The sequence below is a fragment of the Quercus lobata genome, chromosome 7, assembly GCF_001633185.2.
Source record: "Quercus lobata isolate SW786 chromosome 7, ValleyOak3.0 Primary Assembly, whole genome shotgun sequence".
Taxonomy (NCBI): domain Eukaryota; kingdom Viridiplantae; phylum Streptophyta; class Magnoliopsida; order Fagales; family Fagaceae; genus Quercus; species Quercus lobata.
The window spans coordinates 13726762-13785231 of NC_044910.1; the positions used below are offsets into that span (position 1 = coordinate 13726762).

General features: G+C 36.4%; 3 protein-coding genes across 7 annotated transcripts; all 3 read right to left on the minus strand.

Moving 5' to 3' along the window:
• Positions 1 to 1841: 1841 nt before the first annotated feature.
• LOC115952392 (phosphatidylinositol 4-kinase gamma 8-like) lies at positions 1842 to 5549 on the minus strand. Of its 2 annotated transcripts, XM_031069556.1 has the most exons (4): positions 5436 to 5549; positions 4711 to 4767; positions 4466 to 4579; positions 1842 to 3809 (listed from the first exon to the last, which is right to left on the minus strand). In XM_031069556.1, exon 4 carries the CDS (start codon positions 3710 to 3712, stop codon positions 2090 to 2092), a length of 1623 nt encoding a protein of 540 aa, XP_030925416.1. In that variant the 5' UTR covers positions 3713 to 3809; positions 4466 to 4579; positions 4711 to 4767; positions 5436 to 5549; the 3' UTR covers positions 1842 to 2089. The 2 variants fall into 2 exon arrangements, with proteins under 2 accessions (XP_030925416.1, XP_030925417.1); XM_031069557.1 differs by lacking the exon at positions 4711 to 4767.
• Positions 5550 to 7818: 2269 nt separating this feature from the next.
• Positions 7819 to 17138, minus strand: LOC115952393 (4-alpha-glucanotransferase DPE2). 4 transcript variants are annotated; one of them, XM_031069561.1, is made up of 23 exons: positions 16684 to 17138; positions 16084 to 16480; positions 15122 to 15239; positions 14921 to 14976; positions 14663 to 14790; positions 14414 to 14540; positions 14125 to 14321; positions 13480 to 13558; positions 13329 to 13367; positions 12691 to 12810; positions 12421 to 12522; positions 12186 to 12269; positions 11847 to 12089; positions 11602 to 11727; positions 11389 to 11463; positions 11176 to 11247; positions 10907 to 11026; positions 10637 to 10734; positions 10253 to 10412; positions 10014 to 10112; positions 8982 to 9179; positions 8623 to 8716; positions 7819 to 8462 (listed from the first exon to the last, which is right to left on the minus strand). In XM_031069561.1, exons 2-23 carry the CDS (start codon positions 16435 to 16437, stop codon positions 8230 to 8232), a joined length of 2922 nt encoding a protein of 973 aa, XP_030925421.1. In that variant the 5' UTR covers positions 16438 to 16480; positions 16684 to 17138; the 3' UTR covers positions 7819 to 8229. The 4 variants fall into 4 exon arrangements, with proteins under 4 accessions (XP_030925421.1, XP_030925418.1, XP_030925419.1 ...); XM_031069558.1 differs by having other exon boundaries at positions 14921 to 14979; XM_031069559.1 differs by lacking the exon at positions 16684 to 17138 and adding an exon at positions 16587 to 16658 and having other exon boundaries at positions 14921 to 14979.
• Positions 17139 to 43181: 26043 nt separating this feature from the next.
• On the minus strand, positions 43182 to 50137 carry LOC115952965. Its single transcript, XM_031070353.1, has 5 exons — positions 49577 to 50137; positions 46367 to 46479; positions 45911 to 46282; positions 44447 to 45176; positions 43182 to 44053 (listed from the first exon to the last, which is right to left on the minus strand). The coding sequence occupies exons 1-5, from the start codon at positions 49824 to 49826 to the stop codon at positions 43983 to 43985; spliced, it is 1536 nt and encodes a 511-aa protein (XP_030926213.1). The 5' UTR covers positions 49827 to 50137; the 3' UTR covers positions 43182 to 43982.
• Between the last annotated feature and the right edge of the window lie 8333 nt (positions 50138 to 58470).

Consider the following 58470-nt stretch of genomic DNA (forward strand, 5'->3'; position numbering starts at 1 on the left):
TGGTGCCCACGGGAATGGTCATCCCTCCTTCTATAAAGACGATCATAGGGATGACCACCTCTCCTGTTTTCCTAGCATCTACCCATTCCCCCTGGGCAGCATATCTCATGCCCACTGTTGGTGGGATCCTATACTTAGCCCTAAATCTTTCCATACCCTCCTCGGACTCAACTAAACGCTTGAACTTACCCATTTTATAAGAAGTTTTGAAGAAAAATTAACAAGTTTGAAACGAAAACTAAGAGGGTTCAAGAAAACTTATAGATTTGAAAAGAAGGTCCTCGGACATATTTTGAATATTTGTAGACGCACAGGGAGGGGAGAGAGAGTGACAGGTTCAATGTATGAGCTCTAGGACTGTGTGATTGTTGAAAGTAGGAAAAGAAATTGATTTGAAAAGCTATTTATAGTGGCGCAGAAGTTACAAGCGGGAAAATTCCCACTCGTAAACCTAGGAAAATCCTCCACCGTTGGATTTACATCCTGCCGTTGAACGTGGGGGACAAGGGAATCGCCAAAATTTAATGATGGCACGCTCTGGACGCCGAAGCATCAAAAGCGTGCCTTGAGCAGGTAAAAAGGCATTTGGGAGTTCAGGAGGGCATAACCATAAAAAAGATGGGTTAAGGATATCAAAATCCTCCTTTCCTCCCGGGAAGCCGAAAAGCAAGATTTTGAGAGGCTATTGTGGGGGTCAATTATCTAGAAGGTACTATTAAAACTGTATGAATTGAGCCTATGGCCCAATCCAAGAATATTAACCAATCCGAGGATGGTCAAATAAAGTTATAATGGGAATGGTATAAGAAGAAGAAATAAAGATTGTATGTGATAGTCCAAAATACGTCCGAGGAGAAAAGTCATCTCGGAAACGGAGATCCGAGATCAGTAAGAATGTCTTATCATCCTGGACACTCTTCAAGGTTACATCACAACTAAGAGTCGGACATTGGATAAGAGATAAACAAAAGGAGACAACAAATATCTTCAAAAGCTGCTACCTCCACATTAAATGCCTCCCAACTAACTCTTTGGTCGCATTAATGTGGAGGTGATACATGAACAGTGGTCAAGCAGCCTTACAGCTACTGGTTGATGGTTCTAGGAGGTGTTGGATGGGACAAGAATGGGTTCCTAGAATCTAACCTACATATGTATGGTAGAGATGATATCAAGATAGTAGTATATAGCATGGAAAGGTGGCCTAAAAAAAGGGATCGGAAAAAAATCAAGAAATCTTTGTAATAATACTGTGAACTCTTGTAACTTTGTTCATAAACAAGACATTATAACATAAGCTCCTCTGGCCGTGCTGAGGACAAATTTTCTTATCTTACTTGTATTTAATGATCTTAAATCAGCAACTTTTATTGTCTTTCTTCTAGAGTAGAACTAGTTCTTTCACCCACGCTCTACAAATTCATTATTTGGGCTTATTGGGTTAAAACTCAATCTTATACTGGGTCCAATCCAAATTCAGTCCTTACAGGTAAGTTCTCGTACATAACATGAGTTAGCAACTAGTTTCTTTATAAAAAGAAGGGGCTAGAGAGAATTTGGTGTTGTACGTGTCAATCTTAAAATAAAACGAAAACCATGTTTTTAAAAAAGCCAAACCATTAAAGAACGGCATAATAGAGAAGTTTAGGACATTAAAACCGAATTGTAATGATGTCCTAATAATTTAATAATTAGTTAAAATAATCAACAATAGATTATATTTATAAAAATATAAATAACGACAGTAATAATTTTTATTTTCAAATGTACTTTCACATCTTGAATAAGGCAAACATAAAATAATAATAATAAGGCATACCCATCAATAAATAATTGCAAAATGATGTGCAAATTTGGCTCTTTGTTACTTTACAACAATATTTGAAAAGAGAAAATAAAAATATCAAAGGTGAAATGGAAGGATGGCATTTCACCAATCGCTTTTCCATTCCAGCCCCTATAGAATGTATCTACAACCTACACTGGCCAGCCATCTGGCAATAATATACACAAACTTCGTACTAGGTACAAGATTTAAGATCAATTACCATAATTATTTGTTCTCTGTTTCCTTCCCTCCAAACATTCCTCAAAATTTGCAAGAAGTTCCCAACCTTTGCTTCGAGTTAGTGCACTGATCTTTACCTTCAAACAAATTGGGCAAAAGCTCCTCAAAAATCTCCAAAAACAATTCCCATTCATCTTCACTCATGTCTTCAAAAGAAATGCCCCCATTTTCAAAATTATAGCTTGATACTGAAAAACTCATGCTCTTCATAAAATGCCCGGCCACCTTATGATTGTCACAGAAATTGTTGTCCTCACTTCCATTATATGCTCCAATATCATCATTATCATCAAAATTGTCATTTATGGTCGAAAACCTTGGCATCATCTCAAGTGGATCAACTACCCCAGGATGGCTCTTCAAGAGTTGGGGAAGGTCCAAGACCTCAATTAAACCATTTTCATTTTCATCTTCAAGTTGAAATATTTCGAATTCTTTTCCTTGATCATGATAACAAATACTAGGCAAGCTAGACTTGGCTTGGGTACAGAGATTCTCTAAGACGCTCATTTTTTCTTCCCCACCACAAAATTCCCGAGTCATCATTGCACCAATATTAGCCAGACAAAGCCCAGAAGCCGCAGCTTGCTTCAAGAAAATAGTGCATAACACAAGTACCCTGATAGAAGACTCCCTCATAGATGGCAGTTGAGTCCTTAAAAGTTCAGCGTCTTTAAATGGATCAAGATTAGAAATGTACTCAATTTCATACTTGGAAAAAGGAACTGAGGCTTGAGGCCAATGCAGCCACTCAAAATATGGATCATCAAGAAACTCAGGAAGGCAGAGCCCATGGTCAATTGGCACAAGCTCAGCTACCCCAGGTGCATAATTAGTATCATTCTTATGTTTCTTAACAAGTATATTCCCAGCATGCCTGTCAAGATTCATGAGTCTAACATCAAAAATCCCAATCCTATGCACTGATGTAACTGAGAAACCAGAAGAGCCCAACTCTCCAGCATCATATTCATGTTCCACAAAGCGTTGGAGTGAAGCAACTTTGTATTGTTCAGCTAAATTTGAGGCTTCATTATTGACATGAAATGCAACATGGGAAATTTTCACTAAAGCTGTTGGAGGAACCCCAGCAAAGCCATTATGATCAAGAAGATAAGCAGCCAATTCACGAATGCCAGTTTCACCTATTCTAACTGAGCGTTTCAATCCTGGTTGGCCAAGCATTCGACCCCCAAATCCTTTTGGATTGTTAAAGGCTAAAGGTTCTTCATCTATTGGCTTTGCCACAGCAATATTATCACCATTATTTCGGCTACACAAGAAGTAGGCACCACCTAACCCACTTGACACTGGCATTGGATCAACACCGGAGGCTAAAGCTACGGCAACCTCAACCACTAAAGCACGTGCTCTTGGATCCTCTTGGCCCCCAACAATCTCAATTCTTGGATTTTTATCAAACTCTTCCTCCACTTCTGTGGTTATGGATAGGCATGGGGTGGATAAGCTTCTGTGAATGTTGTCAACTTCAAATGCTTGCATTGAGGTGTGTGGTAGATTAGTTTGTTCAAGAATTTTGTGATCAAGGTGAGTGTAGGATTGGAGTCTGCATATTTGGGATCGGCTGAAAGGCTTGAATCCATGATGTTGATCAATGGCTATGGCCATGTTAAAGAATCTCATGCAGATGAGATAGGCAGCCACGAATGCCAGGGTCTGCTGTTCTCAAAGGATCACCCAAGAATTAGAGTTTCCAGTTGGTAGATCAATAATCACATATCTACATGATCAAAATAAGCACAACCTCCTCATCAATTTCCAAATATATATAATTGGCATAAGAAAAAAAGCAGATTCAAACAAGTAACAATTATCAAACATTATTAAATTTAAATATGAGCAATAGCTTGTTTCCTTTTGGTGGTTTGTGGAAAAACTATATTTGAATTGGATATGGTCCTAGAAAGCTACCATTGCTATTTAATGTGCAACAACTGTAATTAAAAGTTTATATATGATTTTCTATAACATTATTCATTTTAATTAATGTTGTCATATGTAATGGGTCAATATGCAGAACGATAAGTACACCATTTAAGGCAAATACATACTGAATCATGCAAAAGAATGTGTCATTAACAATTTGGGCCAAAAAGGTTATTCCTGAATTAGGCATCACTTGAACCATCTCCACTATATTCACGTTTGCATTCATGCATGAGAATGCCTAAATAAATGTTTCCCCTTCGATTACACAAATGCCTAAAAAAGTACATTTAAAATGTGAGGCATGAAAAATTTATACAAAGGTGAATATGAAATGTAAACCGAGTGAGATAATTAGTTTTTATGCTAACTTGCCTAGTTATTTTAAATTTATCATTCTTTATGTGGATATCAACTGAACATTCTTAAATTTTAGAAAACTTTGCTTACCCAATATTGGCAAACAGGTCTCTAATGTCTCATGCTATACACATTCCTTATTTCGTGGATGATCAGCAAAGTATAGGCTAATTTCCACACGTTTGTTCTTGAATCCAACATAACCTGCATATATCCAAGCAAGGATTACCACACTGAAGAAAAAACTAATAATAAAAATAAAGAAGCATTCATATATGTCTTGCATATCTTTGTATGGAATGATATCATAGATTGAGAAATGAAAATGTAACAACCATATAGGCAAATCCAATTAATCCCTCGCTCCTCCGCACATAAATCGCCACGATTTTCTGAAATATAAAATTATAACATCATGCACAAGTCACAATGCTTTATAAAAAAAGAAAATAGTACAATAGTAATTCAACAATTAATTTCCAACATTTACATGTTATCCAAGAAAAAAAATTTCTAAAAACTAATGTTGAATGGCTTAAAAAATAAACAATGCTGAAAACAACCTTGTATTTTCTTTTCATTTCAAATGACATTTTTTTTCATAGAGGAATAATAAAACCATTAAGAGAAAGGAAATATTAATCTGGGCCTCATTTATTATTATCATCATCAAATTATTAAATAAAAATTTTAATAATTCGATAGTTACAACAATAGGATGGGAGATTTGAATATTGACATCTCCATTGAAAGCACCTCGCAATCCAAATATGTACCTTTAGAATACTCTTGCTGTTATAATTTATAACAAGGTACAAAGAAAATATCTTTTTTTGTAATAAGATAATTACAACAATGGAGAGGATTTGAACTCTAAACATTTCTATTGAAAACACCGTGAACTGTGGATAAAACATTTCTGTTGTTATGACAAGCACAAATAGGAAAACAAACAAGCATGGGACATTTCTGTGTCTCATTTCCTCTAACATATATGAATCCATCAAAATAAGAAGAAACCATAAGAAAAAGAAACAAAGAGAGGGAGAGAGATGCATACCCTGAACACTGGTTAAGGTATTCAGGGATGAGACGAACAGAAACGGGCAGGGAGGGCAAGAGCAGCAGAGGGTTCAGCAATGAAAATATTCACTCTTTTTATTTCTCTCCCTCTCCCAACCGTTACCTAAAATATAAAAGCCCTCAACTCCTCCCTTTTTATTATCATCCAACAATACCACCAAATATACCAACACCAATAATTCCCATTAATGTGAACCCATCTCTTTTTTTGGCTTTTGGGGTTTCACTTGTATCCTTCTCTTCCTTTTTTATCCATGCAAACTCTACGTCATCTAAGCCGTCCATACATTTACACATGGGATTTTACTATTTCACATTCTTGTCAACATGTATCATTTTCTACTCACTTCGCTAATAGATTCAAGCCACGTTACGCATAACAACTCTATGTTTTACACTTCTGTTCTAACCAAAACAACCCCTTTGCCCTTTATTTTTCCCATGTCTCCTATTTTTCATCCGCACACTTTGCCAACGGTTTCCTATTTTAGGACATTTGCGTTCCACCTTCATTTCTTTAGGATCAAATCCTCTCCATTTGCTTATATTGTAATTTTTTAGATTTATCCGTGTATAGAATATCGCGTTATTTTAAAGACGTTTTAGTTTATACACTTCTAAATTTATAAAATTTATTCTAAGTTATGAAATTGACGAGACTTGAAATGGAGAGAATCTTTTTTCTTCTTCTTTTTTAGGTGGAATTGTCATTTATGGAAACCTAGTGATTATGTGCATCTTGAAGCAAGAAACAAATTTAAAAATATTGTTGTTAGGTGGCCTTGTTTGGTTGGTTTGTGCTAGGATGAGAGTAGCACCAAGACATTTTACTTTCTTTCTTGCTATTTTTTTACAGGAAATTTTTAAGAACACTACAAAATCTCCTAATATTTTGATAGAATCTTTATTTTTAATTGTAGCTGGTCCGAGTCAAACATTTTATTATTTCATTTTTAGGTGCAATTTGGATTCAACGTTTTCACGTTTACGCGTTTTCTCTTTTTCTTTTTCTTTTTCTTTGTTAAGACCAACGTCTGGTCCCATGAATAATGCACCAAGGCATATAAACAATAAAAAAGAGTGAACAGTAACAATAATATTTGACTTTTCAGCCACTTTTCAGAACACCAGTAGATCTTGTGCATTGTTCACGGGACTCACAAAGTTCACTTTTCAGCAACTTAAAAATTAGTCCCACGATACCATTCACACATTTAAAAATTATTTTACTATAGTGTTTTCAGTTTTTAACTGTATCCAAACGGATCATTAACCTAAAAGAGACTAGCACATTAACTGTTATGACAATTTGTTAAGTCCCTAACACATCTCTTTCTTAATTTGGGCCAATCATCCGGTTTTGCAGGCCCAGTGCAACCTTGCAGTCGACCAAATGCTATTTACAAGCTTTGCTATTTCATTTTTTAAATTTTAGTTTTTTTTAGTAGAAGTTAGAAAACAAGCTTTGCTATTTTGTTACCGGTTTCACCGGCTGAGATCCTGTCTTGGCAGTGGTGTACTTCATCAAATTGCACCTGTGATTAAGGGCTTGGATAATATAGAAAGGTCTAGCTTCATTTACAATGTTGTTTATGGATATAGTTTAATTCACTTCCTTCGGCAAAGGATTATCCATTTGTTCTTTTAGTCATGTGACTAATTTTGTAGTCATGTTTTAATAAACGGGAATTCCTCCCAATCGATTTTAGTATAAAAAATAAAAATAAAACTTTTGTCCATGTTTTATTTGATAAAATTAAAACTTTCTAATAATGTTTAACATTTATATCCAAAAACAAACCCGAACATCTTTCCCAATATTTCGCATCAACTATTTTTCTTTTCTTTTGTCCTTTTTAGGAAAAGAATTTTTTGTAATGCATTGGTCAATGTAATCATTGATTGAATTTAATTAAGAAACCTTAGCACCTAAAAAACTGTAAAAGCGTTTTATCATTCATATTTAATCATAAACGCGACCTGCAAAAATAGGTATAAATCTTTTTTTGAGAATGATAATAATAGATATAAATCAAGTACTCAACAATGACTCCTATCATAAAAAATTTAGCCCACAATCAGACCATCATAATTTTTTTAAATTTAAATATCAGATTCCTTCGCGAGTATTTTGGAAGATTTAGGACCTATATGTCTTCTCAAAAAATAGGAATCTATATGATTTAACTTGATTAGATATTTTCTTTTTCTCTATTTCCATGGAAAATGAGCGAGCTTTCGTTGTCCATGCAAGATATTTTTATGAAGTACGAACACTGTTAAGACTCACGTGAAAACTAATAAAGATCAATAACATGATGGGAAGCGTATAATGTAATTAGACATACCCACAACATATATAAATTTGCAAGAACATAATGTTCATCAACAATTTTATTTCTGCATTACCAAACAATCTTCAAACGTGGAATCTTTAACTGTTGCACTGTTTGTTGCTAGCAACTATATTATTATTGAAGTTACTATGAGAAATCATAGTAAGAAAGAAACATTATTACGTACAAACTCAAAGTACATATATTCCTATCAATTTTCAATAATGCATGTTCATGACAAGTATGGATGTATGGAAAGAGGACCAACCTCAACAGCAGCATTGAGTGAACATCATATGAATTCTTCTGATTCTTTCGTTCTACCACTTTTGTATGACTTGGGTCTCCTAGTTGTAGGCATATAATCAAATGATATGATTGCAACACGATGCCTAAGTACACAATCTCTAAGCAACCTTGGCAGAATAAGCAACCTTAGCGGACCACCGGAATCTCCTTTTGAGGGACACCATTCAACTGTGTCACGACCAGGAGTTTCTCTTTCCCAGTGGCAACTTGCTGCTTCTCAGTAGTGGCTACTGATTCTTCATTCACTTGAACTTCATTTTCTCCCACAGGATGTGATCTTCCACTTCCTCGAACAAGATCTTTAATGGTGCTTTTTAGTTCACTGTCCTTTACCAAAGACTCCAGTGTCACATGTACACCTGAGTACAACAAAATTCAACATAATGACAATAATGAGGTCATGAGCCTCAATATGCAACTCCAATATTATAGTTGGAAACAGGGAGCTTGAATAAACAAGGCAAAAGGCAAGCACAGCTAAGCTTAGTTTAATATTTAACATAAAAATTTAACGCATACGGTATCTCCAGTAGTGCTTAGGATTTGTGGGGTCATTAATTGTCTCCTCTGCTGCAGGGCGTGTGGTATATTCTTCTTTCAATGCCATCAAATCCTGATCATCAAATAAAAGCCTATATGACATGACCAACCAATAGAAATACTAACACCCCACCTTTTTTAAATGCAAACAGAGTACACATTAATCAATTAGTACAATGTTAAGACATGAATACAACCACAGCGAGAACAAACATTTTAGCTTAGTGCTATTTACTGCGCTTCCCACAAGGCATTGATTGTATGAAGTTGGAAGATGTACCGAAGAGTTTGAGAACAGTATTGAAGACCTCACTGTATTAATATGACTATTACACTACCTGAAGAGGGAAAATTGCCCACATTGATGGGGCTTCAACATGTTGCCTTATAATGAAATGTGCAACCTCCGGAACACATTGACTAGGTGGTAAAACGTCAGACCCCACTACACTCTTGAAAAATCGTTGTCTTCTTTCTTCATCTTCTTCCCACCAAGCGCGCAGGGTTGAGCAGTCATGGCAAGATGGAGCACACACCTGAGCACATTTATTTACACACCTACCCAGTTACATTCTAATGACAAAGATGAAGATTTGAAAAGTTCAATTGGAGGTATTTATTAGCATATGGCCAATTGCAATATAGCCAAATTCCCATAATTTCAGTGCTTTATAAGGAAAATGAAAAAGGAATACCAAAAAGAAAAAATTGAAATTAAATAAAATTTAAACAGCTAACGGGGTAAAGCTTGTCAACCTAGATAGAAATTGAAATTACTTTCATACGCTGCTACAAGATCATAATTTAACTTCAGGTATTAAAAAGGATGCATATTATGAAATCTAGAAAAGGCCAAGCTTTCAACCATAGACCAAATAACAAATAACAAGAAAAATAATTAACATTATTAATTTACAATGAGCAATGGCAAGGATGATGTTTGGTGCAAATGGAATTATTCTACTAGTTTACACGATCAGTTGATATAAGTCCTTTTGTTTTGGCAGCATCATTTCATTGTACAAAGTTGATCCATTTTAGGACTCCAAAAAGATATTTTCTTTTCTTTTACTTTTTCATTGAGGACTTTAATTACCAGACCAGAATGCTATACAAGAAAAATAAACCAGCCACATTCCATTCCAGTTGCACCAAAAGAATGGGCTTAGGATAGACAAGCATTATGACAAGATTTTAGCATCATGAATTGTATTGAGAGGATACATTTTAGGACTTCTCAATAACCAGTTTTTCAACTTCTGGTTAAGTTTTATAAACCATTTCAGAATGCAATACCAGAAAATAAATCTGTAGAATCCCATTCTAGTAATAACCAATTGCACCACAATAAAACAGGCACAAGATCTTACCGTCATGTAGCTGTACTGTGAAGGAATACCAAACTCCAAACCAGGTTCACTTGGCATGCGTTGAATCCGCAAACCTATTAATCCCAACTCTTGCATGACCTGTATCAAAATTAACCAGTTAGAAGACAGATTTTTGTCAATTATATGCAAAATCAGAAAGATAAATCCCTGTGAGAAAAGGAGAGAACTGAGAAAGGTGGGAGAAGGCTGTGTGGTTGAGAATAGTTTAATCAACATACAGGGTGAACACAAGAAGGAATAAGACCCAGATCTTCGCCGCAGGCTAGCATGTCAGATGAGTTCAGGAGGACAGGCAGAGTCTTCAAAGCATTTTGCCGCCAAAGATTCTCTTGCCGGTGGAAATAGTAATCATAGTATAATTTTTTCAGAACATTTTTGCTGTATCATGGGATGAAAAGTAAGATGCTAAGTTGGCAGTATCTTGAGATAGTTGAAAAGAAAAGTAGGAAAAGAATTCTTTTTGGCACCAAGAATAGGCAATCAACTTTATCAAAATATGTACAAGATACAATGCATTTTAAGTCATACTAGCAATACTTTTTTATGCATGAGGACCATACAAATGTATGAAATAAGCTAATTTTCCACACCAATATGATTACCTGTGATCATCCAAATCATTAAAACTTGAAGTATCTTCAAGATTGAAACGAGGATAGAACTTCCTTGGATCCTCTGGATCTCTGATAAGAACTATATTCTGCAGGAAATGCTGGACATATCATAATCCAGGACCGGAACAGGTAATGGCAATTGTAGGATCTCATAGCATAATTAAGAAAAGCGCCCAGGATAAAATGCACATAAAATGGTTAAAAAGAGTTTGTAAGATGAAATCAAAGATTAAAGCTTTCTTTGAAATTATATTATACCTGAAGAAGATCAAAAAGACCACGCCTTGTCTTGTTTTCACTCTCCAACAACAAGGACCTCTCTGCACATGCCTTCAGCTTGGCAGCAATTTTTTTCTCTGTGTTGCACTCCTCCTTGAACTGAGAAGAATATATAGGAAAATAAATTAATTTAGAGTGAGGCCGCTCAGCCTAATATTTGACAGAAAAATCCCTCCAAAGACTAATTATGAGTTATGAAGAAAATATATATAACAAATCCATTTATCAACTAAAACTACTATTCTCACCTCATAGCACTGCTTCTGATATTCATTGAGAAAAGTTGAGGCAATAAAAGTCCAATACGATCCAAATTTATCCTGAATCAAGAATAAAAATCAAAGAAAAGAGACATACATTAGCAGAAACGATGCACAGTAAACTTAAAACAAAGAAATAGAAGTCATAGGTTGATTACAATAAGTCAAAGCAGATTACAGCTAACAAAAAAATTCAGTAACCTCTAACATTTCCTGCCGAATATATGGACGACTCAATCGATCAAAGTCCCATATTCCCTCTCTTTCAAGTTCTTCCTACAGAAGAAGCATTAATTTGTGTAAATTCACAAAAATAACATTAAAAACTATTGCCTCCCTTAACAGAGACCATGCTCTACATTCATTTATTCTCCAAGTAAAAAAGCCTTTTTGGTTAGGCAAGCATAACTTTACCTGACTAAGAGGGATCGATGGTCGAAATTTTCCAACTAGACCTGTCATAGCATGCTCCGGAAGCTCCCAGATTCGGAAGAAACCCAGTATGTGATCAATCCGGAAAGCTGTAAAGTAGTTTGCCATCTGTCATGGAAACAAAGAAAAATAACTTTTGGCTTATTCACGAAAGTCAGTGAAAGAGACATGGCACCAAGACCAAGGCACATTGAGGGTAGGATCAAAATCTATTTAAAGAACAAAACCTGGGTTAAACGAGCTTGCCACCAAGCATAGTTGTCTTTTGACATTTCCTCCCAGTTATAAGTAGGGAATCCCCAGTTCTGGCCATTTTTATCAAAATAATCTGGAGGTGCTCCAGTAGCCGTGTTCATGCGAAACAAATTTGGATAGACCCAGGTATCCACACTGTTTCTGTCAACGCCAATAGGTAGGTCTCCCTTCAATACCACTCCTTTCTTTCTTGCATATCCCGCAGCTTCTGACAACTGTAGTTTTGTGATGGCACCAAAGAATAAGATACCTTTATGTTCAACAGTGTGACTTGATGTATAAAATATGTGACAGAGATCAATTCTGCTTACTTGTAAATGTAAATGGAATTGGATATAATAATGGAAGCAAATCACATCATACTGCAAGCTGTCTTTTGCAACGAGTTTCTCAAGCTGAAGTAAAAGGGAAATTGTTGTAAGAAAATTAAGCGAAAGCATCTTCTCAATATCATTCAAGTAGCTGTATTTATGGATAGACCCATAAATTTAGTGAAAAACATCCAACCTCTAATCTTAAATGAAAGGAAATCAAAAGGCTGATTACCTTATCTTTTGAAAACTGAGAAAAGCGGCCCCATTCACTATGATCTGATGTTTCAAAAAAGTCCCGCAGGAAACAGAAGGCCGCGTAGGGTTTTAACCAATCCTGACCAATTAAAACATAATTCAGTTTAGCAAAAGTTTTGAAAGAGTAAAACTGAAAATCAATTAAATCAAAGCTGAACAAGCAAAGGGCAATCTGTAAAAAGAGGAAAACGTGAATCATTTGCTATAATATTCATAAAAATAAGCTGAACATTTAACACAGTATGACCTCATTCTCAGAGAGAAATTTCTGAAAGGATTCAGAGCTAAGTATCAAATCCTTCTCTCGGGTGAAAATTTTCTTGGCAATTGAAAGTTTAGTAGCCATAGTAGCCTCATAATCAACATCCTGCAATGACAACCTAAATACATTAATATGAACTGGTAATACACGCACCAAAGAAGGAACTGTATCATTACTATAACTTTTCAGTCAACATCCAGCAAAGACAACTTAAATACATTAATATAAACTGGTAAAACATGCACCAAAGAATGAACTGTATCATTACTATAACTTTTCCAGTAAAACATGTCAATTATAATGTGTCAGATATTCAAAAGACAATCACCACAGAGGAGGATGACTGAATTGTATTTTAAAGATATAAACTCAAGTATAGCATTTTGTGTTGCAGCTTCTTTATTATTTTTTCTTTTTAACCAATCTGATTTCCTTTTTTCTTTAATAATGTAATAAACTATCCTTGTATTAATAATAATGTCTTCTTACTTATTTAATCATTGCTCAGGTCAAGTCTGTAGGTGAAACCGTAAAAGTATAGACACAAATCATTTTGCCTATATTGTTTTTTACAAAAGCAACAGTCACTGAATGTGACTCTCAGGTATAACGGATGCAGTTACCTTTCCATCCAGTCGTTGTTTTGCCTTCAGAATTTCTTGCTGTAAAGAAAAGAAAAGAAACAATGAGGCAATAAACATTTTTCATGTATCAGCATAAATTTCAGAAAAAGAATATCTGTTTAAATAAAAATTTGAAAATCATGCACATCACCTTGATATCATCTGGAATATTTTCTGAAAGAGCCTGAACTCTCAGGTATAATGGATGCAATGCAAAAACAGAGAGTGAACTGTACAATCAAAATAATTACAAAAAATGTTTGTAAGATCATAATTGCAAATCTATAATAAATACTCAAGGGTGCTTGAAGTCACCGAAACATATAATTTGACATAAAACATGTAAGATACTGTTCTCTTACAATGACACATAATACAAAAGAAGAAAGGGCATTCATGAAGCTAGAAAGAGTGGTAGGTTAATTTATTAAAAAAAATCTTGTGTATTAAACTCGGTGAAAAAGAAGAAGTGAAACATTTAAGATATCATTAGTGTGAGACAAGGAAGTATAAGACAGAAGAAGGGGATTCTGAAACCAGAGAAAATGGTAGGTTTCTTACAATTATCAGAGCCAAGATGAATACAGATCTAAGCAGGATAATAAATAGAATTTGGGAACACAAAAATGTGCCAGTCAAAAGCAGCAAAGAAATGAAAAGTGTGGCAATTCACAACTTCAAGAAATTTTCAAAATTGTCAATTCCCTCAATCTCTAAACCTACCCCCACCCCCAAAAAAATTATGAAAAATGAAATACACAAGACAAGAAAAATGAAGGGAACATTGAAGGTATACCTGTAAGGATATGAGTCCCACCACATCCCATGCACAGATGTATCGTTGATTGGTAAAAGCTGTACTAAATGGAACCCAGAATCCACAGCCCAGTCAACAAGTAACTTCAGGTCAAGAAACTCTCCAGCTCCAAGATCAGATTCTGACCTAACAGAAAACATAGGAATTGCAACACCAGCAGCCCGCCATGGCAATTCCTGACAAAATAAATGAATATATTAGAGCCAACAATAAAAGTTCCGCGACAACATAACATTCACTTACATAGAATCTATGTTTGACAACGTACTCGAAACATGCCATCTGAAAGAAAAATGTATCTTGGTTGATTCTTCGAGGAGCCAACAGTTAGTTCACGATTGGGACCAGTTTCTAAAGAAAAGTTTCCTGCCTTGCCATACTTACTATAATTATACGTGGAACAACCGTCAAGGAAAAAAGAGAGATGAACATAAGAGTTGGTAATCATCAGGTAATATGCATAGCAAGCAATAACATACAGATGCCGAATTGAAGATTAAGACACCAAGAAGGATATTTTATTGGTAAATCGACCTTCCGCAGCACACAGTCACCTTGCCAGATTGAATCACCAGCATAGCTAAGTTTAAGCCCATCTTGAACTTTCCATTTCCCCAAATTTATATGGCTACCAATCACATAAACCTGCATGAGTCCAACTTCAATTAATCCTACCAAGAATCAAAGCAAAAAAGATAACCGACAGAACTTATAATAATATCAATTCATATCCAAATAAACAGTAAAATTCTCATTTGGAGTACAGAGTTCATACTGATGCGGCTTCTTCTATATTTGGGCAGCAAATTCTGAATTGGACGAGAACTGTCTCTGCTGATAACCAGAAGTAAAAAGCGATAAATGACTTTTCAAAATGACAGTTCACAAACAGAACTTTACATCAGGAATTACTAAAGAACTTTCTCCCAAAAAAAAAAAGAGGAATTACTAAAGAACTCGAACTACATCCAATTACCTTCCTCATCCAGCTTATTCTGAATGACTCCTAGAGGTGTCTCTACATTCAAAGTCCAACTTCGGTTGAAAATTACATTTTTAAATGCGCTTCTAAAAGGGAGATCATCAGAGCCAATCTGGATTTTATAATAACAGAACTTTTCAGTAAATTTGTTAATGTCAAGAAACAAACAGTTTCCACAATGAGCAAATCATATAGCAACCCGAGGAAAAAATAAATATGTCACTCCTTTTCCTCTTTTATAAGTAAAAAATATTTCTGCCACTCCATTTGATTACTGAAAAGAATGAGGATCCAAAAAAATTTTGAAAAAAAAAATCTATACTTTAGAACCATATGGGTTGGAGTGGTTGTCATGAAAGAGGCTCTCCTGTCTTTCCGTTGTAAGCAACCAAAGAGCATAATATAAGTAGAACAGAAAAGTAAACCATAACATTCAGGATAAAGCGAGCATCTAATTACAACTTTCAACGCCAAAGTAAAAGTTTAGTGAAAGAAAAGGGGCAAAAAACATCGTATTAACTGGAACAAATACAATATACATAAAGTTGTTAGCAAGAATATAGTAACGGTCCAAGTGGTTGGAGAGAAAAGCAAACAAAAGAAAAGAATGTTTAGAATCTTAAGCCTTTTGTTTTGAACCATGACAAGATTCCATAAAAGCTTTAAAAGAAATCCAAAACCAACTAAATCAAAATGTTAAAAACAAGAGATTATTAAAGCTTCACAGTTTCAATAAATTGAAACTTCTATAGGATCTCGGCAGTTATTCTGTACTGAAATTCCCAGAGCAGGAATATCCACAACAAATAAATAAAATTCCTAAAACACAAAGATATCAGCAATGACTATAGTCTAGTAAAAGTGCTAAAGTTGTACTCCGATAAGGAACAAAAAGAAAACCTTACAAAAGTCATAATTGATAACAGTTAGAAAGAAAAAGAGAACAAAAGTAGCACCTGCCAAAGGTCATGGAACTCCACCACCTCACCATCCTGAATCCCATCAGCCAATAGCAGTTTACGCTTCCTTCCCATCTCACATCTCAGAACATTCTTATCACCATCCACCACATAATAACTGTACTCACAACCAAACCCACTTGGAACTGCAACACTTCCACTCCATACGAGCACATCACCTTCATGACTGGGGCTCAGCAACAGGCCTTTCTTCACATTCCATGAACCAAGTATTGGCTCAGACCCACATACAAGTATGCTCTGACCCCAGTGAGTAAAATATGGCAATCTGAAACTCACATTCACTGATTTCATTGACTTCAACCCAGAAAACAATCCCAAATTCACCATTTCTTCCAAAAATGGATCAGACCCAGATAACACTTTTCAATATCTAGCAAAACCCAAGTCAAACTTGTTAGTATTGTACCAGCCAAGATTGAATTACAGATTCGAAATCAAAAAACAAAAAAAACAGAGAAATTGAGGGAAAATTCTACTATTTTTAGAGAAAGTGAAGAGAACCCAGATGAAAAAACTCAAGGTTTAGCTTGAAATAAAACAAACCCAATTGAGATATGAACTATTAGTAATCACCTTTACTTGAATTTAAAGCTTTATGATTACACGTTAACTTTAAGGAGTGGTGCTATTATCAAGGAGAAAGTGTGGAGTGGAAACGAGGGAATCTGAGAATTGAGTTTGTTTGGTTCGAAGAAACAAAAGAGCAGAGAAATGCTATCACTTCCCTCAATCCAGATTTTTCTTATGGCAGAAAAAAGTTGCTAGATTTTAAACGTGAAAGACAGTGAAAGAGAGAGAGAGAGATACAGAGATGGGTTTGTGGTTTTCTTTTCCTTACTTTTTGTTTTATTTTATTAATCAGTATGATATTTTTCAGGTGAGGACTGAGTGAGTGAGTGAGTGAGTGTGGTGCGTGTGTCTTGTTGAGTTGTTACAGCTTTCACGGGAGAGTAACACTGTGTACAGTTGGCTCATCTCATGCCTGACGAGACGCTGTGAGATGATGAGATTAAACAAAAGTTCTTCAGACTCTCTGTCCACATATCTTTTATTATGTTCCAAACAAAATTCTCAATGATTTCATCATCTTGGGTCTTATCTTTTCTTTTCTTTTTTCTTTTTTTTTTCATAAATATTTCTGGATTATTTTATTCTGCATATTTCCAGGGATTGCCCAGATCAAGTTAAATACGGATGGACTTTTTATAAAAATAAAAATAAATATTAAGAAGGCGGCTCTATGGGTCTCTTGATTGGATGGGTTGAGTGTTGGTCTGGTATATATCCAGTCCAGTAGCCTCTGTACAGATTGGATGGGTTTTAGTATCGGTCTAGGTATATGGTATATATCCAGTCCAGTAGCCTTTGTACAGATTTTTTGGTACAGGCATTTTAAATGTTATTGTACCAATAAAGAGAAGTGTTATGTTCACAATATTTTCATAATATTTTCACAATAAATTATAATTTGTTTAAATTTGAACCTAACACTAAGATTATTTTTTTATCCCAACAATAACAACCTGTCATTTAAAATTTGTTGTAAAATATCATAAAAATATTATTGACATATCATTTCTCATCATCAAATTCATAAAAAGAGAACCATATCCGGTAATAACATTAAAAATGCAAAAAAAAAAAAAAAAAATGCTAACTTTTATGATTTATTTTTAGATGTTATAGTGACAAGCAGCAACATCTATATCTTAAACATTACTATTTTATTTTACCCCCAATTATTTTAATCTTACAAAAAAATAATAGAGCATTAGGGTGTATTGTTAAAATTGTAATATAGTCTCCATTTGACATGATTAATTTTACTAACTTATTTTACTATTCAGTTTATTTTTGCTACTATTTATGGGTCTCACTGCATTTTTTAATACTATTTATGAACTCTATTATACTATTTCAACTAACTTTTGTCTTTATAAAAATATTTCAATTTTAAAAAAATAAACAATACTAAATAGACCCATAAAATAGACAAATTAAACTTTTTTGATAATACAAAATGCTTCTCTTTTTTTTTTTTTTTTTTTTTTTTTTTCTGTATTCGAGAATTCTCCTAGGATTAGCCTCAAACAAAGGACACTGCCACATTATTAATGATGGGGTGTCCACGGTTGAGTCGAGTTGGGTTGAGGCTCCATCAGACTTGACCTGACCATTTTAGGTGGAGGAGGGCAAACCCCGTCGTTGACCAAATAGATACAGTGACTCAATTGTTTAGATGTCCATAGATTACGATTTCAAATGTGGTCAAAATCATCTAAAGATAACGGCTATTGGAGATCTGCCCAGCAACTGCATGGTCTGAGAAGAGAAATCATCGGAAATGAGTTGGATTTCCAAGTGGAAAAACCAACACTCGACTCGTACTAGGCGAGTTTCAAAGCAACCAACTTGTTGATGATTGCCTAATCACTGTTGAAATCAGTCAAATCTCAACGGGTAGATCTAGGTCAAGTGATTGGGTTGATTTGAGTTGAATAGCGCTAATTATTGAGTTGGACCTTAAACTTGTTTTTTTTTCCCCTTCCCTTTGGATTTATAGCCTTGTTTATGATTCTAAGGTACTTTTGGCCAACGCTAAGTAAACTGAGGTGCACAATATCTACCATGAAGCAAATATTTGTATAGATGTTTTGAACTACATTTAAAGTTAAATCGAGAGAGAGGCAATATTCCCATCTGTTGTTTCTAGCATCTCTTGTAGGATGCCATGCCATGTACCAGGCATTCAGAGATAATTTATTTATGATGCACTATTTATATATATATAAATAATATCATGTTCTGGATGAGGAAAATAAAGGATTAATTGAAAGAAATAATATGGAGAAGAGAGAGAGATGTTAAGCCTTGAAAATATGAAATATATTTCTAACAAAGTAATATATATATATATATATATATAACTGAAACTTTTGACATTTTGTTGACCTCTTCAGAGCTTACCACATTATTATTATTTTTTTAAAAGAAAATTATTTAATTTTTCTTTTTAACTCCCTAACGCTCTTTATTTCACTCAAGTTAGAATTAAAAAAGAAAAAAGAAAGACTCACGTTAGGACTATAGCGATCTAGGTGGCTTCACGTTAGATGATGATGAGTTCTGTGGCACCACCAGTCTACGGTGGCATCACGCTAGAACTCAACCCATCTAGGTCTTCTCGCTCACAAATCTTTTCCTTTTGAGAAGCTAAGAATAAAACGAATACCTTGATTAAACCCCTTAGTAAGAATAGTGGGACAATGGATTTATGCTCTTCGGATATTTCGTGATATGCCTAATCATGGGTGTACTCCAGATTTGTATACATATGGTACTATGATTCATGCGTTATATGGATTTGGGATGATTGGCGAATCAAATGGAGACAAAAGGTTGTTTGCTTAATTAGACATATCATCAATTTTTAGGGGATGAGCTTAATTATTTATTCTTTTTAATAATAAATATTTTTAGTGCAATAATAGTGTGGGAGCCTATGGCCCATCCGAGAACGTAAAGCTGTCCGAGGAGGCCCATATCAGGTTGTAAGGGTAACCCAACGAAAGGAATAGTAGATATCACGTAAGGTGAGTTCAGTATTCGTCCGAGGACAAAATCCTTCTCTGCAATATGAGTCCGAAAACGACCAGAACACCACCTTGTTACAAACGTACTTCGAAGCTACGTTACCACTAAAAGTGGGATATGGGACCAAGGGTAAGAAAGAAAAGGCAAACAAACATCTATAACAACAGCTGCCTCCGCATTAATTGCCTCTCAACCAACTCTCTAGCCGCATTAATGTGAAGATAATGCCTGAACAGTGATGAAGCAGCCTTACAACTGCTAGTTAGAAGTTCCAGAAGGTGTTAGATGGGACAGAAAGAGATCCCCTGAACCCAACTTACATGGGTGTGGTGAAGATGATATGAAGAGGGCAGTATATAACATGAAAGAAAGTATTGAGGAAAGGGGATCGGAACATCAAAAAAAACAAAGAGTACTCAGAAGAAAGCCTTAAGAACAAAAGAACTGAACTTGTTCCAAAGAAAAACTAATTTTTATATCAGTGCTAATCCATCTATAAACGTGAGGTTTAATCGTTTTTCTTTTAGAGTTAACCTAGTTCTTGGACACCCACGCTCTATAAATTTTATTGTTTGGGCTTTTAACGTACGAACCCAATACCAGTTTGGAATCGTTACAAATTGAGTCCTTACAATTGGCGCCGTCTGTGGGAAGAGCTTGATCTAACTTAAAAGAACTCCGGTGCAACGTTTATGATGGAGGAAGTAGGTCCACATCACTATGCGGCGGGACCACATCAGGAAGATGCAAACCCGCACCAGGCAGAGTCAAGGGGCTCCCAGCATGGTGATCCCCATCGGAGTCCCGAACGAAGAGAAGGCCGTGAGGGGAGTGTGCGCACAACTCATACCACCAAAAGTCACTCTCGTGGGAAGAGTCATGTCTCCCATGCAAAGTATGACGGGAACCTGCAACGTGAGATTGCCTATTTGAAAAGAGAGTTGCGTTATGCCCGGCGAGAACACTCCCCACCTTGCTCCGAACCATCATCCGAGGAGACGGATGGAGCTAGTTATAGGCAGAGGTCAAGAACTCCACCTAGTGAGACTTTCTCCTATGAAGAGGAGCACGGCCATCAACATAGGCACAGAAGCCCGCCTAACAGGGGTTTGGGTAACAACGCCATGAACAAAGCATTGAGCCAAGTTTCCAAATCACCCTTCACGAGGAATATAGAAGATGCAGTTCTTCCTCGGCGGTTCCACCAGCCTACATTCACCTTGTATGATGGCCGATCGGACCCAATAGAACATGTTAGCCATTTTAGCTAGAAAATGGCTATCTACTCCAGGGATGAGGCCTTGATGTGCAAGGTTTTTCCATCAAGTTTGGGTCCGGTGGCGATGAGATGGTTCAATGACTTAAAGGCCAATTCTATTGAGTCCTTCAAAAAGCTTACCCGGACTTTTGGCGCTCGCTTTATCACATGCATCAGGGTTTCTCGGCCTTTGGGATCCTTGCTATCTATGTCCATGCGAGAAGGCGAGACTCTCAAAACTTATTCGGACAGGTACTGGGAAATGTTTAATGAAATAGAAGGAGAGCACGATGATGTGGCCATCAATACTTTCAAAGCTGGCCTCCCAACCGATCATGATTTAAGAAAATCCCTGACGGGTAAACCTGTTACCAGTGTACACCAGTTGATGGACAGGATTGATAAGTACAGAAGAGTAGAGGAGGATTAACTTCAAGGAAAAGGAAAGGCTAAGGTAATCTCTCAGGAGATGAGGGATTTCAGGTCGGACCGTTATAACAGTAACCAACCCCGGAAAGACTTCGTCGGGCAATCAGGTTCTACGGACACCCAGGTGGTTAATGCAGTGTTTCGGGAGCCCGTGCAGCAGGTTTTGGAGAAGATAAAGAATGAGCCATTTTTCAAATGGCCGAACAAGATGGCAGGAGAGCCTAGGAAACGCAACTTGAACCTATATTGCCACTATCATCAGGATCATGGGCACACGACGAAAGATTGCAGGAATTTATAGGACCATTTGGAACAGTTGGTCCGAGTGGGGAAATTGAAGCAACTCTTACATCATTCCAGTGGTAAGGCAAGTCAAGCAGGCTCAAAGATGCGTGGGGACGCTTCTTCAAGACTTCCCCTTAGTACGATCAACATTATTTTTGCTGTCCCAGGGAGGACTAGATCTTGCCCTTCCAGGGTACTGTCGGTGTTCCAACCTCCGGCCGAGAATCATTCCCAAGCGTCGAAGAGAGCCAGGGTGGACGTCCCCCTGATTCTGAGCTTTTCGAATGAGGACAAGGTTGGAACCATACAGCCCCATGATGATGCTCTGGTGGTCACGCTGATTGGTGGGTACGATGTCAAAAGGGTGATGGTAGATCAAGGTAGCATTGTGGATATAATGTATCCAGACTTGTATAAGAGGCTAGGTCTGAAACCAGAGGACTTAGCAGCCTACAACTCCCCTCTAGTGAGTTTTGAGGGAAGGATGGTCGCTCTGAAAGGACTGATCAGACTACCTGTGTAAGCCAGTATGGATGTGGTGGAGGTGAACTTTATTGTCGTAGATGTTTTATCTCCATACACGGCTATTATGGGTAGGCCTTGGCTTCATACCTTGGGAGCGGTCTCGTCTACTCTGCATCAGAAAGTGAAGTACCCATCCGGAGGCCAAGTGTTGGAGATAGTAAGAAACCAGGTGGCCGCTCAGCAATGCCTAGTAGCGGCTATACAGCATCAGCCAGAGGCAGAGACCTCGGCTTCGGCCGATAATGAATTATAGCAATTAAAACCCCCAGTATTACCCTTAGATATACCAGCCGACGAGGTAAAGTGTGAAGATTTGGAGAGCATAACTGTTACTGATGATCTGGAAAAATTCTTCCAGGTTGGGGCTAAGTTGCCTTTGCAAGAGAAGGAGAGATTGTTGGAGTTCCTCCGAGCAAATGTAGACGTGTTTGCATGGAACCCATATGAAGCCCCGGGTGTGGATCCGAATTTCATTTGTCATCAACTCAACGTGAATCCCTCCGTTATTCCCAAGAGACAGCCACCTCGGGAAAGAGCACGCCGAGGCTGTCAGGAGTGAGGTGGCCAAGCTCAAGCAGGCTGGGGCTATCAAAGAAGTTTTTTATCCTCAATGGTTGGCCAATACGGTGGTGGTAAAAAAGAAGACAGGAAAGTGGCGAGTGTGCGTGGACTTCACGGACCTCAATAAGGCTTGTCCCAAGGATCCATTTCCCATACCGAAGATAGACCAGTTGGTGGATGCAACCGTGGGTCATCCTAGGATGAGTTTCTTGGATGCCTTCCAAGGATATCACCAAATACCGCTAGCATCGGACGATCAGGAGAAGACTACTTTTGTCACCCCTATTGGAAACTACCATCACAAAGTGATGCCCTTCGATTTGAAAAACGCCGGATCTACCTACCAACGAATGATGACTAAAATGTTCGAACCACAACTAGGTAGAAGTATTGAAGTTTATATCGATGACATAGTAGTGAAGAGTAAAGTGGTGTCTGAGCATGTGGAGGATCTTGCGAATATCTTCGAAATACTGAAAAAACATAAGTTACGCCTGAATGCTTCAAAGTGTTCCTTTGGTGTAGGCTCCGGGAAGTTCTTGGGATATATGGTAACTCATAGAGGAATTGAAGTGAACCCAGATCAGATTAAGGCCATTAACGATTTACAAGCACCTCAGAATTCAAAAGAAGTGCAAAAACTGACTGGAATGACAGCTACTTTGAACCGATTTATCTCCAGATCAGCCGAGAGGTGTCGGCCCTTTTTCCATCTATTGCATAAGTGGCAAGGATTTGAATGGACCGAAGAGTGTACTGTGGCGTTCCAACAGTTGAAAGAGTACCTATCCAAGCCGCCTATCATGTCTAGTCCTGAGGTGGATGAAGTATTGTTTGCTTATCTGGCAGTTGCCCTCCATGCAGTTAGTTTTGTCTTAATACGAAAGGACAGTGGCGTCCAAAAACCGGTTTACTACGTAAGCAAGTCCCTTCATGAGGCCGAGGTGAGATACCTGTCACTGGAAAAGGTCATATTGGCAGTGGTCCATGCAACACGCAAACTTCCGCATTACTTTCAGGCCCATACTATGGTTATCTTGACTCAGTTACCTCTCAAGTTCATACTAAGAAGTGCAGACTACACTGGAAGAATTACTAAATGGGGCACAATTCTAGGTGCTTTCGATATCAAGTATATGCCTCGCACCTCTGTGAAAGGCCAAGTCCTTACCGATTTGGTAGCTGAGTTCGCCGAGTGCCCAGAAGAAGTTAATATGAAGCGAGACAACATGGATGAAAAATCGGTCGGTCTAATATCCACACAAGGCGGATCCTCCTAGAGGGTATACGTGGATAGGGCAGCAAACTAGTGGGGGGCAGGATTGGGATTAGTTTTGATATCCCCTGAAGAGGTCATCATTGAGAAGTCCTTGAGGTTAGGATTCTCGGCTACTAACAACGAAGCAGAATACGAAGCTTTATTGATGGGAATGAGTATGGTCCAGAAAATGGGAAGGAAGATAGCAGAATTATTCTCGGATTCAATATTGGTAGTCAGCCAAGTGAAAGGAGAGCTGGAGGCCCGAGATCCAAGAATGCAAGGGTATTTGAGCCAAGTTAGGCATATGCAAATGAAATTTGAGTTTTTCGACTTGTCGCATATCCCCCGAGGTGAAAATACTCACGCCGATTCCCTGGCAACCCTTGCCACCTCCTCAATATGGGATTTTCCTCAGGTGATCAACGTCGAAGATTTGCATACAACCACCTCACCAAAAAATGATGTTTGCAAGGTTCATCAAGTCAATCTAGCGCCGAGCTGGATGGATCCCATATTGAAATTCCTTGAAAGTGACATCTTGCCTGAAGAGAAAGTAGAAGCTGAGAAAATACGGAGGAAAGCTCCTCGGTTTTGATTATCCGAGGACAAAAAGTTATACAAACAGTCCTTCTCTGGGCCGTACCTACTTTGTGTACATCCCGAGGTGTCGGAGTCACTCCTAGAAGAGCTGCATGAAGGCATTTGTGGAAGTCATACAGGGGGAAGGTCCCTATCACACCGAGCCATTACACAAGGATATTGGTGGCCAAATATGCAGAAGGAAGCACAGGAGTATGTTAGAAAATGTGACCAGTGCCAAAGATTCGCTCCAAACATCCACCAACCTGGAGGAATTCTTAACCCTCTCTCCAGCCCTTGGCCTTTTGCTCAATGAGGGCTGGACATTGTCAGCCCTTTTCCTAAAACCTTAGGAAACAAAAAGTATTTGTTGATCTGCACAGATTACTTCACTAAATGGGTCGAAACTGAACCCTTGGCTAACATTAGAGACGTAGATGTTAAGAGATTTATTTGGAGGAATATTGTCACGCGATTCGGAACTCCACGCACTCTTGTCTCAGATAACGGACTTCAATTTGATAGCAAGGCCTTTAGGCAATACTGTTCAGACTTGGGTATAAGAAACAGATATTCCACTCTGGCTTATCCTCAAGGGAATGGGCAAGCTAAAGCTGTTAACAAAGTAATAGTCAATGGACTTAAGAAGAGACTGGATGATGCAAAAGGAAAATGAGTAGAGAAATTGCCACATGTTCTCTGGACCTATCGAACAACGCCCCGACGTTCAACGGGGGAGACTCCCTTTTCCATGACCTATGGAGCCGAGGCCGTCATCCCTCTGGAAACTGGATTCCCAACGTTAAGGACCAGTACATTTTCCTCGAACAGTAACGATGGAATGTTGGAAAAAAGTTTAGACTTGATCGAAAAACGAAGGGAGAGTGCAATGGTCCAATTGGCTTACTACCAACATAAACTCAAGCAAGGCTATGATAGTAATGTGAAGCTGAGGCCACTAGCCGTAGGAGATCTAGTGCTGAGGAAAGTTCTGTGGACCACCAAGAATCCAGCTTGGGGAAAATTGGGGCCTAATTGGGAAGGGCCTTATCGGATTACTTCAGTAGCCGGAATAGGAGCCTATTATCTGGAAGACCTAGATGAAAAAGCTGTACTTCATCCTTGGAATGTAAATAATCTCAAGAGGTATTATTATTAATAAAAGTAGTCCAGTTTGAGTTTTTTCTTTTAATTTATGTTAACCATGCGTCTTGTGTTCCCACACACCTATGATATGTATTGAAGTGTTAAACAGAAACTAAGTTATGTCAGGTCCTCGGATCACAAACTTAGTGGAAACTAATACCCTATGATATGTATTGAAGTGTTAAACAGAAACTAAGTTATGTCAAGTCCTCAGATCACAAACTTAGTGGAAATTAACACCCTATAATATGTATTGAAGTGTTAAATTAAAACTAAGTTATGTCAGGTTCTCGGATCACAAACTTAGTGGAAACTAATACCCTATGATATGTATTGAAGTGTTAAACAGAAACTAACTTATGTCAAGTCCTCAGATCACAAACTTAGTGGAAATTAACACCCTATGATATGTATTGAAGTGTTAAACAGAAATTAAGTTATGTCAGGTCCTCGGATCACAGACTTAGTGGAAATTAACGCCCTATGATATGTATTGAAGTGTTAAACAGAAACTAAGTTATGTCAGGTCTTCGGATCACAAACTTAGTGGAAATTAACACCCTATGATATGTGTTGAAGTGTTAAATAGAAACTAAGTTATGTCAAGTCCTCGGATCACAAACTTGGTGCAAATTAATACCCTATGATATGTATTGAAGTGTTAAACAGAAACTAAGTTATGTCAGGTCCTCGGATCACAAACTTAGTGGAAATTAATGCCCTACAACATCTACTGAAGTATTAAATAGGAATCTATGAACATCATTTAATGTACAATCGAAGTACTGAAGACCCAACTTCATTCAACTTTTGAACTTTCCATAAAGTTTCAATTGACTAGAAAGAATACGTATGTATCTAAAATGTCTCCCTGAGACTTCGAAGTATTAATGCTTATCGCCCCTTTTTAATTGCCAATTAGTGATATTTATAAGTAATACTTCCCCATGTAAACAAAAGATAGTCAAGATGAATTCATCCAAATTACAATAACACAGTGAACAAGTACAAAAATAACGTAAAGCAACAATAGCAATAAGCAAATAAACATAAGAATTCTTACAAAACTTTTAATCAGATTACAAAACAAGTCCTATTTTTTCAATTTAATTTGGATCTTGGGAGCTTGGCTGGCTGGTTTGTCTGCCTCCGAGGTGGTGACTTCGTCTTTATCCTTAATAGCTCCCCCAGCTGGCAAGACTGTGGAGGCCAAATCCTGTTGAAAACTTTGGGAGGCCACCTCTGCCTCAGAAGCAGCTGCAGTCTTGTCCGAAGAGGCTTCTGGAGGGGCAGTATTCTCTTTAGCTGGTTCTGGCTGGCCAGGAGGGGGAAGACTTGGAAGCAAAACCTCCTCATTGGGATTAGCGGTTGGGGGAGTGGCTTCAGCTTGATGGGTTGGAAGAGCTAAGGGGCAGATTGCTTCAGGATAGAATACATTCTTTGGCTTCCTCAACTCGGATGAAGCCTCAACCCCAGCTCGGTTAAGGGTTTCATCCCAAGTTTTGGCACAGTGGATGCGACATACCATTGGCACCTCGGCTCTCAAAGCCTCCTCGGTCTCAGCTATGCCGACCTCATAACCTCTCTGCTCCGCTTCATTCGTTGCCTATTCGGCCTCGCTTTTTGCTTTCTCGGCTTCCTCCCTAGACTTTTCAGCTTGCTCCCTTAGCTTTTGAGTTTCCTCCAGGTGCTTCTTAAGGGCGGCAACTTGCTCCCAGCCTTCTTCAGTTCTGCATTTGCCTCACGCAAGCAATTCCCCTGGTCCTCAGCCTGCTTTTGATAGCCTTCCAAGGCCGAATTAGTGCTCTTGCGAGCTTGCTCCTCAGCAAGTAGCTTTTTCCTCGCATCGGCCAAATTCTGTTCGGATTGGGTCAAAGTCTGTATAGCCGTTGCTCGTTTCTTCCTTTCATCATCTAGCTGATTGGAGCAGATATTGAGCATCTCATCCAGTTTGAAAGTATTTTGGATAATCTGCAAGGAAGAGGTTAACACTATACTCAGTAAAAAGTACACATCAGTGAGTAATAATCACAAAAAGAAAAAAGAAAAGAATTAGCACTTTACCAGGCCCAAGTATCTCTTATTGTTGAGGATGAGTTCATTCTTCCTCGCATTCTTTATTTCGACCATATCTCTGGGGAGCAACAAGGCCTCCTCTATAGCCGAGGCTACGTGACACCCAATGCCACCGTTGAAGTCCCTAATAGATGCATCATCTCGTAGGGGCTCCCCAGCATGCATAGGCGCTGGTAGCCAGGCTTGAGGCTCAGGAAGTTGAGTGTCAAACCTCTCCTGGCCTCACTGAGGGAGGTGGCTAGTCTTTTGCTGCTTTGCAACTCGCTGGGCATCCTCCTCGCGGGTCAGACGGGTTTTGCCTGCATCCACCACGTCCTTCCCTTTCTGTTCTCTGCGCCTTTTTAGTTCAGCCACATCAGCTCTGGCTGGCTGTTGAGGTTGATGAGAAGGTGGATGAGGAGCGGGGGGGGGGGGGGAGACCTGGAGGAAAGAGAAGGAACTTGGGATTGAGTTGATTTTTCCGGGGCATTCTTCCCGGGCTGACCTTCCATCAACTCCATCAAACTTCTTTGGGGCTTCCTTTGTACCCCATCTCGTCAGGATCTTCTTCGGAGCATATGGATTGATCAAAAATCCCAAAGTCGTTCGAAGAGTCTGAGAGTTCTACAACTTCTTCCTCTTCTTCTTTCTCTGCCTGTTTCTCCTCTACTTCCTCTTCTCTGAGGGTGGGCTAGGATGAAGAGGCTCCTGTCGAGACGTCAGCCACGAAAAGGGGCTCGGTACGGGATATATCTTGGGGAAGTGGAATACCTTCTGGAACAATGAACCCCTTGAAGGCAACACTGATATGGTGAAGCCGAGGATCACAGGCTCTGATCACGCACTTCGGCGCTTAGAAAGCAAACGATAGGGGGGTATAGCCGAGAATTAAATGTGCTGCCCGGAGTTGGCCGTCAGCTTCGTTCATGTATATCTCGACTTTCAATACCTTATCCAAGCTCGCCTTATTAACTAATCTAAGGTTGGGCTTTGTGTAACGTCTATCTGCAAAACCATTGAATTGAAGTGAAGCGTTGTCAGAGATAGGAATACCAAGACTCAAAATAAATAATAATAAAAAAAATGTATATGTAAACCAAGTGTTATGAATCTATGACTACACTCCCACCTGGTACTCCTTCCTCCATAGGGCATGGCAGACCATCGTGCCATTCCCTAGAGAAGATAAGGAAATCCTCCTTTAGGTTCTTGTTCGAAGTGGGAAGGCACTGAATCAGCCTCACCTCAGGATATCTCAACTTGAGATAATACCCCTGCCCCTTCAAGTGGTGGAGATTGTACACCCAATTCACATCATAATGGGTCAGTTTTAGGTCCATCCTCTCGTTCAAAGCATCTATACTTCCCAAGACCCTAAATATATTTGGGGCACACTGAGTAGGGGATAACCTAAAAAGCCTAAGGTAGCTCCTAGTAATACTACCCATGGGGATGGTCATCCCGCCTTCTATGAAGGCAATCATGGTAATAACCATTTCCCCTGTTTGTCTAGCGTCGGCCCATTCCCCTTGGGCTGCGTACCTCATACCCACTGTAAAGGGGATCCTATACTTAGAGCGGAAATTTCTGATACCTTCCTCGGACTCAACTAGATATCGAAACGTACTCTTCTTTTTCCCCATTTTTCTAAAGGATTTAGTAGAGAAATTAACGAGTTTAAGATAAAAGTGGTAAAGGTTTTGAGAAGACTTACAGGTTTGAAAGAGGGACCTCGGACAAGATTTGAGTATTTGTAAACGCCAGGAAAACGACGAAAAAGGAGAAAGACAGGTTCAGTGTATGAGCTCTAGAATTGTGTGATCACTGAAGGTAAGAAAGAGAATTGATTTGAGAACGCCTTTATAGTCGTGTAGAAATTATGAGCGGTAAAGTTCCCGCTTGCGAAACGAGATAGACCCCCTACCGTTCGATTTACATCTCACCGTTGAACGTGGGAGACAAAGGCGTCGCCAAAATTTAATGCTGTCACGCTCGGGATGCTAAAGCGTCAGAAACATGCCACAAAACATGAACGGGTATGGGCTTAATCCATCTTTTCTCTCGAGGAGTCGAAAAGCAAGATTTTGAGGGGCTATTGTGGGGGCTGGTTAGTCAATAAAATTATTAAAGTCAAGTTAATTGGGCCTGTAGCCCATCCGAGGACGTAAAGCTGTCCGAGGAAGCCCATATCAGGTTGTATGGGTAACCAAACGAAAGGAAAAGTAGATATCACATAAGGTGAGTTCAGTATTCGTCCAAGGACAAAATCCTTCTCGGCAATATGAGTCCGAGAACGACCAGAACGCCACCTTGTTACAAACGTACTTCGGAGCTACGTTACCACTAAAAGTGAGATATGGGACCAAGGGTAAGAAAGAAAAGGCAAACAAATATATATAACAACAGCTGCCTCCGCATTAATTGCCTCTCAACCAACTCTCTGGCCGCATTAATGTGGAGGTGATGCCTGAACAGTAATGAAGCAGCCTTACAGCTGCTAGTTGGAGGTTCTAGAAGGTGTTAGATGGGACAGAAAGAGATCCCCTGAACCCAACTTACACGTGTGTGGTGAAGATGATATGAAGAGGACAGTATATAACATGAAAGAAAGCATTAAGGAAGAGGGATCGGAACATCAAAAAAACAAAGAGTACTCAAAAGAAAGCCTTAAGAACAAAAGAACTGAACTTGTTCCAAATAAAAACTAATTGTTATATCAGTGCTAATCCATCTATAAACGTGAGGTTTAATCGTTTTTCTTTTAGAGTTAACCTAGTTCTTGGACACCCACGCTCTACAAATTTTATTGTTTGGGCCTTTAACGTACGAACCCAATACCAGTTTGAGATCGTTACAAATTAAGTCCTTACAAGTAGTGATAAGCATAGAAAATTCAAAAGGTTGTTTGCTCAAATTTGAAACTCAATGTGTCCTCATATCATTGTCTTTGTTTATATCTTTGCCATTTATATTTTCAAAGGCTGTTGATGGGAAAATTAAGACTTGGTTGTGTAATATGTATGTGTTCAAAATGTATTAGTTTTGTATAGCTTTTTGGAGTTTTGCTTTATAAATTTAAGAGTTGTGAATTGCTTTGTAGATCTCAATAATTTATATTTTAAAAGGCCGTTGATGGGAAAATTAAGACTTGGTTGTATAATATGTATGTGTTCAAAAGGTATTAGTTCTGTATAGCTTTCGAGAATTGTGAATTACTTTGTAGGTTTCGGTAACTATGAATTATTGATAGCATAAGCACATATGTCAGTTATTTTATTTTATTATGATCATTCATATTTTTAAATGCTAACTTGCAAAATGTCTATAATATGCATTAATTAACTCAATTTCCTATTTCTAAATTTTAATAGTTTTCCCGTGCACTGCACAGGTTTGCGACTAATTAACTATAAAACCGAAACTTTTGACTTTTTGTTGACTTCATAATATATTGACACATAAGCTTTGTTGCTCCCATAATTTTACATCTCATTTTAATTTATTTAATTTTTTAACTAAAAACACGCAAAGTTTTGAAAACCCAAACCCGACTACAAAATTTCATCTATGAATTCATAAATTGACCCTACAGACGCATAGTCATCCAAAACTACAGACTTTCTTTCACCAAAGTAGTCTCCTTGCTTGACTAAGATTCTTCTAATCAGAGCAACCGTTAATGTTGTAGAGTCTTTCTTGTGGTATTCTACCATTTTCCTTAAGCTTGGATGAGAGGTGTGGCAACATAAGCGTACTGAATTGAATCAGAACAAATGTGGAAAACACATTGTATGACATTTTATTATCAATAAACTTTTTTTAACCTTTTTCCTTAAGCTATTTGCTTCTGCTAAGTGCCCGTTTGTTTCAGCTTTTAGGAGCTGAAACGCACGTTTTGAAGAAAGCTGGAGTCCAAAATGCGTTTGGTTCAGCTCAAAACGCAACTTTTTGGAAAAAGTCGCGTTTTGTGCCAAGACTGAGAATGCGCAAAACAATATGGAGCTCGGGAGGTCCATAAAACAAAAAGTTCATGCGCGTTTTGAACTATCCGTTGGGCTCTTCCTTCAATTACCAAATTACCCTTCAATAAACTTTGCCCTTTTCTCTTCTCCCTCATATTTTTGCTCCTCTGTTACAGACCAACACCGGTCAAGAAAGTATCAACCAAATACAAACATAGCACCACCCAACAATCACTGGTCTACCACCACAACCCATTTCAACATTTGATAATCCAAACACAAAATCAACAAAATCAAACCGATTTTACACAATTTTACAAAGGAACCCAATAATGAAATCAGAACCCAAAAAAAAAAAAAAAAAAAACCGAGCTGACCCATTTCCGCCGCATGTCGTTGGCAGTGGGGAAGAGATCAAGCAGCAGTGGAGAGGAAGACAGGCAACGGTGAAGGCAGAGATCAAGCACCGATCTGACCCATTCCTCCCTTTTGGATTTCCCCTCTATCTTCGTTTGAGAATCAAATGGTGTGGTGTGTGTAACCTTTAAGTTTGTGTGTTTTGATGGGATAGAGGGAAAGAATCTTGCAGACGAAGAGCTAAGAAAAAAAAAAAAAGAGGAAGAAGGAGAGCTCCGTGGGACGTTCTGGAGCTTGGAGGAAGTGATATGGAAAAAGAAAGGAAAAGAGTGGGTACGTGTGTGGTGGGGAAAAAAAGAGGGAAAAAAAAAAAAAAAAAAAAAAAAAAAAGAAGGAAATGCGGTAAGTGAGTGGAGGAGAAAAAAAAAGGAAAAAAAAGGAAATGTTATCACAATATTTTCACAATAAATGTTAAATAGTAGGTTATTATTAGCTAATACTTGTGAGAAAAAAAATAATTTTTTTAGAAAGAGAAAAAAATAATTTTAATAGTACGTTCAAATTAAAATTAGTATCAATTTTTATCACAATATTTTCACAATACTTTTACAATAAATCTTAAGTGATAGGTTATTCTTAGCTAATATTGGTGAGAAAAAAAATATTTTTTTTACAAAGAGAAAAAAATAATTTTAATAGTACGTTCAAATTAAAATCAATATCAATTTTTATCACAATATTTTCACAATACTTTCACAATAAATCTTAAGTGGTAAGTTATTATTTAGCTAATATTGGTGAGAAAAAAATAATTTATTTAGAAAGAGAAAAAAATAATTGTAATAGTACGTGTAAGGACTCGATTTGTAACGACCCATAATAACGTTGGGTTCGCACGTAAAAAGGCCCAAACAATATCACTTATAGAGCGTGGGTTTGAAAGGCTAGGCCCCAGTCTCCAGACGGTGGGTTTTTCATGGTGTTCGTACATGGTTAAGTCGTTTTCGCCCTAGGAGTCTTTCTCCTGGAGGCGGGCTGGGAGGCTCTGGTTTTTGGCCATTTTTCCCAGCCCCTCTTCTAGATTGCCCAATTTTTCTTTTATACTAGCATGTGTTTAGGGATGGCAATGGGGCGGGGCGGGGCCGAAGGATGAGATCTTCGCCCCCGCCCCGTATAGATTTTTCTTGCCCCATCCCCGCCCCGTCCCGCATGACGGGGAAAATTTCTTACCCCATCCCCGCCCCTTAAGGCCCCGTAAAGACCCGCGAAGCCCCGCCCTATACCGTAAAACTTTATTTCTTGTTAATTTTCCCTACAACTATTACCATTTTTTCAAATAAAATGACATGTTTCAATAATAAAAATATACTTGAAATTATAAATAAATTTATCCTATCAAATCAAACTAATTTTAGCAAAAACTAAATAATATTATCTAAATGTTTAACAAGACAATATCACAACAAAAATCTCATAACATGATAAAATAAAATTTTAACAAGCTTAAAGAAAAAGTGTTGTTAAGCAGCCAAATGCCCACACAAAATTACAAAAACAATGACACAGACACATATTTAGAGCCACAGACCCGTAACTCATTAAAAAAAATTATATTATGTTCATGATGAAAAGTAAGTTGAGAAAGACCATATGAATCATGAATGAAATCATCAATTCAATAGTATATAAATTTGTTTCCAATAAAGACAAAAAAAAAAGAGAAGAAGTTAAAATTGGTACCTTATTTCCAACTTTGCTAGAGAGAAAAAAGAGGTAGAGCCACGTTAGGTAGAATAAAATAAGCTGATGATATTTTTGTTTAAATAGTAGGGTTTTAGGGTACAATAAAATTACAATTGAACTCTTATTAATGCGGGGCGGGGCGGGGATGGGACGGGGTGGGTCTAAAAAGTGTAAACCCATCCCCGCCCCGCCCCGTGGTGTGGGTCTAAAATCTCGCCCCATCCCCGCCCCACCACCTTTGCGGGGCGGGAAAAACCCGCACGGGACGAAGCGGGGAGGGGCGGGTCAAGCGGGGCGGGGAAAAATTGCCATCCCTACATGTGTTCCTTATCCTTCGTCCACGTGTAGGATCGACTTTTCCAAGACTGATACTTGTCCCATCAGCCCATATCCAGAGTGGTTGGGGGTGGTTGTAAAAACTGAGGAGTATGGCTCTGTCAGGTGCAGAGTATTGAATGGCAGTAAGGGCAGCTTTCCCTAGTCGTTACACTTTCCAGCGTATCCTTCTCTATTGACCTAGATATTTTTAGATCTTTTCCCAAGCTGCTCCTATGCCGTTTTTGCCCTTCCTTTCAGTGAGACCTCGGACATGCCGAGGACTGAATCGTCCTCGGCTGTGTCCCAAGACTATTTTGTACTCGTATTACCGAGCCTGGGCTATAACCTTCCTCGGCTCGAGCCTTTGGGCCCTAATGAATAAATGGACCAGGGCCATAAATTATGGGGCCCCACAATAGCCCCTCAAAATCCTGTTGTCCAACCTCTTGGTTGGAGAGGAGGGTTTTGGTAATGTCAAGCCTTTATTACGGCTCGCTTAACTCTGTCCTTCATTAATGTTGGCGTCTCTTCATCTACCCAGGAAACATACCGGGCTACGAGACATTCCTCTGAACTTATCCACAATGCGTTCCTGCCGTTTGATTATCCAAAACGCGCCTTTAATGATTTCCCCTTACGAGACCATTTAAATTCGACTGTTATTGACGGTGTGGGGAAGTGGAACGGGTATTTTCTCGTTTACCGATTTTCTTGGAAATCTGGACAGATTAAATACCTTCCATTTTGCCCTTCATACAAGAAGAAAAGCGAGAGGTTATTTCTCTTGTACAGAGACCCTTTTAATCCTTCTGAAATCTAAGAATCCTTAGCCTCCTCCAGAGTTTCCCTTATCCGCTCACTCACACCTTGAATCGTGATAAGTCCAAGATAGGAGTGGGAATGAAGAGACCATACCCTTCCCAGAAATGCTACGTTCTTACGAAACTCAAAATGGCTCGGTCAGGGTAGGGATGGGAGAGACTCAAGACATCTCTCATCCTCCTTTCAGTCAAAATCCGAAGCAGGGGCTCGTCGTGTCAAACTTTTGGTGCGGCTGAGCTGGGATCACCCATTATCAGTACCAGCCGCTCTCTTATGAGTATAACTAACATGGCACCAACGTGTTAGGAGTCAGGACTGACGCAGGGACAAAGTATCCCTGCTTCTTCCTCTCTTCCTTCACTGGTGCCTCCTTTTGACTCTCTTTCTTCTTCTTTCCACCACCAAATCCATCCTGGTGCTTTTCCTTCTTCCTCTTCTTCTCCTCTCCCATCAAGGAAGGTCCTCCTCCCAATATGGGTACCACTGGGGCAGAGTTTGGAAAGACTTGGGAGCCGAACTTAACAAGATTTTTGTTTGTTGTTGTTGTTGTTTTTTTTTTTTTATTTTATTGTTCTTGTATCTCATTTTCTATATAGCCTTTGTTTAAGCCCTTCATTGTACGCTGTAACACCTCTTTACATTAATAAAGATCGTCATTTCTTGATTTCGTACATTCTATCTTCTTCTTTCGATATAGTTATGCCGTGAAAAGACGTACTATCCTGTAATTTCTTTTATTTTTTATTTTTATACTATGAACGATGCTTGGGGTCGAAATCCCAGTTAGTAAAAAGATCTTGCTCTGTGCTTATTGGAACTATCTGGCATAATAAGGCCGACTTAAATAGATGGCACTTAGGGCAGAAACCTTTACTGAGACAATAATGTTTATAATGAACTTAATAACATTGTTTGGCACAATAATGCCGCCCTGAGCAAGCGATACTTAGGGCCAAAATCCCTTACCAAGATGAAAGATACTATTATGAACTTATGAGAGCCGTTCGGCACAATAATGCCAACTTGAACAAATGACACTTAGGGTCGAAACCCTTGCTAAGGAAAACATATTATTATGAACTTAATAGAGTTGTTTGGCACAATAATGTCGACCTGAGAAAACAATACTTACCCCAAAATAGCCGAGATGACAGTTGAATGCTTGGTGAGGTATAGGAGGTAATCATCCGAGGACATATAACCCAAAAATGAACAGCCCCTACAGGTTGCCGAGTAATAAGGCGTTTCAACATCTTCTTAATAACCTTCATAGCTTTAACCTCTTCTGGTACTTGACCCGAGGATTGAGCAACTTAGAATTCTTATTAAGCAGCTGACCTTTCCATAGGCTTGAGTCCAAGGACCATGCAATACCTTGGTTCTGTCCAAAACTTGATATTGATAAATAGTTGGTTTCCCCATAGGTTTGAGTCCGAGGACCATGCAATACCTTGGTTCTGTCCAAAACTTGATATTTAAGTAGTTGGTTTCCCCATAGGCTTGAGTCCAAGGACCGTGCAATACCTTGGTTCTGTCCAAAACTTGATATTGATAAGTAGTTGGTTTCCCCATAGGTTTGAGTCCGAGGACCATGCAATACCTTGGTTCTGTCCAAAACTTGATATTGATAAGTAGTTGGTTTCCCCATAGTTTTGAGTCCGAGGACCATGCAATACCTTGGTTCTGTCCAAAACTTGATATTGATAAGTAGTTGGTTTCCCCATAGGTTTGAGTCCGAGGACCATGCAATACCTTGGTTCTGTCCAAAACTTGATATTTAAGTAGTTAGTTTCCCCATAAGCTTGAGTCCGAGGACCATGCAATACCTTGGTTCTGTCCAAAACTTGAAGTTTAAGTAGTAGTTGGTTTCCCTATAGGTTTGAGTCCGAGGACCATGCAATACCTTGGTTCTGTCCAAAACTTGATATTTAGGTAGTTGGTTTCCCCATAGGTTTGAGTCTGAGGACCATGCAATACCTTGGTTCTGTCCAAAACTCAGTTTTCTCTTCTAAGTAGTTGGTTTCCCCATAGGTTTGAGTCTGAGGACCATGCAATACCTTGGTTCTGTCCAAAACTCAGTTTTCTCTTCTAAGTAGTTGGTTTCCCCATAGGTTTGAGTCCGAGGACCATGCAATACCTTGGTTCTGTCCAAAACTCAGTTTTCTCTTCTAAGTAGTTGGTTTCCCCATAGGTTTGAGTCCGAGGACCATGCAATACCTTGGTTCTGTCCAAAACTCAGTTTTTCTACAAGTTGCTGGGGGGATTAACCCCTCGGTTATGGCATGAGACTTTGGTTTTAGGGGAATTAGCTCCTCAGCCGAGCCCCTAGAGCCATCCGTGCTGCCGACGCTACGAAGCACAGCCCCTAGTAAAGAAACATAGCCCCTAGTGGAACTTTATGCCCAAACACTACAACCGGCTGTTAGAAATGACAAGGAAACTGTCTCGACCTACCGTCTATGCCAACACATAAGCCTTCCCCACAGACGGCGCCAATTGTAAGGACTCGATTTGTAACGACCCGTAATAACGTTGGGTTCGCACGTAAAAAGGCCCAAACAATATCACTTATAGAGCGTGGGTTTGAAAAGCTAGGCCCCAGTCTCCAGACGGTGGGTTTTTCGTGGTGTTCGTACATGGTTAAGTCGTTTTCGCCCTAGGAGTCTTTCTCCTGGAGGCGGGCTAGGAGGCTCTGGTTTTTGGCCATTTTTCCCAACCCCTCTTCTGGATTGCCCAATTTTTCTTTTATACTAGCATGTGTTCCTTATCCTTCGTCCACATGTAGGATCGACTTTTCCAAGACTGATACTTGTCCCATCAACCCATATCCAGAGTGGTTGGGGGTGGTTGTAAAAGTTGGGGAGTATGGCTCTGTCAGGTGCAGAGTATTAAATGGCAGTAAGGGCAGCTTTCCCTAGTCGTTACACTTTCCAGCGTATCCTTCTCTATTGACCTAGATATTTTTAGATCTTTTCTCAAGCTGCTCCTATACCGTTTTTGCCCTTCCTTTCAGTGAGACCTCGGACATGCCGAGGACTGAATCATCCTCGGCTATGTCCCAAGACTATTTTGTACTCGTATTACCGAGCTTGGGCTATAACCTTCCTCGGCTCGGGCCTTTGGGCCCTAATGAATAAATGTGCCAGGGCCATAAATTATGGGGCCCCACAGTACGTGCAAATTAAAATCAGTATAAATTATCAAAATACTCTCACAATAAATTTTAAGTGGTAGGTTATTATTAGCTAATATTGGTAAGAAAAAAATAATTTCACAATATTGATTTAAGTATGAAATAAACTCCCTTGTATATACATTGTCCTTTTTGGTAATTTACCCCTCAAACTGCCACTTTTATAAGTGCTAGCCAAACACTTAACTTTTTCAAAAAACACATTTTAATAGCTTTTACCAAACATTCAGCTTTTTGAAAATGCACTTTTTCATTATGCACTTTTTAAAAACTCCACTTTTTTATTATGCACTTTTACAAAAAGCTGAACCAAACTCACCCTAAGTACTGTTGTTACATTGAACTTTTTTGTTATATTGAACTTTTTTGTTTTATATATATTACATCAGTTATAATTGCACCATTCTTATTTTTAGCTCACATTAAAAGAAAAGACCTATGAAAGGGTTTGTGAAAGGGACAAAGGGTTTTAGTGGTCTCAGGTAAAGGAAGATTTAAGTGATTGGATATATTGGTCTTAAAGAGTGATTTGGGAGGGTAAAGTGTATTTGGCAAAACTTTTGTATAGCAATAGCTATTTGATGAAAAATGATTTTGCTTAGAGACATAAAATTCATCCCTGTAGAGGATTCACTTTGATCTTGTGATATAGCTATTATGGTTTAGATTTTAGCTTATCCTTGGATCACATTCAAAGTGTTCAAGAAAATGTCTAAGCCAAATTGGAAAGGGGCTAGGACTAAATTTTATTTTCCAATCTGCTTCTTTACCTTTGGAACTAAATCAGAACTAGGCAGTATCTATGCCCTATACATATACTAAGATGATATGATTTACTAAGATGTATTCTTTTGTTTTATATTTGCTAGATAGTTTTCAATCCATGGACTATGTGAATATAAGTTTGATTTGTATTAAAATTGGTAGAATTTTTTGTGCTGTGTTTGGTAGAATTTTACTAATGGAATCTATAGAACTATTGATTTTTTTTTCTTTGGCTGCTCATAATTTGTGTCATACTCAATGATAAAATTAATATGATCTTCATTCTCACAACTTGTATTTTTTTAGAAATAACATTAGTTAGATAAGAATTGAAGGAAAAGGAATATCTGAGTTGGAGGTTATTAATTACATTTTGTTTGTTGGCTTTGCTTTTAGAATTACAAGAGCTTCATTTAAAACACAATAGATGCAAATGTTTCAAGGTTTGGCTTATCTTCTGTAACTTTTTAACTGGAATCTCCTTTTGTTTTAATAAGAGACTGTCACATCATTCACTAACTAAATGAAAGGTAAAGATTAAAACTCATTACCACTTGCCATTGTATATTTAAAATAACAGGAAATGTCCACTTAAAAAAGTACTTGAGGTAAGCCAAACTCAATGTTTCATGGATAAGGAAACTCTTTAATTGTTGCATATTTAATGCATGTTCTTGAAAAGATTTTGTAAGTTTTTTAATTAGTGAGTCTTGAAAAAATTTCTCAATTATGCTAGACTTGCGTGTAGAGAGGCCATGACATTAGTTATAGGCTCTGGATATTGCCCCTTTTTTATGTCAAATTTGGAGAATAAGCATAGCAGGTGAGTACAAATGAGGAGTTTGAGTGACTGAAACTTCTTTAGCTATATTTTTTGTTTTAATTGATCACAATTGTTTGTTTTATATTTATAAATATTCATGTTTGAATGGTATCTTGTATAATTGCTACATATACTATATCATTAATGTCATCTCCTATTTATAAACATTTAAGCTAACTATAATGAAATGAATATTTGAAATAATTTTTTAAACTACCACAATTAAAAAAAAAATGTCAATAGTAAAAAAATTAACAAAAATATTTTAAAACTCATATTTAATAGCTTTCAATGCATTTCAATGCACGGGTTAACGACTAGTAAAGTCATTAATAATTTTAAGAAGGAATATAAAAACAATAATTTTTTTTTTCATGTACATTTATATTGATTAAACTCGTAAATAAACTAAATTTATTCTATCTCATATTGCCTCTCACAAAGTGAATATTGATGAAACTTACCAAGGTCTTTGTCATAAGAACAAAATTTACAATATCAATGGTCTAAATGCACTAAGAGAAAAATTACGGAAAAATAAATTCCCTTATGTGCTGTTATCTACAACAAAACTTACAGATTGAAGATTCCAGTTTTGCTCAATTTGGTGAGGTGATCAATGATTGCAAATTTCTTTTATCTGGGTTTAGACATGTCTCACTCAACCATGTTAAACGCAACAGTAATGTTGTGGCATATGTTTTAGCAAGAAAAGCCAAGTCCTTAATTTGATTATTAGGTTTGGTTAGAAGATGTTCGGCCTAATGTTTTATTTGTTCTTCACGATGTATCTTAATTTTTATTCATCAATAAAGCCTTTCTGGCATATTAAAAAAAAAATCTACAGCATCACTCAAGAAACATATGAAAAAACGAGTTTTTTCCCTGTTGAAGAAAAACAAGGGAGACAACTATTCTCAAAGCGGATTAAGAAGCCCCCGCCCGCTATGCTCTTTATCAACAACACAATCATCCATTGAATAATCAAGTGGAGGCAGTGTATTGAAAGAGCTCCTGCCAGATTGCTACACAAGCCACAACTCTACACCGAAACAAAGAGGAGCTGCTTATTCTAGTTTTACAATTTACTATTGTTGTTCATTAAGAATAAGAATGATACATGAAGCTTTCAACATTCGCTATGTTACGTGGCTATATCCATTTCAAGTGACATATGACATCTGTACACTATAGATCTAGGAAATAAAATCTTAACTTTAAATGTACTCCATTTCAATTGAAATATGAAGGATTAATAAGAATTTCAAACATTATATGGGAATATCTACCAAAAGAATTCATAATTTTAGACAAGTTTTTAAGAAAAAAAAAAAAGGGTAAGTACTCATATAAATTTGGGGGGTGCTTTGGGGGGCATTGACTAAAATAAATAAAATTATTATAAAAGACTTAGGGGCTGTTTGGATTTGGTTGTTTTCATCACTCATTACTAAGTTTTCATCACCCATAACTCAAAACTAGTGGGTCCCACAGCAATAATACTTGTTTGGATTTGTTCTAAGTTTTTGTTTTCGTCACTCAATTCTCACTAAATTGAGTGATGAGTAATGAAAACTGAAGACAAGTTTTTGGTGTTTTTGAGTTATGAAAACTGAGTAACGGTGACAGTTTGGTAATTTCCTGAGAAACACATGGACCCACGGCAAAAAGTAGTCAAATCCGCCTCAGACCTTTTGCTCTCTCCAACACTCCACCAACGGCTACACTACTCACGTGCCTCTCTCCTCTCTCATCATACAAGACTTCTTTTTTCTTTGTTCTTTGATTTTCTATGTTCTTCATCATCATCACCTCGTTGTCTTTTTTCTTTTCACGCTGGGTCTGGGCTTGGTTTCTCTAATTCTCTTCTTCTTCTTCTTCTTCTTCTTCTTCTTTCCTTCTTTTCTTTCCTTTTCACATTAGGTTTCTGGGTTTAGTTTCTTTTTTTTCCTTTTTCTTTTTTTCCATTCCTTTTCACTTGGTTTTTGGGCTTGGGTTCTCTTCTTCTTCTTTTTTCTTTTTCTTCTTTTTTTTTTTTTTCTTCTTTTTCTTTCTAAGCTTTATAGTGTAATTTGTTGTGGTGTTGAAGGTGTTGGTGGTGTGAATAGCCGGATCTACTATGGTAGATTGATTTGATGTTTTGTAATTTGCACGGAGATGATTTTTTTCAGTTGGGTGCTGGGCTTGATGTTCTATTTTTACTGCACCAAGTCAGCTTGTGGATCCCACAACAAGTTAAGATTTTTTGAGTTTTTAGAATGAAAACTCAACTGAGTTTAAGGGCCAAACAGAGCTGGGTATAAGTTGGGAATTTTGAAGTGATAAAAAATGAGTTCTAGGGTGATTAGTTTTGAGTGATGATTTTTGGGTGATGAGTAATGAGATATCAATCACTCACCATCCAAACAGAGCCTTACTAACACGTGTAGTACTAAATATTGGTGTCATCAACAAAACAAAAAACAAAATTTATGGATGGACAAAGTTTGCCTACAAACTTAGTAGTAGTTTAAGGCTACAATTTTCACTAAACAAATTAACATGACTACAAATTTTGAATTGTTGAATTGCATTTTTTTATGTTTTTAAAGCACACGTCAAATTTCATGTTAATCGGATATTATTTACTATTCGATTCATAAACTTATTTTTTATGAATAATTTTTTACTTCAAATTCGAAATTTAAACATTTGATTGATGACATAACTATTAATCTTTGATCTTATTAAAATTTTGCAAGCATGGAGAATATAAAAAAAAAATGTAATCCAATGACGGATTTGTCAAAATTCACATCCAATAAAATATATATGTATATATATATATATATATATATTAAGTGAAGTTGTAACCTTAGTCTGTAACCAAATTTGTTGCCAAACTTTGTCTTTTATGGATTTTATCATCTATGTATTTTATTGTTTTATATTTAAAAGTTGACATATTGATTTGCAAAATTTATATAATAAAATAGTGATAGATTTCCCCTCAATTTGTAAAATTTATATAATAAAATTATAATAGAATTTTTGGTATATTTCTCCTCAAATAATAGTCGTGGTGCCTTTTTGGGGGGGGGGGTTGTGGTGGTGGTGGGGGTGTTGAAGGATGGGAGACCTAACAAAACCCAAACTCCAAATCTAACTAATATCACGAATGCCACACCATAACTCTCAACTACAAGTTCATTGCTATTACTAAAATGATTTAAAGATTTGTTTATTATAGTTTATTTGACTCGTACAAGTTTTTAAACCTACATTGTTTTATATTCCTATCCTAATTTGTTCTATATGCAACATATAAGCGATTAAAAAACCCATACGTCACTTCGAAGGTTTTAAGTAGACAAATGTTCATAGATTGAATCAAAACCTCATTTCTGGAAGTAATATAAAACTAGAAGATCTTCGTTAATACTAAAATGGTTCAATTCAATTAGAATTACATTGCCATGTTGTTCACATCATATGTTACATTGTAGGCTTTCCATTTACAAAATGGTACCAAAAGCCCCTTTTTTTCAAACTTGCCTTATGTCACAATGCACAAAACTCACCTTTTGCGGTGATTGGTAGCCAACTTTATTAGCCCTTTTTGGTTTGAAGACTCTGATTTTCCACATGAGATGAGTTTCTTAAATTTCTTTCTTTCCTTCTTTCTTTCTTTATTTTTCCTTTTCTCCTTTAGGGGTACAATCCTTGGCATAAATTGTTTTGAAGCCCACAAGTAACTAACTGCCCCATTAGAAATACATGCTTTCAAATTTCTAGAATCTTTGCCAAATGAGGCCTTCTTACTTTGGGGAAAAAGCATACCTGATTGACGTGGGAGGGATGATAAACAAAAAGGTAATGTTATACATTTGTTGGTTCTTTTTTTTTTTCTTTTTTTTCTTTTTTCCCCCTTGCATTTCTGCAGAAGAGAATACACAAAACAGCTGCAATGCATGTAATCACGGCCTGCCATCTCTGTGACTTTGACCTGAAAATGCATCTACCAACTGGATTTTTAATCAAATATTTACACGCATAAAAACAACATATATCCACTCCAATGTGAAGCATGCCCTTTGAGTTGCTCACACTTACAGAACACCTCCGGCTTGTCCCAGTCGAACAACACTATCGAATCCTTCAAGTACCAGAGAAGTGATTTTAACTACAATATAGAATGTTTCTCCTTTGTTCATAAGTCATAACTGTAACACAAGAGCTAGGAACAGAGAAAATGCCCATTGCGCAGTATGAAGACGCCCTACAGATGCTGCAAAATACAGTGCATGATTATGCTACAGTTAAAATGTAATATCTATACATAGATGAAAATATTAAAATAGTCTCCATGTTTCAAAGTTAATAGACCAATAAATCTCAGAAAAGATAAAAACAGATTGATCATATGAAAGTTGTAATCCTATCGTTTATATGTGTGTGCGTGTGTGTGTACGCATAGGAACACATGGGCTGAGCTACTACAAACTGACCAATCTAATACCAAACAACTCTGCATGGGAGGAGGGGTGGATTACACACACTAAAAGTAACAGAATTAACAATAATTACATGACAAAACAAATTTCTAAACAAGTGTAATATAAATTGCATCAGATATCAGCTATATTTGGAGCAGTAAAGTAGGACCATTATATATACTCACATGAAGATGGTGATGGTGCCACTGACGGCATAATGTCAGAATGTTCTGATTTTGATGGGGGCTGGACATGAGCAAAAACCACATTTGGTAAAGGACTAGATGCAGAAATTGAATGGGGTACGGGTGCCGGTGTAACTGCTTGTGCTTGCGGTGAGGAAGCAGGATAATGAGATATATATGGTGCAAGAGTAGGGACTAAGTGAGAGTGCCTTTTTGCATTCCTTGGAAAACCCCTATTATATCCAAATTGGCAACCAGGAGGCTTTGCTTCATAACTTCTCCCAGGCGCAGGTGAGCTCTTTGGGGCAGGTGAAGCATGAGCAGGTGCAGGTGCACCTTTGTGAGTTGCAGGTGTACCCTTCTCAGTTGCAGATCTGGGAGGAATTGCAGGAGCTAGATGGGTATCATGGTGATGGTGGTGGTGATGGTGATGGTGATGGTGATGATGGTGGTGATGGTGATGGTGGTGAGGATGTGGCATAGGTGCAGGAGAAGGTGAGGTACCACTGCCATCATCACCGTGGATATCTGAAAGACGAACTTGCTTAACCCTACCAAATACAGTGTTATTCAGGCCAAGGTTTCCCGAATGAGAACCTTTGATGGTTTGAGCCAGTTGCTTTGACCTTTGTATTGAGGGAGTCCCAACTGCCAGGAGAACAGAAGACTGAACAATAGTGGGAGCCTCAATTGTCGAACCTTTCAGGTTTGATAACGTAACATACAAGTTCTGCATTCAGATGACAAAAATCACTTAAAATATCCATAGTGCATAGCAAGGCTATCAAATCATTATACTTTTACCATGAATGACTACGGAAATCCATAGTGCTTTCAAATCCTATTTGAAACCACTTCCAATCCATTTGAAACTAATCTAGATTTTCTTACAGAAACTTATTATTGGTTCAAATATAAACGAGTTGCTCATATCTTCTTTAAAAAATGTAAACATGATATAATTTATTACATCACGATCATAAAAATTAAGTTAAGAAGTAACAAAATATTTTCTTTTTTTCCTCCAAATAAAAAAATATCAAGAATGAACAATTTGAGTATTCTACCCAAAAATAAGCTTTACACGGCTTTTTGAAGAGTTGACAGAAATATAAAAAAGACCATTAGTAGTAACTTAGGTAATAATGTTAATATGCATCTGATAATTTATTTTTAAATGCATCCATACATATGCATGGAATACAAGATAGTTTATAATGTTATCATCATACACCTTCATACACAAATTTACAGGCACAATCCTGCCCACTCCCTTCAAATTCACAAACAACCACACAAAATTTTCATGTGTAAAAACATATGAAAATAGTGAACAAGATTGGGCCCTTCAATTTATACATTAAGATTGGTAGGCATTGGTATACTAAAACATGCAACCATCACATCACAGATAAGCCTCAGGAAAATACAAAGTAATTGGGCAAAAAAGAAAGATTGACAAACCTCATAAGGTGCCAGATGTAATCCCAACTTCAGCTGGCTCTTCAACTCAATGAAATTTATTTGTATTTGATAGATAGAGAAGTTTAATGTAAAGTTGAAAGTGATTTGCACTTTCTGCAAAAGAAATGCTTTTTGTGTGGGGACTATAGTAATTCCTCCTGGGAATTTTAGCACCTCAAAAAGGAATGGTTCCCCAAACAAGGATGTATTCAGTCTTAGAGGTAATTGATTTTCAACCAGATATTCAAAATTTTCCCTGATCACACTTTCAGCAGCTTGGGATATTTTTGAATCTTTTGCATCAGGATCAAGCCCAAACACAACCTTTGTTGCGTTTGATTCACCATTGGAATCTAGAGATAAGATGACAACCTGGTTCAAAAAATTAATTAGATCAAAATGCAGAAATATGAAATATGTGACACCCAAAAAAAAAAAAAAAACAACAGCTAATACCTTGATGCCAGTATAGGGCATCTCATTAAAAATGTCTTCCTGAAGCTGCAAGATGTTGTCTTGCAGCAAAGAAATTGGCATCTTAAGTTTGAAACTTGCTACTATATCATGACCTGGACAAAAACAATTGTCAGTCACATAATATAAAAAACCTAATAAATTTCACTGCAGAGAATTTAAAATCATTCTCACATCATCATACTATAAATACTTGCTACCTAGAAATTTCACAATCCATACCTGTGAGATGATTTATGAGGATTACAAGGAAAGTAGGAAAAAAAATTTGCACTGTTTAGTAATGAAAGCACAGAACTTAACAGAATACTTGGATCAAAGCTAAATATCACATAATCAAGGCACTATTTAAAATTTCCATCATCAAAGACGGAATTCCTCTTTTGACAATAATTTTAACAATAGATTCCCCAGCCAGTTTTTGGCAGTACCTATTTACTGAAATGAAAAATACTATATTTTCATCTCAAAAACCATACGTTCAAGCAATATAGAACCAACTAATGATAGTCCCTATGAATGCAAGATTGCAATGTCCCATTTGCCAGTACAATACATATTGCAATGTACCAGAAAGTGAAAGCACAAAAGCAATAAAACCAAAACAGACATTAACATAGTTCCTGGTTTGAAATTTCACGAACAATAAAGTAAGAGTCTCTTTTCAGTCAATCTATTTGCAAACATCTAAAAACAAAATATTATCAATTCCTCCTGTCAAGGTTTACAAAGTAAGAGTACTCTTTTGCAGACAAATACCCATGTTGTTGCTTCTAGATACGCAGCTGAAGTGCTGAACTCTGACTCAATTATTTAAGTCCAAATATGATAGATGCTTCAGTTTTAAATATGCAACAGGAACAAATAATTCTGCTCTACAAATTTAGTGAAGAGGCACATTGTTATGAGAGTATTCTGAGGAAACTTATAACTTCAAATGCGGTGCAATATCACAAAATGTAAATGAAACATAAAAAATTAACTCACAAAGAAACTGATTAATTGAGTCATCCAAGTAGCTCAAAATGTTATGCACCCAATTTGTTAGTTGCTGAGAGAACCAAGGCGCCTCCAAATGTGTTAAAATGGACTACTTCAAGGAAGTCCAAACCTCCACATTGAAATTTCACTCGCCAATAACATTTTTAAGTCTCCTTAATTATTCAATATCAAGCCATATAAATAGATGGATTTACAAGATAAATCTAACATTTAAAATCAAAAGAAATCAAATCTTTATCTACTACAAGTAGATAAGATTTATTTTAAAACTAATCTAACAATCTATTCCACCTTTTTCTATTTACCCAAACTAATAACAAAAATAACAATTTTAAAATGATAAAAATACATGGGATAAAAAGCACATAACATTTTGTCCTCCTTTGGGAAGGGACTCTCTCTCTCTCTTCTTTTTCTTATCATCTTCAAGCTTGTCTTGATGCCTGATATTATTTTCCCTTGTCTATAGCCTTCCTTCTCCTTGAATAACCAGTACCATAAGAATATTTCTCTTCCAAAGTGAAAAGTAATCAAAGGAATTTCTTCCTTATCTAGTTTTTGGGTGTTTCATTCTCAAAAAAATAGTTTTTGGGTGTTTAAGTTCAATAAACCACTTGGGTTTTGACTAGTTTGACCTTAGATACATCCTTGTTTGTTTAGAATTATATGAATCTTCAACTTGACCACCCACAAGTGGAGAAAGACTGGTTTGGCCATTGGGACATCTTGATACGTTTAGATTGTGCAAATCTTCAACTCAATCACAACCTACACTACCTGTAAGTTGACCCAAACGAGTGTTCAAAACAAATAAAACCGCTTGCATCTCCTTAAGCATGTGTTGTTGTGCGGATCTATAAACACTAAGCTTAGCTTCTAGTGTTCAATGCATGAATTGTCCATAGCGTAGCTCTAATAAAGACATAAGATAAAAAGCACTTAACAAGACCCCATTATTTTTGCCATAGAACAAATGCACCAGAATGGTACATGAGAAGGTGAACAATCAGTTTTGATCAGCAATCAAACTTCAGCAAGCCAATAAGCTGAGACTATTCTATATGAAGCTGATTCATGTTATGGTTACTAAAGATCAACATACAAAAGAGAATGAAAGAAATGACCAAAAAATTGGTAGAAGCCTCATGGTATGCTCATTAACTTTTTTTAATATAGTATGCTGAACTCCTATACTCTGCCAGACCTTATTTACACTTACCTTCAGTAGGCTTCATGATTCATATTGTATACATGACTGCCAAACAAAAAGGTTTCCATTAACAGTAATGGTACAGAAGAGAAAAAATAAATAAATAAACACCGATTTTGACACCTCATATCACACGGATGCTATGATAGACCATTGAATTGGCTCAAGCTAGATAAGAGCCCTTTGATCAAAAATATTGTTCACTCTCAAATGTGAAAACCCAAATTGGAAACTTTTTTTTTTGGGGGCTATCCAAATTGGAAACTTAATTCTTGTAACTGTAACCGAATTACAAGATTTGCTATTAACATGAAGGTCCACTTTTCACCCAACTCAAAATATGAAGGCAAAAATACCACCCATCAAAAAAGTCAGACTTAAGACATAAGCATCTATGCCCAATTCCTGAAATGTAGGTCCTTATCCTTGTAATTCCGGATACTAAAAATAGAAGAAACGCACAAAATAAACTACATCAAATCAAATAAGATTCGGACTACCCTATTTTTTCTCAATTGCAATTTACCAAAAATGTATGAATATAACAGAAATAGAAACCCTTAATCAAATCAAACACCTCTAATCCTAATTCAGTTTCTCAAAATTTCCCAAACTAAACAGCATAAACAAAAACATTCCATATTTTACTTTTCGCCCCCAATAAATATACTCCAAAATCGAAACCCCTAAAATTTGGAAAACAACATTTTACATTTTTTTTTTAAACCCAAATTAATAAATCTAAGTAACTTTTTTCCTTTACCCACATTTTCTCATCAACCAAACAAAAAGTCACAACCACCCCACCATCCAAACCACACAAAAATTTTAAAAAAATAAATAAAACCCATTGCCAAAAATAAAAAAATCTAGATCTAACCCCATCACACAATGTTGCTTACTCACAAACCCAAAAATTAAAAAATATATAAAATTAAAAAAAAAAAAAAAAAAAAAAAAAAAAAAAAAAGAAACCCCACCTTTGTAGGCATCAAGATCTAGATCCTGGTGATCTGCAAACTTGAGAAACGGCGGTAACCAAAAGAGAGCAGAAAGAAAAACAGCGGCAGAGAGCAACAAAACCAAGACACATCTAACACCAATGAGTTTCCCACAACAGCCACAGCAGCCATAGCCACTGTTTCCACACCATACCCACTGGTTCTCTACATTCTGGTTAGGCACTTCAAATCCCACTGCTTCACGCTGCTGCTCCTCTGTCTTTCCCATTCAAAACCAATGCAGAGAACCACTACTCTCAACTGGCTCCCTCTTCAACTCAACACCCATTTGAGGTTACAGTAGTGAATGTTGAATTTAGGGTTTGCTTGAAACTTTGGAAGGTAAAAGGAAAAACAGAGGAGGTGAAGATGAAGATGAAAGAAAGAGAAAAGGAGGAGTGAACTACAAATGACAAGTCTGGTCTTTTTAGTTATGAGATGGTGGTTGTTTATCTGTTTTTTATTTTTATTTTTATTTTCTTTTTTCTTTTTTCTTTTTTTCCTTAGAGTTTGTTTGTTTTTATTTTAGGTTTTTGATTTTTTGAAATTTTGAAAGAGGAAAGTGAGTACAGGGGGGGGGGACAGGTTTATTAAACTACGCACTAGAGAGTTGGGTATTGTGGAAATTGGAGAGAGAGAATGGATAAGTTCTATAAACACAACAAATTTCATAAAAAAATTTGACATTTGTTGGCGTCGGTAGTAGACTATTAGTGATCGGTAAAAATATAACATTAACAATAGCTTCAGATGAAAATCAGTAAAAATTTGCTAATTCAATGAGTGTGAAAAATAAAAAATGTTGTCAAATTTTTTGTGCTCGTAACATTAGGAGAGATATGCTTGTACTAATAATAGTTTAGAGAGAGAGAGAGAGAGAGATGCTGTGTACTAACAATAGTTTATTTTAATGGAGAATTGGAAAAGAGTAAGAAGAGAGTGAGACTGCACTAGTGGTATTTGGGTGAGATTGGTTTTGACTCGGTGAGTGGAGGTAGGAAATGTGTAGTGAAAGACAACTACAGTTTTTGCTTTGCTTTTTGTGTGGACAAAGGGTAATGGGTTGATGCAATGTAATTTAATTCGCCCCTTTGTTTACGGTTTTGAACGTGCTTTTGACTCTATGATTATTTACTTGTCTTTTGTATATTTTGTCAAATATGATTGGATATTAATGTCAAAAATATATATGTGATTGGATATTGTGATGTAATAACATTATTGTTTTCCTCAATGAATTTGAATTTGAATTTAAATTTTAGATCATTTCACTTCAATTTCTTTAAAGATAATCAGAGAATAACTTATTATTTTCTATCTACTTGACTTTTTTTTTTAAGTAAAAAATTCTATACAGTTTGGTTGGTATACCATAAAGTAAAGTAGCTGTGTTATTATGAAATAATAAATAATAGTAAAAAAAATAATAATAAATAATAGTAAAAAATAATTAAAAATAAATAAAAAGAAAGAGGAAAGTTTCAAATACTATTATTATTTAAAAAATAAATAATAAAAAGAATTGGTGAGAGATCTAGAGGTGAATTGAAGATTTAGATTAATAAAAGAGTTGCCACCTCACTTAAAAAGTTGTCACGTAGAGGTGAATTGAAGATTTAGATTAATAAAAGAGTTGCCGCCTCACTTAAAAAGTTGTCAAGTCACTTAAAAAATCTCATCTCATTGTTTCCTTAGACACATAAGTATGAAGACTAACAGAAATTAACAGATTGACCAACATCGCTTATTTTTTAAACTGTAAGGACCAATATCACTCACTTGAAACTTCAGAGACCAAAAGCACTTAGTAGATCAACTTTAGGAAACAACATTATATTTTCACCTTTATAATTATGTCAACTAAATTCCCAAACTTAAAACTATTCCAAATTGAAACCTTTGTCCATCTATGTCATTTTGGGTAGTAGTGGGAAAAAAAAAAGTGAAACCATTGATAAAATTTTTGTTTTGCCTAGGTAACCAACATTGATTTTCTGGTATAAAAATATTCGTTTTTTACTTTATCATGCTAAGAGAAATTTTCTCTTTTTGAATGAAACTTTCTCTCTCTAACTTCTCAATTTAATGAGTTTTAAATTAATTTATGAACAAACCTAGGTGAAGTACGAGAAATTATTAGGTCCACCGGAAGGATTGTTGACGTGGTCCTCCTAGTCTTTCTAACCAATAAAAAATGTTATTTATACAAAGGTGACATCACCTAATGAATTTTATTTATGCAAATGTGACATCACCTAGTGATTTTTATTTTTAATTCTCTCACCTTATTTACATATAACATCACACATTTGCTTAAATTATATTATTTAATTAGTTGGGACGACCACGTCAGCAATCCTCTCAGTGGACCTAATAATTTCTCGTGAAGTACAAGATTTAATTAATAGTTTCTAGCTTTTTGCTCCATCTATATTGGGAGATCAAATTGAAATGATTTTTCTTTTTAATTTGGGACTTAAGTTGACAAAATTAAAACTTTAAGACCCTATATGAAATATGATATCAACAATGAACCTTTTTGTAATTTTCAAATTTTTCCTAAAAATAAGATGGTGACTCAATTTATTTATTTTGGATAAAAAAAAAAAATCTGTAATAAGAGTCTACTTTCTTTAATGCAAAATGAAAGCAAGCAAAAGAATATACAAGCTAAGCTAAGCTAATCAATGATTCTCAACAACCAAAAAAAAAGAAGCTAAGCTGATCAAATAATAATTACAAAATTGGTCTAAAAAAATTACAAAAATTGAGTTATCCCAAGGAAAAAAAAAAAAAAAAAACCCAATCCCATTTTTTTAACCCTGTTTATAGGAGTTGAAAACTTGAAATGCAACGTCTATACTCTATAGAATAAAAAAGGGAGAGGACAACTAAATTATGGATATAGGTAAAATGCTGGTGGTAATGAATAAGAACAGATGATACAGATGTAGAGAAATGACATAATAGCTATATGATCTGATTTGTCCAAAAATATTTATAAAAACTGCTAGGTGTATTTCTTTTTTAGTTTTTACTGATGTGAATAAATACCCCATTGCTTGATGAGAAATGTTATGTCCACAATATTTTCGAAGTATTTTTACACCAAATCTTAAGTGGCAAGTTGATATAAATTATTATTGTTGTGATAAAAAAGTAATTTCAGTAGTAAATTTTATTACTTTATGAGTTGTGAAAAAAAAAAATATATATATATATATATATATTTTTGATGGGATTGCGAATAAAATACTTCATTTGCTTATTAGTCTGTGAGTGACAAAGAGCCTAAGAATACAGCGATAGCATAAAATAATTGAGATTCTTGAAAATCCATGAAAATCTTCGGCGCCTATTAAGCAAATAATAGAGAAATGACAGACACAAATACAATCGCTGGGCTGTCCAAATTGCTCAGACACGTACGTCAATTTAGGTGAACAGAGAAGAGCACTAACGTCGGTTTAATGCCGCTTTAAAAATCCAACAAATACGAACCCTTTTCATAAACCGCGGCGTTACTATTTCAAAATATTTTCCCACAGTGTTTTTTGGTATGCGTAAAATGTTGTTTCACAAACAACAGAACTCGTGATTTGGCCCGTATGGTAAGAGATCCTTAGGGGTGATTGATTTGTGTTTTCAAGCAGTTTTTAATCAATATTTTACGTATTTTTTATATATTTTTTTACTTATACATATTTTTTCACATGTTTTTAAACAATAATTTTCAGTTTTTAAACACATTCACCAAACGGGCCCTTAGTATCGTTATTTAAATGTTGTGAAAATATGTGTGGATTAAAAAGTGATATAAAAATACGTGTTATAATTTTTAAATACTGAAAATTGTTGTTTAAACAACAATACCTAACAACAGTACTAAATAATACAGGTTGGCACATGGATATAAAAGCATCACGCCATCACCATCAGTGGTTGTAAATTTTAGGGGTTCAGCTTTAGTCTAGTGGCCACCCGTCAAGATACAGACACGTGTCTAGTCTTGGACATGTGTTCGCAATCTAACGTGTCCAGTGGCACTAGCCACTGAACAGAAGCCGGATTCAAATTTTAGCTATTTTACCACCTCAAATCCAATTTAAGTGCTAACATTGGTGAAGTCGAAGGCAAAAATATTTTGCCTTCTTGTTATAGTGAACTGCCAAGACTAGCAGTTCCCTGTAGCAATATGATATAAAAATTATAAATTATCAAAAAAATAAATAGTATATGACTGATGATAAAAATAAGACCATTGATGCAATGTGTATTATGAAAATGTGTGTTAAAATAAATAAAGTAACTTTTTGAAGTATTAAATGTTAAAATTTTTAACTCTACCGACGTGGATGCTCTAGGTTTAGACATACTTTGTTGATTTGTTAAAAAAGAAAAATGATATAGTACCCACAAAATTAAATTAAAAAAACACTTCTTTGTTTTTTTTTTCTTTGGGGGGGTGGGGGGGAACTTTGCAAATACACTCTAAATTACAAAGGGACTTTTAACATTTTACAGCCAAAACAGAACACACGAATTATAGCAATTAACTAATATGTTGATAATTCATAGTTCTATAACAGAAGTGTAGTTGAATAAAGTTGATATTTACCCAAGGGAAAAAAAAAATCAAAACAGAACAAAACAAAACAAAAACCAGAAAGAAAGACAAAAGTGGTGTTGTTGAGCTCCTACAGCCGTTGACTACAATAATTCATCAACAATATCGTGCAGATGGTCCAGGAGTAGTAGATTCAGCTATACCAGATTTAGAGCAGAGAATCACTTTATCTTTATGACACCAATAGTTAGCTTACACGTTAGAGAAGCTTTCAAAGCAAATCAACCATAATTAGTAACTTGTAATTTGTTATAATTTGTATTTACTTCTATTTTTTTATTCTATCAATCATAACGTACCATTTAAGAATTACTATAAAAATACGATGGGTATAGTATTTTTTACATATTATATTACAGCAAAATGTTAAAAAAAGTTGAGACTTAAGAACAATTCTAGTACTTAACTTATATAACGAAATGTAATTGACTGTGTGACAATTTTACGTTGACTTAATATTTAATTTTTTAATCACTCAAAAATTGGGGTATGTGGGAGTGACGTGAGTATTGGGTTACTTACATGCCTTGCTGGATGGTTCCAGTAGAGAGTGGAGAATAATGAGACCACGCGCCAGTCACGGGGGAAAGTAAAGTAACGGTGCTTGATGCTGTTGGAGTTGATTCATGGATATGGATTCATGGTCATGGTCTGTGGGGGCGGCGGGCGCACCGCGAACACCCGTGATCCAATTAGACGCACTATCTCCGCAATGTATACGTCAATTTGTCATGTGTCTACTTACTGTTTCACTTCATATTGTTTTTCTTTACTGATTTTATCGCATAAATTCAACCTACACCACTTATATTCTCATACCTCCTAATATAGTAGTGTGTCACATGATCTCATCAATTTTTTTTTTTTTTATAAATATATATATATATATATATTAATACAGACAATCGTACCCTCGTTAAAACTCTATTACCTAATATAAATATATAATAAGAAAATTTAAACTCATATTAATCTAAAAAAAATTAAAACCCATATAATTACACTCATTAAAACCTGAAAAAATCATTATTTATCCTTGAAATACTGAATAATTACCCTTAAAACTTATTTATAAAAAAAAATTAATCTCAGTACTTTATTGCCTAATATAATCAAAAAATTTAAAACCTGAAATCAAAGATTCTTCCCCAACTGATTGCCATGTTTATTAGTGAGATAAATTTTAGCTAGAAACTAGGTTGTAATCTAAATCTACAATTCCGCTTAATATTTTTTTTATTCGATGTGAATTTTGACAAACGCGTCATTTGATTACATTTTCTTCTTATATCCATCATACTTGCAAAATTTCTAGAATATTAAATATCAATAGCTATGTTATCAATCAAATGTTTAAATTTCAAGTTTTTGTAATGTAAAATTTTACATAAAAAACAAGTTTATAGATCAAATAGTAAATAATATCATATTTGATAAAATTTGACAAGTGTGTTAAGAATGTATAAAAAACATGTAATTCAATAGTTAGATTTTCAAAATATGTAGACATATTAATTTTTTTTAGTGGAAGTTATAACCTTAGGCTACAACAAAGTTCATAGCCAAACTTTGTCATTATTAGTGCAATGGTTGCGGTGCAATTCTTTGAGTTACTTTTCCTGCTCTTTTGTTATTATTATTTTTTTTATACAGGTTTGAAATTCTACTTTAGCCTAATCTGAGTATATATGTGTGTGAAACTCTCTTGGAAACTTGAAACTTAGCCCTTACCCCCCAACCCCACAAACACTTATACTTGTGGAGTGACCATCGCACCAAAAATGTACAGTGGTTTTTGTTAATTATTAACCTTGATTATTAAAAACCTTTTTTAACTAAAAAAAAAAAAATTATGAGAAAAATAATATTTCCAATTTTGTTTGTTTTTTTTTTTTTTTTTTTTTTTTTTTTGATGAAAACAAAAGAGACATAATTTTAAGAGTTAATCAGTCTATCATTGTAGTGCTCAACTCTATCAAGGCCATCAAGTTTTCCACAATAGGCATTGGTTCATCAAAAGAAATAAAAATACTAGTATTAAGATTGGTTTTAAGTTTTGCAACGGTATTTACGCATTAATTGTTTATGACATGTTGTTTGCTTGTGTGATGTGACATGATCCTAGATCGTTGGTCAGTATAGTATAAAATATCAATTTCTCTAGGAAATGTAGGTGTCTAACACTTTCCTACATCATAACACTTTCCTACATCATAACTTATCATTCAAACTTAGATCAAATTTTCATAGATTAGTATTTAGCTATGTAATTTTCATTTTTTTTAGAGTGTAATTAAGATCAAAGCCTAGTTTTCTTAATGTACACTTTTTTTATCAAATCAATAAAATGAAGCGCTTTTTCTATGTTTTTCTTTTAATTTGTTTACATTTAATAAAACTAGTATGTAACATGTGCTTACGCATGGGAATGATGCATGAATTGTAGTGGCACTATTGATGTTAGTTTGAGTTATTAAACATATAAGACATTGTTCGATCAAGACATTTTAAGGTACTAAAATAGTTTTTTCTTGAAATTTTCATGATATTGGTTATGCCAAGTTTCTCATTACATTGCTATTTACATATATAATTTTGAAAATTACTATTGGATACTACATATACAATATCTGTTGACAATTATTGTCTATGAAATTTTACTAAATTAATATGACACAAAATAAAATAATAAATTGGTCAAATAGTATCTCATAAATTGAATGAGGATAACTGCATGAGATCGTTAAACTCAATTACAATTTGTTATGTTCAATATCTTCGCATAAAAAAATATCTGAATAGAAACAGTATAAAAAATATGATCATTAGTTCAAAGAAAAATAACAGCAAAAATCTAAATAATTTAATTTGTATGGAAATCTAACAAAAGCAAAATCTAATCTTGATTCTAATTGAATTTTCTCCAAAATTTGGTTTAAAAAAACAATATATATTGTAAGGACATGATTTGTAACGACCCAGAATAATATTGGGTTCGCACGTAAAAAGGCCCAAACAATATCATTTATAGAGCGTGGGTTTGAAAGGCTAGGCCTCAGTCACAAGACGGTGGTTTTCCGTGGTGTTCGTACATAATTAAATCGTGATCACCATAGGAGTCTTTCTCCTGGAGGCGGGCTGGAGGGCTCTGGTTTTTTGCCATTTTTCCCAGCCCCTTTCTTGGTGCATTAACCTTTACATTATATAGCCCTTCTTGGTTGATCTTAGCCCTCCACTTGTTGGTCAGGTAGGTGCCTACTTCTGTACCCGTCCCATCAGCTGTCCCTCCTTACTTTCTGTTAGTTGCGATGATCGAAGTCGCCCTGCCCAGGCGTCTTTTCTCATTAACATAGTCAGGACGCTGGCTGGTGCATTTAATGCAGAGGGGACGTGTTCACCCTGAACCAGTTTTGCATCGTACCCCCATGTGGGTCCCATTCTACTCGCATCCCTTTCAGGGGGCTTTTTAGGGGTATCCTTCATCAAGACGTTGCTCTTCCCCTTGAGGTCCTGGAGTGCCGAGGACAGGGTCGTCCTCAGCTATTCCTCTCGACACTTCGGACTTTCCCCATTCGTCCTCCGCACATACCCTCCTCGGCACGGGCCCCGAGCCTTAATAGGGCATGGGTCGGACCATAAGTTCCCTGACCCCACAATAGCCCCTCAAAATCCTGCTATCCCACTCCTCGGGCGGATAGGAGGGTTTGATGACATCAGATATCTGTCAATGCATATCAATCCTTGTCACTTATCGGTTCCCGAGACTTTTCGTCTGCCCGAGGCACGTTCCTGGAGCCCTTGGAAGGTGAAACGTGGCCTCATTAAATACGGGCGGTTTTGTGTTTCCCACATTCTACGGCATGATGAAGATCAAACGGTGGTGATTCCTTGGTCTTTATGGGCGGGAAAATTTGTGCAATTACCCTAGAAAGTATAAAAGATTTTTTGGAACAGATCTGCCTCTTTAGTTTTGCACTTAAGAGTTCTAGTGCATATACCCTGGGTTCATCTGAACTTTCGTCCAAACTCAAGTCTATCTCCAGCACAAAAAGCCTATCCGAAGCGTCTTTCCTCTTTTATGTAAGTTCCCTGCCTCCATTAACTCGTACTTTTTCTTTTCTGGGTTTATTTTTCTCTGGTTCCCTTTCTTCTCCCTTCGCTGGTTGAGTCTGTTTCGTAAATCATAGAGATGGCTAAATCAAGACTGAGGAAATTAGTCGATACTGAAGAGGCGATGAATAAGTTC

Coding starts and splice junctions, on each gene's coding strand:
- LOC115952965 (XM_031070353.1), bottom strand. CDS start 49,826: ATGGGAAAGACAGAGGAGCAGCAGCGTGAAGCAGTGGGATTTGAAGTG. Junction 45,177..45,910: donor TACATCTGGCACCTTATGAG/GTTTGTCAATCT, acceptor ATCTGAATGCAG/AACTTGTATGTTACGTTATC. Junction 44,054..44,446: donor GGCACCATCACCATCTTCAT/GTGAGTATATAT, acceptor TGTATTTTGCAG/CATCTGTAGGGCGTCTTCAT.
- LOC115952392 (XM_031069557.1), bottom strand. CDS start 3,712: ATGAGATTCTTTAACATGGCCATAGCCATTGATCAACATCATGGATTC.
- LOC115952393 (XM_031069558.1), bottom strand. CDS start 16,437: ATGGTGAATTTGGGATTGTTTTCTGGGTTGAAGTCAATGAAATCAGTG. Junction 13,559..14,124: donor TGGGACTCATATCCTTACAG/GTATACCTTCAA, acceptor TTGATTGTACAG/TTCACTCTCTGTTTTTGCAT. Junction 12,523..12,690: donor AATTTCTCTCTGAGAATGAG/GTCATACTGTGT, acceptor TTAATTGGTCAG/GATTGGTTAAAACCCTACGC.